Source organism: Pipistrellus kuhlii, unplaced genomic scaffold (genome assembly GCF_014108245.1).
Source record: "Pipistrellus kuhlii isolate mPipKuh1 unplaced genomic scaffold, mPipKuh1.p scaffold_m20_p_5, whole genome shotgun sequence".
NCBI lineage: Eukaryota > Metazoa > Chordata > Mammalia > Chiroptera > Vespertilionidae > Pipistrellus > Pipistrellus kuhlii.
In genome coordinates, this window is record NW_023425551.1 from 50,367,787 (window position 1) to 50,439,875 (window position 72,089).

Sequence of the window (72,089 nt, forward strand, 5' to 3'; positions counted from 1 at the left end):
CTCATACTTGTGGTGCTTATATTCTAGAAGGCAGGGGTATGTTGTGTCCTGTAGGACTACAGCTATCAGCAGCACACATCTGGCAAACACAAGAAGGATAAAACGAGCAATGCTGCTGGCTTAGCAAGCAGATCATTAAAACTCCTGACTGGCTTATCAACACCCCAAACTGTCTCGTAATGCATCACTGGGAAGTCAGAATCTCTTGGTCTATAGAGCAGTGGCTATTTACCAATACGAATCATCACATGAAAGGAACAAATGAACATTATGATACAATTTTTTAAATTTGAGAACAACACCAGTGTCCTACAATAAAGTAATGGTTAAATAAATTAGGACATATCTGTAAAATGGAAACATGAGACTATTATAAAGGGTATTTATGAAGATTTTTTTTTAAGAAGAGAAAATTGTTAAGTGAAAAATCACGGTATCAAATCATGTACATAGTTTGGCTTTGTGTAATAATTGAGCTGTTTCAGTTCAGTGGAGCATTAATAAAAATAGTAATTTTTTTTTCTTCCAATTGTTATTTTCAACTCTGCTCTGTTAAATTCCAGATTAACATCTTGGACAGATGCCATAACTTTCTGGTTACTTTCAGGTTTTGAAGCACAGCCTAGTTTTAAAACTTTAGTCTCATTTCTGATCCCATTGCCTTTCCTTCCCCCATGAGGCAGAAGTAGGGACGGCAGTGCAGCTGGCCATGGTGAAGGGGTCAGCGGTGGGGAGGCCTCATTGGCCTTCCTCTGGTTTAACAGGTTCATGTCTGATGCCGGTGTCCTAGAGGAGGAGAAGGTCTCCAAGCAAGGAAGAGTGTCGTTCCCTTGGATTAATGCTCAGATTTGCCGGGCCCCTCTGTTGCCGTGAGGGAGGGAGCAGACTTCCCCCAGGTCGACCAGCAGTTCACCCTCCCAGTGCCTTCTTCAGATTGTGCATCTACCACCCAGCAGCCTCCTGGGCAGCCCCATGCTCTTCTGCTTCTCCTCTACCTCCCCACTTCTTCACGTGGAATCACAAAACATCAGATGTCCTTGCCATAGTTTTTAAGGTCATGGTGAACCAGATTGGGGGCAGGAGCCGGCATCTTCTTGTAGGTGTATTACTTCTTTAAGCCTTATCGGCAGTGGTTTTTCTACTCCCACCTTCAGAAGTTCTTAAGAGTAGGCGTGCACATTGATTGGTCTGGATGGATGTCCCATGAACAACGAAAAACTCTCCCAAGAATTGCTTTAAACGCTTTATTCCAGTGGCAGCACAAAGTTACAAAAGGGCTGCAACTCAGCAGGCATGAGTCAGGGCATGAGATGCCAGTCCCCTGTACTTCAAGGCATTTTATGAATCTCTGTGAATTATTCTCCTGGATTTCCGCCCCTTACTCCCACACACCTAGTCTTTCCTTTGCTAAGGTGAGGGCAAAGAGAGGAGTTTTCTAGGGTGTGGTTGATAGTGGGAAGGTTGGTTGTACACTTTTTAATAAGCCCTGGTAGGAGGTTTTGAGTACTGATTATTTATGACTGCTTAGAGAATGCTCTCAACTTTGGGCAGTGGCCACAATTCTGGGGCATCAGGAACAATCCCACATCACATTCCACTTAGCAAAGATGGAAAGAGAAAGGCTAGAGGCATTTTAAGTTTAATAATTTTTACCCCACTCTTTGTATTGTTTAATTTATATTATCTTGGGGGGAAATCTTCTTAAGTCACCCAACTATTATGGTTTTTCTAAATGTCTTGCAGTCTATCCAGCTTTGTTCCCAGTTATAATTTTGCTATTATAGACTGGATCAAGGCACATGAAATGACCACCCTGTTCTCCTTACCCTGCGACCTGGCAGATGCCGTGACATCAGGCTCACTCTTGTGCTGTTGCTAAGAGCAGGCAACTGGCCACTATGCCCTTGATAAGAAGAAAGAGAGTTCAGTGGGGCCAAGCAAGACAAGAGGCTCTTGCTTCCTGCTGTTGGATTTATTACCTAAGCCTACACAGCCAGATGCCTCCTTGTTGTCTTTGGATCCAACAGTGAATATCCATGGTTCCTGGTACTCAGCAATAGCCCAGACTTGCCACAGGTCCTGCTTTGCCTCCCAATTTTTAGAAAAGACATTCCTGTGCATGTCAGCTTCACTAAACTCTAATGCCAGGATCTGACCCATCAGTAGCTTCTGTCTCTGTCAGTTCACTAAAACTTCTTTCACCAAGTCTAACAACAGCCATAAATAGCAATATTTTAAAAATCATGGTAAAAATATACGTAAGTATACATACCATTTTAACCATTTTTAAGTGTAAAGTTCAGTGGCATTAAATCTACACAAATAAAAGAATAAGATGCAAATTTACCATACCTTTGTGACACCCACCAGCCAATCAGGAGTGAGTATGCAAATTAACACAACATAGATGACAGGTTAATTTGCATACACAGGCACCAAGAAGCCAGAGGTGGGGTGTTCTGCACTGTCCCAGCCTCTCTGGGCCTCTGGGCAGCATTGGAAGGCGGAAAGGCAGCTCTAGGCCAGAGCAAACAGACAGCTCTGGCCAGAGGGAAGGTGGTGCTGGATGCCAGGGGAAGGAAGGCCCATTCTTGCACAAATCTTCATGCACCAGGCCTCTAGTTGTTCTATAACCATCACCAGTGTCCATTTCTGGAAAATTTTATCATCCCAAGCAAATATTCTGCAGGCGTCTTCAAACTACGGCCCGCGGGCCACATGTGGCCCGCAGAGGAGTCTGATCCGGCCCGCCAGGTTTTTTGGGCAGTGAGCGCAGCCGAGGTGTTACAGTAGGAATTAGTAGTTCATATAGTCCGGCCCTCCAGCTCTCTGAGGGACCGTGATCTGGCCCCCACTTTAAAAAGTTTGAGGACCCCTGTTAGACGATGACATCCCATTCCCCCCTCTTCAGTCACTAGTTACCTTTATTCTCAATTTTATCTTTATGAGTTTGCCTTTTCTGGATCTTTCATATAATATTATTTTCCCCCAAGGTTTACTAATCAGTAATTATTGAGTGCCCACACTTTTGAAGCAGGAAAACAGAGATAATAGTTAAGGAAAGTATCTAAATGTATGTCCCTCATAACCCCTGACCCTAGAAAGAAATGTTGACTGCAGCACACTGTAGAGTACTGGGTTTCCCATGACTCCCATCTTCATTATCTTTGTTATTTGTTTGTATCGTTGATAGTATTAATTATGTCACTATTAATTAAGGAAACTTTGTATCACTGGAAAGTCAGTGTTGCTTATAAATGAAAAGAAACTGAAAGTTGATGGAATTTAAACATAATTATTACATTTTTAGCTAGATACTATTGCATGCAAAGTTTTTTATACAAAAGTCTGCTCTTTAAAAAAAAAAAAAATAGCCCAGCCAGTGTGGTTCAGTGGTTAAGTGTCAACTCAGGAACCAAGATGTTGCCGGTTCGATTCCTAGTCAGGGCACATGTCTGGGTTGTGGACTCAATCTCCAGAGGGGAACATGCAGGCGGCAGCTGATCAATGATGTTCCTCTCTCCTTTATGTTTCTATCTCTATCCCTCTCCCCCCTCTCTAAAACTCAATAAAAATATTAATAAAAAAAGTCAATGAAAACATTAAGAAAAGATTTTAAAAATTAGCAAGCATTAGCAATGTGCTAAAGACTGCTACCAGGCTGAGATTTTCTCTTTCCTGAATTTAGAAAGATCGGGATCCAGTTATTTACTACTATGTCTATAGACCACTAAAATCATTTCAGGTACCACGAGTGTTAAGTTGGTGACACTACTTTCATAATTTTTGTCATGTTTTCCCTTGTGTTATCTGGTTCCTGCATGCTTTACTAAGCCTAATGCAAGTTACTTAGATAGCTGTAGTGAGAAGGAAATTTAAATATTTAAATTTTATAATTTCTTTTTCTTTGGAATCATATTTCTGAAATTAGTATCCTATTGATTTAGCTATCAAGAAAAAAATTTAGATGCTGAAATCGGAGATTATTTTAATGTACCAAGGCATTAAAGGTTTAAAAAAAAAAAGGAAAGAAAGGAAAAGCATTTTAGTTCCTTTTTAATAATTCAAGATTTCACTGAACTGAAAGTATTAGGGGGGAAAAAAATCACCTGAGTAATAAAGCATGCATCATTTGAATGGATTAAAGTTCAAATCACTGCAAAGCAGCTTATTTTTTATCCATCACCATGGATACAAAAGGACAGCTGAAGTGCAAGCATCTGACATCACAAGCATGCCCAAGCAGGCCTGGGAGGAGAGCGTGCAGCCCCACAAAGGACAAGAAGAAAAGCAGTGAAGGGAGGTGGGGAGAGGCGGAGGGAACCGTCATTGTTAAGAGGATGAATCAGAAGTTCAGTTGGGAGGATTAAATAGGAGGAGGCACGGAGCCAACCGAGAAGCTTGGAGACCAGCAGTTGTTTACATCGACCTTTTAAAGCTCCTTAGACTGAAATAGAACCAGAGGGAGACCGAGAGAGAAGGTACATCATCAGGTCACTCGCTACTCAAATGGCATTTACGATGGTTCCTTTTTATGTTCTCCTTATTTTTATGTTTAGGTTTTGGTTTTAACGAATGCCCTATAAAGTGTAGGCCTGCTTGGCTCACCTAATTTTAAAAATCAATCCTCACAGTAGCTAAAGCCTCCAAATAACAGCTTGAAAAATTCAAAGGAGCCAGTACCTACTGGACAGTAGAAAGTGGTAAAAATTGAGAGAAATTGCTATTTTAGGTAGTATGTTCTTCTTCATGAACAATTTTTACTTCAGTGTATTTTAAATTGTGTGTTAATTTAAAATTCTGTTTCCTATCAGAGGCAGTGCATTTATTCCCAGGCTGCTGCGGGTGTATAAATACCCAGACTCTGCCGGGTTTGGAGGCAGCCTGGAAAAGGATTAACAGCCAGCTCTCTAGGGAGAGCCCTGATTTGTAGCATTTGCTGATTTCTGTGGCATAAACATTCTCACCATACCTGTTTTCCAGCTGCAAGCCTGATGTCAACTGCCTTGTAGGGGTTTTGAAGGTGTAACGAATGGTACCAGAGAGCTCTTAGGCAGTGACTGGGTTCTATGCCAGCTTTGACACCGACTAGTGTTCCACACTTGGATTAAAGGGTCTGATCTCGGCTTGAACTGTGGTTGTTAAAATTGCACGTTGGTTTGTCTTGATGGTTTAAGAGTGGATTCTTGGGAGGCTTCTCAGGAAGGGGGTATTTGGGAGATTCTCAGCTCTTATGGTTCTACCATTTCACATCCACTTCAATTTTGCAGGGCCACCCTAACTCTTTCAAGGGTTATTTTAGATTTCTGTGTAAGGCACTGTTTGGAGAGAAGCTTCTGATGAAGGGGAGGAAATCAGAAAACCACTTGAATTATTGATCTGAAAGACCCCCTTTAATTGATGAAAATTCATGATCTATGAAACTAAAAAGCAAAGGAACCAGTACACACCAGACAATAGAAAGTGGTAAACATTGAGAAAAATTAGTGAGTCAAACACCGATATACTGATGTCTGTGGACAGTAGCGGACTAACAATGGTACTTTCTCTTTCTTGGTTAAAGCTAAAATTAAACACTGGTTGAGAAAGTCAACTAGGCCTGGATAGAATTGTATCCACAGAATTGAAGGCATGGTTTTCAGATGAGAAAGGTCTTAGAGACAGTTTCCTTCAAGTGTTTTCAAATATACCCAAAGGGTTCATCAGAGCCCCTTCGGAATATGCATCGTATGTGTGTGTGTGTGTGTGTGTGTGTGTGTGTGTGTGTGTGTGTGTACACACATAAACACCTGTGTACACTAAACAGGTTGTAATCCTCTTTTCAACCTTTTTTAATGTGACTATTAGACAATTTAAGATCAAATTTGTGGTGAATATTATACTAGGCAATTCCTATTAGGCCAGTGGTGGAAAAACTCATTAATCAACAGAGCCAAATATCAACAGTACAACAATTGAAATTTCTTTTGAGAGCCGAAACCGACTTCTGCACATGGGCCACGAAGTTTCAATCGCACTGTACGTGCGCGCCCTCACGGGGTATTTTGTAGAAGAGTCACACTCAAGGGGCCAAAGAGCCACAGTTTGCTGATCACTGCATTAGGCAAATCTGATTTAACCTCAGGGTCCATCTCTTCTCCTATTAAAAGTGGAAAATATATGCTTTTCTGTTTCTCAGGGTTGTTTTAAAATCAGATGAGGTAATCTTGTGAAAATACTCTGGCAAGTGCTACACAAATATATGGTCATACTTCGAAGCATTTTAATCCTTGTTTGGTCACCTACTATGTTACTTGCTACCTGGCAGGTGCCATCACTGTTATAGAGTTTTTCTTTTGCTGTTGTTTTATATGATGTGTGTGGGGGGCTGGGGGAGGGGAGTGTAAAATAATAATGTAGGCTGCAAACCTAATAATGAGCCCATTTATTCAGTCCTCTCATGTCTATTCCATGTGTGTGCTGAGTCCATCAACTCATTAGCCTCAGTACTGAGCCCTACATATTGTAAATGCTGCTTACCTTCAGTGAGGATCTCAACCTGAGTCGTAGACCTCAGAATCCTCCTGGGAAAGAACTCAAGCACAGCTATCGTGGAGAGCTCTCAGAGAGGACAGTGTCTGACTATAGTGCGGTGACCACTGTTCAAATCCATTCAAATCAGTTCCAGACAGGTGCTAGCTAGAAGGGGTCAGTGGGGAAAAGGGGGATAACTGTGATACTTTCAAAAATAAATATAACTTCTAAAGATGCTATAGACTGGATGGCTTAACCCACAGAAATTTATTTCTCACAGTTCTGGAGGCTGGCAAGTCCAAGATCAAGATGCTGGCAGATGGGGTTAGAAGACCCACCTCAGGTTTGCAAACAGCTTTTGTCTTACTGCACCTTCACATAGCAGAGAGCAAGAGGTAGCTCTCTGGCCTTTTATAAGGACACTAACCCCATTCCTGAGGGCTTTACCCTCATGACCTACTTACCCTCCAAAGGCCCCATCTCCTAATACCATCATCACACTAAGGATTGGATTTCAGCATATGAATTTGGGGGGGACACAACATTCAGTCCATAACAGCAAGTGTCAATTCCCTGGGACCCATCTAATAGTAATATACAAGGGTGGGACAAAAGTAGGTTTACACATGGATGGGAAACACAGTTTATTCTTGTACTGTTATTTACTAATCATTGCTTGTTACTGGTCCCTTTCCTGAAAAGGTATTAGCTGGCCTTTCTGCTTCTAGTCTCACCCTGCATGATGCCACTGGGATAAGCTTTCTGAAATGCAGGTCAAATCATATCAGTCCTCTGGGTCAATTTATCAATCACTACTTATGGTTTTGGGGATTAAATGTAAATTTCTTAAAAAGGTATTTAAACATCTAGCCTTTGCCCCCTCTCTGGCCACTCCCTCTCCTAGAGCACCCCCATCTTTCCCCGTTATGTCTTCCCTAAACCTCACTAATGCCTGCATATATACAGATTTGTTTCTATCTTATATATCTTGCTGTTGTTTATATAGTTTTTGTGTGTACGTGTGTTGGGGGAGAGGAGTATCTTTCATGTAACATGAACTCTAATTCAAGAGTTATTTCGACCAGGCTGGCATGGCTCAGTGGCTCAGTGTCCACCAATGAACCAGACAGTCACCATTTGATTCCTAGTCGGGGCACATGCCTGGGTTGCAGGCTCGATCCCCAGTAGGGAGCATTCTGAAGGCAGTCAATCAATGATTCTCATCATTGATGTTTCTCTCTCTCCCTTTCATTTGAACTTTGGACATAGTTTTATAATCACCCTTTTTACAAAGTATCTACAATCAGATAAACTCATCTTTCTTATTCATTGGACAATAAGCAACTGGAAGACAAGAACTTAATTTTTTATCTCTGTATTCCCTGAGGGCACCTAATAAGTACTCAATATGTATTTAATGAATGAACAAAGGTTTCCAACTTATAAATTTTCCTTTGCAATTCTGCTATACCATTGTCTTCTTTTCACTGGAGAAATAGATGGCTATTTTATTATGTTAGAACTTCAAAGTAGTAAAAACATTTTTTTTCTTTACCTCACATATTTATTGTCAATTAACAATATAGTCACTAATCTTGCCGAAACCGGTTTGGCTCAGGGGTAGAGCGTCAGTCTGCGGACTGAAAGGTCCTGGGTTCAATTCCAGTCAAGGGTATGTACCTTGGTTGTGGGCACATATCCCAGTGGGGGATATGCAAGAGGCAGCTGATGGATGATTCTCTCTCATTGATGTTTCTAACACTCTATCCCTCTCTCTTCCTCTCTGTAAAAAATCAATAAAATATATTTTAAAAAAATTAACTTGTAAATTTCATCAAATGACCAAAAAAGTCTTGTCCTTTAAACAAAATGATAAAAGTATTAGCTTTCTGTACTGCAAAGGCAAATAATAACAGTTGGACTAAATTTGTTTTTTATAAGAGCAGACCAACTTTCTGTGTCTCCAATTTTATTGTTCTTTAAACCCAACTCAAGTTTTCCAGCCATTCAGTTTAACACCTCACATATTGGATACTGTTTAAAAGTTATTATGCCAGGGCTAGCCAGCAGATCCTGAGCGACAAATGAACAGATTACTCCAACACAACGTTTGCTGTGAAAGAGAGGCTAAGGCTGGGCTGTAGCAACCAGGCAGCCCCGATTGCCTGTCTTGTTAGCCTTTTATTGTAACAGCAGTATGAGATAAAGTTTATCTTTAAGATATAATCAGTAGGAGAAGTAATCTAGGGAGAAGACCTGTGTTGGTAGTGTCCTTTATGCAAGGGCAACCAAAGATTAAGATTAAGGATTTCAGTAAACAGCCGATGATGTGCATATGCATAGACTTGTTTGGAAAGGTCAAGGAATAATTAGGGGTGCCACCTTCAGCACTTCCCTAAGTCTCCCCTAAATCGGAATTCTGATAAACAGGGAAGGCAGCCTTCCACACACTTACCTTTTCTCAGAATGTCCTCCTTACAACTTTCCAATCAAGTCTCTTGTGCTTCCCAACATTATTATATGCTAACAATCTACTATTTACCTAGAACTTTTATTGTTAAATTTAAAAATTTCTAACAATATGGACACCAAGTTAGATTTAAAATTTCTGAACTTTGTAATACTTATCACGTATCTAGGTAGAATATATAAAATTGTGACAGTACTGTTCTTTTTGTTTGATTTTTAAGAATGGTATTAAATGAACAAATGAACATTAGCTAAGGATATGGTTATTTATAGTATGTTCCTTTTAAATTATAATAATTGTAATTTCTGGATTGTCTACAGTTGAAAAGTCTACTTATTAACTTTATGAAACTTCTAACAAATTATTCAAACTCTTTAATTTTCCCATGTGGAAAATAGGAATAATTCTATTGGTAAGCATTTCTAGGAAAATTTTAATATTATTGTATCATTGCCAAATAGTATAAAACAAAGCAACCAAAGTTCTGTAGAAAATAATTAGTTAGTAAATAACAAATCTGGCTATATTACAATATTAATGTAAGCCCAGGAATATTAAAAATATAGCTCCAAAATGTTTGATGGTTAGTATAATTTCTGTCATAAATATCTTTAAAAACAATTTAAACAACCTGATTCCTGTTTAATATAATTTCAAGTGATAGGAATATAAAAATGTGGTTTTAGTGTCTTCCTTTTTTACCGAAAAAGCTGAATCCTATGTAGTATGTAGTGAAATGAAATGGCAAATGCTACAGTTTTATAAAATTCTAATTCTATGAAAATCTTTATATTTCAGTTATGTAAAAATCATATGAAAACTTGAAACTGTTATCTCATATTTTGCATAAACTTTTAAAAATAGTTCAATAAGCTAGTTTTTAATTCTGTGGGTTTATAATCCTTTTGGTCTTGTTTCATAATATATATGTATATATATATATATATATATATATATGTATATATATATATTTTTTTTTTAATTTTTTCTTTATTGATTTCAGAGAGGAAGAATGAAGGAGAGAGAGAGAGAAACATCAATGAAGAGAGAGAATCGCTGATGCCTCCAGCGCTCCACACTGGGGATTGAGAGCCTGGGACCCTTCAGTCTGCAGGCTGACGTTCTATCCACTGAGCAAACTGGCAAAGGCTTTTTTTTTTAAGGTCAAATAAATTGGTAGTCACTGTTATTCCAAATATGATATGATAAAATGAAAAGACATTGAAAATGTGTTACATACAATTAGATACTGTTTTAGAGACTACAGACCTTTTAAATACTTTCTTGCTTTCCAACAACTCTATTAACCTGTAGGTAAGACACATTAAAGGTATTAAATTTGAAACCAGGAATTGAGTGGAGGCAGGTTTGAATCTTGGCTCTACCACTTACTACTTTGGTATCTTGTGGTAGATTCTTAAACCTCCCTGAATGTTTTCTCAGGTATAATGATAAGTAACTATCCGCCATAAGTGATGATGGGATGAGATTATACTGCCTAACATCTGTGAGTGAATAAATTAGTTTCATTCTCAACTGTTCTTGAGTGTTAACAACCCCCATTTGACTTTGAAGAGATATGTTTTTCACCTAAATGCAACATATTTCTTGGCTGTTTATAGCAAGTTCTTTTAAAGTAACCCACTGAGGCATTTATTAAACTATTTCAAACGGAATCAATAACCAGTGAGCTATTTTTAGAAGAGCATTAGCAGATTTAAACAAACTGTGAAGAAAGGTACTTCAGTGAAGAAAAGTACTTCAGTGTCGTTTTAGGGACGACTCATTTATTTTTCACTAGCAGATGGTTGCTACCTTCTACCGAAAATTACATTTAATTGTGGTATTGTTTAGGTGGGTTAGTCTGAAAATCGAAGTAAAATATTTCGACAGGATAAAAATAAAAGCTCTGAAATTGTGCAAAGTTGACAAAACGAGGTCAAGCAAGAGACGGGATGACCATATTCAAGGTCAGAAGACTGATTAGAACAGATTCATTTGCCTTAATAAATTAGATTCTCTGCAGATGGAGGCAAAACCAAATTCTGGGGAAATTAACAATGGCAAGAAAGGGGAATTCCGTGCTAAACCATCTTGACAATCAGAAGGTTCAGAAAGGCTTAATGCCCATGGTCGGCAAACTGCGGCTCGAGAGCCACATGTGGCTCTTTGGCCCCTTGAGTGTGGCTCTTCCACAAAATACCACGGCCTTGGGTGAGTCTATTTTGAAGACGTGGCATTAGAAGTTGTTTAGGTTTAAAAAAATTTGGCTCTCAAAGAAATTTCAATCGTTGTACTGTTGCTATTTGTCTCTGTTGACTGAGTTTGCCTAACCTTCGCCCTGCCATCAATTGATGCAGTTTAAAGGCACTGTCGTTTTTTTTAAAGGGAAAATACGTCATGCAACAGCTCCGACCAGGTTACTGGCATGTACCCCAGATATTTCCTTTTACAAATGTGTGTGCAAATGTTTCCTAATGTCTTTCCACCTCCAACCTGTTCCAAAACCTAAAAACCACGTTCAAGCCAAATCCCCACGATCTGGAGGCAAGAGTGTATTATTAATGCACACACTCCGCATTCTCCTGAAAATCAGCAATTTCAGGGCTCAGGCCAAGAAGTCACTAGCTAACTACGTGTTTGTTTCTAATGTCTCCCCAATGTAAAGCCAGTCGGTTTCCCGAAGGGACCCGAGACTCTGGTTCGTGTGTTCAGTTGCGCAGGCTCCAGTGTCCACAATTCACGAGGCCGGGGATCACGAACCCCTGTCCCCTCCGCGCGCGTCCGCGCGCGTCCACCCGCCGAGGCGCGGGACCCCGCTCGGCCTCGGGAGCCTCGCTCCCTCCGTTTAAAGGGCCGCCGGCTCCTCTTCCTGGAGCCTCGGCGCCAAGTGCCTCCCAGCTGCGGGTCGCCGCTAAAGCTGGAGCGGTTTAACCAATGGCCGCCCTCTCCTGGCCTCATCGCCCCGCCTTCCCGTTCCACAGGAGCCAATAGCATGGGCCACCTGGCCGCAGAGACCAATGGGGAATCTGGGCGAGCATCATTGGCTGCGGCCCCCGCGGCGGCGTCTGGGCCCCGCCCCCGTTGCCCTGGAGCCGGAGTCGCCGCGCTCCGCCGCCCGCCGCTGTCGCCCCCGCCCCTCCTCCGGTGCCCAAACCTCCCGCACCCGCCGACCCCGAGCCCGCCCCGCAGCTGCCGCCGGGCCCGCAGCCCGCTCTCCGGCGGCCAGACGCCGAGGTCCCGGCGGGGAGTGGGTCCCCAGAGAGAAGGCGAGGAGGTGGGACGCCGCGTCGGCCCGTGGGGCTGGGGGTGCAGGGCGCGTTGACGGTGGGCTTTGGGGTGGGCGCGGAGGCCGGCAGGAGTTGCGGGGGGCCGGGTGGGATGGAGTGTGGGGGGGAGCGAGCGACTCGGCGTTCGTGAGTGGGAGCGTGCTGGCCGCGCTGGGGCGGCGGAGGGATGAAAGGATTAGGGTGCGGGAGGACGGGGCGCACCGGGAGCAGAGAGTCCCGGGGAAGTGAGTGAAGTGCCTGCAGCTGGGCGGGGGAGCGGGTAGGCTCACCCACGGGTGCGGGCTGGGGAAAGGGGCGGAGGAGCGGAGGAGGTGTTTGGTGTGTTGGGTTCTAGAAGAGAAGGGAGGAATTGTAGAAAACGCAGAGAAGGGGCTGGGCGTTGTTTTTTTTTTAAAACCCCAGAGGCCTGTGCAGATGGAAGATGGGAAAGGAGGCTGTGAGTGAGGCTTTTGTAACTTTGAGTTCCCATAAATAAGAGGTGAAGACTATGGTTAGAGTGGAAAGGTTCTTAAAGGATGTGTGTGTGTGTGTGTGTGTGTGTGTGTGTGTGTGTGTAATTTACACTTCTTTTAGGGATGGAATGAGAGGAGGAAAGAGGGTTGGAAAAAAAAAAAAAAAAGTGGGCCTTCTTGGCATAGACGAGTTGGCGTGGGCGCTTAAATAGCTGGTGTTTTACAGTTGGCAGGACCAAGGAGTGAGATATGCTGTAAGTGTAAAATGCACAGGGGATTTTGAAAAACTCAGTATATAAAGAAGAACATAAAAATATCTCTTTAATGGTCTCTTTTATATTTGTTATATGTTTTTGGGTTAGATACATAACATTAAAACATGAAATAATTTAGCATTTTTTTTTTCAGTTGCCACTCAAGAAAATACAAACAGGTGAAATTAATGTATTTTATCTAATTCAAAGCATATAACAGATATAAAAGGTTATTAAAGAGATGTTTTATGTACTGAGTTTTCAAAGTTTCATGTGTATTTTACACTTAACAGCGTATCTCAGCTCTACTAGTTACATTTCAAGTGTTCAGTAGCCACTGTATTAACACGGCTGTAAAACTATCTGCAGTTTAGTTGCATGCCATGGTGAGTGTCAGGAAGGAAACCAGTGCCTAGTTTCACATGAGCTGGCGGACAGCAAGCCATCCACCATCTGCAAGTGCTCTCAGAAGGGCCCTGGCCTGTGGAACTCCTTGCAGATACAGGAGGCTCTGTGCTGGAGCTGGTGGTGTGGTGGCCTCCATCCGGGCCCCGCAGTGCTCCCTCCCGGAGTTTCCACGATCCTCACCCTCTGAGCTCACTATTGTGCAAAGTAACATGGGCCTGGGGAACGTGGGGAGAGAACCTTGGTAGAGACTGAAATCCCTCTGGCATGGCTGAAGAAGAGGCTTGCCCAGGTGTGGTGAGTAATCCTGGAGACAACCTGGAGTGTGGCCGCATTTCTACCTAAGTGTAATCGGGAGTGGCCTGATGACTTGAAGCCAGCAGCTTTATGCCTTTTACTTTGCACATGCTGCTTCCTCTTACTTGCAATATGGTCTCGCTCACCAACTGCCTTTTTTTTTTTACTAACCTTGTCTACCATCCCACCTCCCTAAAACATAAACCTGCTACCCAACTCATACTTGTGCTTAATCTCTACTAGTCCCTAAAGACTCCATTTAGTCCCTGTTGCCTCTAGAAACCTTTCCAAACTCCCTTCTGCCCTCTAATCTTAGTTTTGAGTTTACTTGGTCTCCTTTACTTCCCTTTGTCATTAGTACTTACACTCTTAGGTTACTTTTCTCTTCTTGGCTGGGAGTTTATTAATGGTAGGGGATCCCTTGTGTCTTACTTTTGTATCCCCAGCTCCATCCTTCATTCAGTACCTGACACTTACTAGGTGTTCAGTAAATATTTCATGAATGAGCGAATATTCTGTAATGTTTTTATTTGATTGACTAAACTTTAGGAATATGTACTATAGTTGGGATGCTTTAATTTGACCCATTGTTTCAAAGAAGTTAAGATGCTTTAATTGGATTCATTGTTTAAGAGAGGCTAATTTATGCCTTAAATTTTAAATCTAGCATTTACTGTGATCTGGCCAAGAGTCTAGGAGACCATATTTAAAATCTAAGCACAGTTTGATTTTAAAGCAAGAGTAGTATCATGAAAATAAATGTAGAATAAGGAAAAGCTTTAAGAATATTCTGGAACATAGGTAGAGGAATGGAAAAATTTACTTGACTTTATTAATTTCTAATCATTTTTATCTTTTGTGGGAGAGAAGCAATTGCAATTTTAATGCAGCAATATTGTTTTTATTTTTATCTTTGGATGTTTTTCTTTTGGAGGAGAGCACTCTACTTATTTTTGTTTTTCACTCTTTTTTTATTTTACTCATCTCACCTGTTGTGTGAGCTCTTTTGCTGGCAGCAGAGGTAGCCAGGCAGCAGTGTTTTATACAAAGAAGCTGAACACAGAGAAATGATAGGAAGTTACTTGATATTATACAAGTTTTTTTTTTCCTCTCAAAACTAAACTTTTCGTTTTTTATTTTTTTATTTTTGACTCTATTACAGATGTCCTTCATCTCCCCCATCCCTGCTTTGCCTCCCTTCACCCTGCCCCCTCCTTCTAGGCCTTCACCATTTTATTGTCTGTGTCCATGAGTTATGCATATATGCATATACATTCTTTGGCTATTATAAATAACAGTACTGTGAACATTGGGGTGCATATATTCTTTCTGATTGGCGTTTTAGGATATATATACCCAGAAGTGGTATCGTTAGATCAAAAAGCAGTTCCATTTTTAATTTTTTGAGGAAACTCCATAATAGTTTTTCACGGTGGCTGTACCAGTCTGCATTCCCACCAAATAAATCAACAAACAACAAGTGCTGGAGAGGATGTGGAGAAAATGGGAATTTTGGACTCTATAGAGTTATATCCTGAGTCATTTGAAACTGTGTATAAAGGAGACATTCTGGTACTGAAGGAGCTTAATTTCTTATGACCTGTTTTGTATGACCTGTACTATTAGAGACATTCTTTAGGAAGAAAGTTTGTTTTTGGATGAAAAATGCCAACTGTTAGATTCAATGTTTTCTAGCATTATCATGATAGCACTCTTGGTCGTTTTAGAAAATAAACACATCTTAAGAATTTAAATTGGGTAAGACAGTTTTTTCAGAGTTTTTTCTCTTTTCTTTTATCTAGTTACCGCAGTACAGATAGGGAAAACAGATGAACAACTGTTAACCAATTCATTCTTGGTCACAAAGAATTAATTTAAATTAGTTGGAGAACTATACATGGAATATAAATATTCAATGTTTCATTAATCTACCTAACTTTACTCGTAAGAAAAAATAATTTTATTTAGTTAACATATTGTGACTAATTTATATTAATTAAATAAAAATTATTTTTTTAACTATAAATAAAATTTATTTTGTCTGAAGCCCTATTAGGTCATCTTAGTTATTTAAAATTAACCCAATAATAATATTCCAACTTTACTATGAATTAATGGTTCTGAGCAAAACTCTTTGATTTGCTAACTTTTCTCTTGGGAATTTTAGAGATTTAATGAAGCTTCGTGGCAATTATTTGAAAGAGGGAAGATGTAACATTTCCTTTAAAACAGAAAGGCAAATTTTACACAATGAAACTAGTCATATTCTATTTGGAATAGCACTACAAAATAACTTTTTATTCCTGAAAAAATTAGTAAATGGTGTTGTAGTTACCACGGTGAACTACACAGAAAAGATTTCTGTTCTCATGAGTCTTATATTTAGTGGGAGAGACAATAAATGTAAAGTTATTTCCAACAGTAACAGGGTCTATGAAGAAAAATAGTAATAAGATAGTGACTGGACTCACTCTAACAGAACTGTCATGGGGGCCATCGTTGAGAAGGTGGCATTTGTGCAGTGAACAGGATACAGAGAAGGACCCATCTTTGTGAAGTTCTTCTAGGTAAGTAAAGGGTGCAGCAAGTACAGAGTCTGTGAGTTGGCAGTAAGCTTGGCATCTTTGAGTCACAAATGGAGGCCACTTGGCTGAAAAGCAGATGAGGGGAAGAGTTGCATGAGGTAACGATGAAGTAGGCAACAAGGGCTAGACCTTATAGGAATTTGCAGGTTTGATTAAGGAATATGATGGCTGTAGGAAGCCTTTAAAGGGTATTAAACAGGAGAGCAAGGCCAATTGATCATTGTATCAAATAGTATTTTGTAACCAGGGAAGCAGGGATAAAAGCAGACTATCAATTAGGAGACTATTGCTGAAGTTCAAGTGAGAAAAAGATGGTGGCTTGGACTAAGTTAGTAGCAGTGGAAATGGTAAGAAACAATCAAAATCGGAATATATTTAGAGATAAAAACCACCTGATTTTACAAATGGCTTGGGTGTGGGATATGAGCTTAAGAAGGAATCCGGGATGGACATTAAATTTGCAATATAAGTAATTTAGTAAATGAGGGTGCCATTTAATGAGATCAGAAAAGCAGGAAAGAGTGGTGGATCATAATTTTGGTTTTGGGCATGTACTTGTGAAGTGACTTAGATGGAGTTGTCAGATAGGAAGGTAGATATGTGAATCTGAAAGTCAAGGTAAAAGAAGTCTAGATGACATTACCTAAGGAGAGAGTATAGATAAAAAGTACAAATATGTCAGGCCTTGTGCATTTCAACATTTAGAGATCAGGAATAGGAGACGGATTTAACAAAGGGGGTTGAGAGGAGACAGCCAGTTACATAGTAAGAAAACCAGGGAAGCAGATGGCTGTGGAAGCTAAGCAAGAAAAGGGAGGAGTGATTAGTTGTGTCAAATGCTATGAGGTCAGGGTCGAATAGGACAGAAAATTGGCTATTGGATTTAGCCAAGATAAAAGTTGTGGTCTATTTTAACAAAAGGTATTTCAGTGGGGATGAAAACCTGACAAGTAGAGATTCAGAATAAAATAATTGGAAAAGAAGTAGAAATATTCTAGATTATAGATTATGCTTAAAAATTTAATTGGAAATTGGAGTTGAGAAATCGGGTTGTAAATGCAATAGGACATGGAGTCAAGTGACAGCTTTATTAGAGCCTCTTTGTTGACAGAAAGGATCCTGTAGAGAGAACACAATTGCAGGAGCACAGTTTTTGAGATGGTGAGGTGGTGTGGGGAAGGAGACTCGTGAGAGGTTTAGCTCTTCAGTTTTAGCAGGGAGAGGACTACAGCACATGTGTCAAACACAAGGCCCGCGGGCCAAATCTGTCCCGCCAGGCCTTGCAATGTGGCCCGCACCGCGCTGTCATCACTGCACTCCGCTGCGTTTCCATCACAATGACAGTTTATGACTGTTCAGTAAACCATTCGGCCCGCGATTTAGGCTGGATTTTAGATTTTGGCCCCTTCTCTGATTGAGTTCGACACCCCTAGACTACAGTATGGGATGGTTGCAGATGGAAGGTGGCTTCACAGATGAGGTAGTTCTCATATGATTGTTGATAGTGAAATATTGAATAGGTCACCCAATTAAGATTCAGAAAGCTTGTAGTCCATTTCAAGTTTTACTTAGTTCTGAGATCTTAAGATAAACTGTGATTTTGGGTAAGTCACTTTGTCTTGTGGGCCTTAATTTCCTTAATTTATGTAAAGAAAGGGATGATTCCCAAGGGTTCACCTGTGATAAATTGTTATGTAATCTTATTAAGCTATTGTACTTTGTGTTTATAAATTTATAAGAAACAGTAGTTATTCTAATAATTGTATTATCTCATCTTTGTCTATTTCTTTTGGTCTAATATTTCATGTCTTTTTTTTTTAACTTGTTAACTTTTTTCTGCCTATTTGCTTGTTTAAAATGTTTTTTGACAGCTCTGTCAGCCATACAATGATGTTTTTTATAAGGACTAAGGACCACATTTTTAAAAGTGTCTTTTCACAGGTGCCAAAGTTTCTATTCTCTAGGAAGGCTTTGATTTTTGGGTTGCTATCTTTTCTAAGGAATACTACTTGTTTGTTGTCATAAAGAATTTAACAGAGTACAGGATAATACAAGTATGGTATACGATTGGCTGTCTTCTGCACGCCTCCTACTGGGGATCGAGCCCACAACCCAGGCAGGTGCCCTTGGCCGGAAATGAACCTGGGACCCTTCAGTCTGCAGGCCAATGCGCTATCCATTGAGCCAAACCAGCTAGGGCCATACATAATTTATTGTGACTGTTTTCTTCATGGCTTCTCTTTGATAAAAGAGCCAGACCCTGCCCTAGAGTCGTGGTCGGCAAACTATGGCTCGAGAGTCACATGCGACTCTTTGGCCCCTTGAGTGTGGCTCTTCCACAAAATACCACGGCCTGGGTGAGTCTCTTTTGAAGAAGTGGCATTAGAAGAAATTTAAGGTTAAAAAATTTGACTCTCAAAAGAAATTTCAATCGTTGTACTGTTGATATTTGGCTCTGTTGACTAATGAGTTTGCCAACCACTGCCCTAGAGAAATAGTATATTTTTGCTTATCTTGATTTTCTTATTGTCTAAAATGGCATTTGTAATTTTTTCTTGAATTAATGGGTACATGAATAGAATAGCAGTTTCATGGACTTTGGAAAAGTGATTGCTTTATCAAGTTGTAAAAGGGGGAGAATAATTGTTAGAAATAATTGGCTTAAAAATGACATGTTTGCTATGAGTGATGTAGATCTGACCATAGGCATTTGTTTTCTCTGTCTTTGGAGACAATGTTAAAATAATATTAAGGGGAGGGGGGGAGAACAAACTTATAGCATTGAAGGAATGATAGTGTACTCTCAGATTAGCAATTACAACACATTCCTAAAAGAGGCAAAGAGTAATGATAGATGAAACAGATAAGAGCAGAGGAAACTATGTCCTAAAATATTCAAGAAGAAACTACAGCAAACAGATTTAATGTATCCAACAGAATATCAAACAGATTTTCAGATATCTTTGGATTTGAAGTCAGAAGAAAAGGATGATTGAAAATGGGAAGGAAGCCGAAACCGGTTTGGCTCAGTGGTAGAGCATCGGTCTGTGGACTGAAAGGTCCCAGGTTCGATTCCGGTCAAGGGCATGTACCTTGGTTGCGGGCACATCCCCAGTAGGAGGTGTGCAGGAGGCAGCTGGCCGATGTTTCTCTCTCATCAAAGTTTCTATCTCTCTATCTCTCTCCCTTCCTCTCTGTAAAATATCAATAAAATATATTTTAAAAAAAAAAGAAAGAAAATGGGAAGGAAGAATAATTGAAAACTATATATGAGGTAGTTTTGCTTTCTTTCCTACCCAATACCAATGTACAGTGACAGTCAGTGTAATTATTCCCTGTCCTACACCTTTCCCTCCCTTTCCCATCATAATGTAGAGTTAATTTCTTCTGGAAATAAAAAACAAGCAACACACACACACACACACACACACGCACGCACACGGAAAAGAGTTGCCCAGGTGGACATTTGTGTCTGGAGATAATCCCTCTTCATTCTAGCTGAAAGGGAGTCCCCAACTCACATGTACATGGTTTCCATTCATTCTTCCTTTTTCTTCTTTCTTAAATATCAATGGACAACCAAAAGTTGCCTCCAAAGGAAAAAAACAAAAAACAGAATAGCAGTATAAAGCAGTGATTGGCAAACTCATTAGTCAACAGAGCCAAATATCAACAGTACAAGGATTGAAATTTCTTTTGAGAGCCGAAAACTGACTTCTGCGCATGGGCCATGAAGTGCGCACGCCCTCACTTGGTATTTTGTGGAAGAACCACACTCAAGGGACCAAAGAGCCACATGTGGCTCGTGAGCCGCAGTTTGCCCACCACTAGTATAAAGTAAACCTGAGACAAACAGAAAAACTGTCACCAGATGAAACAATTCCTGGATCAGAAGAAACCTTAAAACAAAAGGTCTATTTAGTTTTTTCAGAGAAATGAAAATACATTGCCTCTGGAAAGTAAAAACAGAATAATTATTTTTAAAAACCAGAACAAGAAAGAGTTCTTAGAAATTGAGATGTTTGCATAAATTAAAAAACAACAATTGGGTGGTTTAGAAGATAAATTGAATAAATCTCTTTGAGAATAGTACAAAAAAGGAAAAGAGAACATATCTTAATTTAACCAGTATGTTTCAAAAAGAGTAAAGAGAGTCACTTATCAAAAAGGTTATATAACATTTCTGCTACCTAAAAATACAAGTTTCCATATCAAAAGGAAGAGGGAGAACATGGGTCAACACAATCAGTGAAAAAGACCCACATCTAGGCACATCATTATGAAATTCTATATAATAAAAGTCTAATATGCAAATAGAATAGACCAAATGGCAGAACAACCAGTGCTGTGATGCACATTGACCACCAGGGAGCAGACTCCCAACACAGGAACTACCCCTAGTGGTCAGTGCGCCAGAAGCCAGGGCCATGACTGGTGAGCTCAACAGAAGTGGCAGGAGTGTCTCCCGCCTCCACACCAGTGCTAAGGATGTCTGACTGACAGCTTAGGCCTGCTCCCCACAGGCCTGTCATCAGTCGGACATCCCCTAAGGTAGGGGTGTCGAACTCAATCAGAGAAGGGGCCAAAATCTAAAATCCAGCCTAAATCGCGGGCCGAATGGTTTACTGAACAGTCATAAACTGTCATTGTGATGGAAACGCAGCGGAGTGCAGTGATGACAGCGCGGTGCGGGCCACATTGCAAGGCCTGGCGGGACGGATTTGGCCCGCGGGCCTTGTGTTTGACACATGTGCCCTAAGGGCTTCCAGACTGCAAGAGGGTACAGGCCAGGCTGAGGGACCCCCCCTCACTGAGTACACAAATTTATTCACCAGGTCCCTAGTTTCAGTATAAAAAAAAGGAAAATCTTAAAAGCTCCTGGGGGGGGGGGGGTAAAGGGGGGAGATAACCTGTAAAGGAATGAGAAACAGATGAGCATAACTACAGTGTAAACACCCTTAGGGAAGGCATTTTTTGTTGTCATTGCTCTTACATAGAGCTAAGTAGGGCTAAAAAAAAATGTTGATTAAAAGAATGACTCACATCTCATAAGCATATTTGAAGGTTTAGAAGAGTGGAACAGAGTCTCTAAAGTTCTGAGAGGAAATGACTTAGAATTCAGAACCTCTGAAAACTATCAAATATGAGGACAAAATAAAAACATTCTCAGGTATGCGAGGACTTAGAACACTTACCTCTCCTAACTCATACACCCTTTCTGAAGAGGGTATTTGAGGATTTGGACTGGTAAAATTATATGAAAACTTATAAAGTTATGGCATAGGCCAGTGGTTGGCAAACTGAGACTCGTGAGCCACATGCAGCTCACGTTGACTAATGAGTTTGCCAACCACTGGCATAGGCTATTAGAAATGATGGATTAATTTATGAGCACAATAAAAGTAGTTCCAGAAGACAGCAGTCCAACAAATCTAGAAAGTAATTGGTTTAAGTTCGAATAGAAAATCACAGGTCTCCACAAAAAATATCTATAAGGGGAAGAATGGAGTGGAATTTAGGTTGTATATAGAATGACAAACTGGTAGATGTCCATGGTGATAGAACGATGCCTTTTCCTTTCAATTGGGGAGGGATGGGGGAGGACAATTAGGAATTCTAAGGAGAAAATCCTGCATAACCAACATGTAATTGCATATTGTAACCCTTTACACTGAGGTTTAATTAAATCCTCATCTTCCATAGTGTAAACATGCTAATTCAAGACATATGTAAGCATAAAAGTAGAAGCCATAAAAATAGTTGCCCCAGGAATCAAGACTCTTGGATATTGGTGCAATGGATATCTCCTTAAAAAAAAAAATGGTTTTGATATTTTTTTTTTTAGAGACGGAGGAAGGGAGAGGGAGAAACTGAAACATCCATTCTCTGCCTCCTGCACACCCCCTATCTGGGATCAAGCCCACAACCTGAGCATGTGCCCTGACCAGAGACCTCTTGGTGCATAGGATGATGCTCAACCAAGTGAGCCACACTGGCTAGGCAATTTTTTTTTAAACTATATGCATATATTTGGGATGGAAAATGGGCTTATGCATAAGATGAGTGGCAGGTAATGTTTTGTGGATTCTTTGCAATGAAAAGTTAGGTGGCACCTCTAACTAGATGATTGAGCTACTTCTGCTATGTGAATATAAATCAAATCATCCTCATCTATTCCATATAATCAACTTTTAATTATATTGGAATTAAAATGGAAAGACTTTTACAAGGAACATGAATCAGAATTAACTGAGCATCTTCTATGTTTGAATTGTAAATAAAATTGTTGGTATTTCCTGAGTGCTTATTGTATGATAGTGATTGAATTATCCCATTGAATCATTACAATAATTCTCTTAAGAAGTTACTATTAGAAAACTGAGGTTCAAATTTAGATTGAGAAGTGGGTGACTTCTCCAGCTTTATACGGATAAGTGGTGAATTCATTTAATTGCTCTAGTCCATCGTCCTTTTTTTCTGTACAATTTTAATTTTAATTAAATTTTTATTGTTGAAAGTATTACATATATCCAATTTTTTCTCTTCTTGACCCCTTCTAGCTCACCCTTTCTCCCCAACCCCAGGCCTAGACAATTTTTAAATGTGTAAATATTTCCTTGAAGGGAAGCAGATTACTTCAGAGGTCTCCTTATGTCCTACCAGGTGGCACACAGTATCTGCTTATTTTTATTCTGTGGCGTTAGCAGACATTAGTGATCGTTATTTCATTATTGGTACAAAATGACAATATTTTAATTTTGCCATTCTAATATTTTCTTTTTCATTTGTTAGAATGATTCTGTAAAGAAATACTTCCAATTAAAGCTATTACTATTTTTGAAATACAGCTTGTAACAAAATAGGCAAGATATGTGTTTGATTTTTTTTCTCTTTATTACATCAATTGTCAGGTGTAAATTGGTTCCCTAACATCTTCCAGGGCTAATTAGTGTTGTTGTTGTTTTTTTAGTAGTATATGACCCCATGTATTTAAACATTTCTGATATATTTTAATCCTTTGCTGATGAAATTCTTAATGATGCTGAAATTGTTCCATCTTTTGCTATCATGAGCTTCTTCATTGGCTCTTAAGCCCTTTTGACACTCCATCTGGTGTCTGATAATTTCCTTGCTTTCTGGTGTAACCACATTTTTAGATTTGTAGATTCATCTTATATGTTTCCTCCCTCAAATGTGGAATGATATATTTTAGTAGGAGCATTTGTTTCTTTTAAAGGGAAATAGTATTTAGACACTACATCTGGGTGCTAGGAATGTTCTTTGCAATTCGTTTGTTCCTTATTTTAGGATTTTGTCAATGGACAGAACTAGGAGATAGTTCTTAATATAAAATCCATCATAATCCATACTTACACTTCTAATTCAAGTATGGACTACAGAGTTTTTAAAATCCCTTATCATTTTTAACACTAATTTTTTCTCAGTGGGATTTTTTGTTTCTTCTAATTATTAAAAAGAATATAGTAATTATAAAAATAATTAATTTCATTTTATTAAAAAATAAGAACATATTAAGAGAGAGATAAAATCTTCTAAAATTCATGTTGCCCAGAAAGGCAATATTTTGGGGGAGATATATATATATATATATATATATATATATATATATATATATACCCTTTGTTTTGAAAATATTTTTTCAGTTTCTGAGTTCTGATTGAATACTATTTATTCAATGACTATGCTGAGATTCTATTGTATATACCTGTTTAAATTTTTCTTTGCTATAATAGTATAAACATTTTGCTTATTAACACAAACTTTTTATAAACATTTCTAACAACTGCATGATGATATGCTGTATTGATTTTTACAATATTGTTCTTTTTAAAATTTAGCCACTCTCTGCACTCTTCCACTTCTACCCACCCCTCTCCCTCTACCCTGCACCATCACTGCACTGTTTTCCACATGCATGAGTTCTTATTTTTTTGTTCTTTTTTGCTCAATCTCATTACTCCCTTCCACCCCACTCAGAGCTGTCTGCCTGGTCTCTATATAAGTCTGTCTGTTTTCCTTGGTAGTTAAGTTTGTTCATTAAATTCCACAATGAGTGAAATCATATGATACTTGTCTTTCTCTGACTAGCTTACTTCACTTAGCATAATATTCTCTAGGTCCATCCATGCTGTCAATCAAGGATAAAATGATCTTCCTTTTTATGGCAGAGTAATATTCCATTGTGTAAATGTACCACAGTATTTTTATCCACTCATCCACTGATGGATCTATAGGGTTGCTTCCAGATCTTAGCTATTATATTATATTTTAAATACACTGCAGTGAACATATGGGTACATATGTTCTTTGGAATTAGTGTTTCGGGTTTCTTTGGCTTAATTCCCAAAAGTGGAATTGCTGGGTCATAAGGCAGTTCCATTTTAAATTTTTTGAGTTAACTCCATACTGCTCTCCATAGTGGCTACACCAATCTGCATTCCCACCAACAGTGCACAAGAGTCCTTACCTCCACATCCTCACCAGTACTTGTTGTTTGTTGATTCACTGATTATATCCATTCTGACATGTGTGTACAATATTGTTCTTAATTATAGCACAGTGGTTAGACATTTAAATTGCTTTTTTAAAAAAATTTTTAATTTTTTTTTATCCTGACCCAAATATATGTTTTTATTGATTTGAAAGAAGGATGGGGAGAGAGAGAAACATCAATGTGAGCGAAAAATATCAAACCTCCAACCTTTTGGTGCACACAGGAAATGCTCCAACCAACTAAAGAACCCTGCCATGGGCGCCCCACCCTTTTTTAAATGTACTTCATTAAACATTTCACATAACTTTCCCCCTATTTTTAGGGTTATTGGTATCTGGGATTAGAATTATTGGATCTAAGGTTAGAAGCATAATTAAATTTTTAATTTATCTGGCCAACATTTTCCCAAGAATTCTATGGATTTTGATAGCAGCATGAAGTGTTGTTTTGAAAAATCTTTGATAATTTGATAGGTTTAAAAAGGTATCTGAGGTGGAATATTTTTATGTGCCTATCATTTGTATTGCCTGCTATGGGTCTTAACATGTTTTTGCCCATTTAACTTTTGGGCTCCTGTTTTTCCAATGAGGTGGTACGAGTATTTTCTTATGTGTTAATAATGGTAACCATTTTTCTGTCATGTTGCAAATGTTTTTCAAATGTTTTAATTTGATTAACATTTAATGCTACAGTTTTACATTTTTATGTAGTCAATCTTAGATATTTTTCCTGGTTCCTATTAGCAGGCTTGTTCTTTACCATCCCCTCCCCCCAAAGAAAACAACTGGTTGTTATTCAACTCTTAAAAATCAGCATTTGCATATTTATATTCATATCTTAGTATTTATGGGGGTCAAATACAATTAATATTTATCCAGAAGCAATTATATGTCAGGCATTTTACATGTTCTCTATCATGACTATGACAGTTTGTCTTTTCTTCAAATACTATAAATATGATTGTGTGAAAACATAGATGATTATATTATCACCTCTTTTGAAAAATGTAAGTAGTATATTGTTTTGCTTTTAGTCTTTCAGGGTAATTACCTATAAAAATGGATTTCACAAAATATAATGAGTTTTCTTCCCCCTTTGTTAATTGTAGGGGAGAAAAAGTGTTTTTTCTGGTTGCTAATGTGAATTGTGGACTACAGATACATAGAGAAAACAGATGTGAATATTTTCACCAGGATCTAAAGACTAAAAAGTTCTAAGTTCTCTTCAGGCGTGTCATGGATTTTTCTGGACCAAGGAATCTGTGAAGTTATGTGAATAGAGACTTTTTTCAAAATCATGGGGGAAAAAGAAAGAAGTCCAGACACTGACCAAGAAAATAAGGCAGACAAACAACATTATTACTATTATTGTTCATCTGATTTTGAAACTACACCACAGTCTTCTGGCCGGTCATCGCTGGCCAATCCCTCCTCACATAGGAGTAATAAGAAAAAAAATTCTAAAAGACAAATTTCAGATAGCGAAGTGCATCACCAAGGTAAGCATTTTGTAAGAGAGTCCAGTAGACCTAGAAGACTCATTTTAAGGACTTAAGGAAACCTTGCATGAATGAAACTCTTCTATTAATATGTTTATTGATATATGCATGGGCTGATTTACAGTTTGAATAGACTATATTTTTGTAAATTTATATAAATGTTGCTTATGGCACTGTATTAGCCTTTGTTATATTCAAAGCCATAATATATACAAAAGAAAGAACCATAATTAGGGCTCTTCATTTTGTTTTCTTCCTAACATTGGACCCATGCACCAAATGGTCAAAGGTCTGATTCCCAGTCAAGGGCATGTATCTAAATTAAAGGTTTGATTGCTGGTCAGATTAACAACAATAAAAAAAAAACAAAAACAAAAACAAAAAACTACAGGGTTTTGAACACTTGAATTTGTGGGTTTGCATTTTTTTAAATTTACTTTTATTGACTTCAGAGAAGAGGGAGATAGAAACATCAATGATGAGCAAGAATCCTTGATTGGCTGCCTCCTGCATGGTCCCTACTGAGGATCAAGCCCACAACCTGGGCATGTGCCCTTTACGGGAATAGAACCCAGGACCCTTTAGTCCGCAGGCCAACTCTATCCACTGAGCCAAACCAGGGTGAGCTGGGTTTGCATGTTTGATAGCAATTCTTTCCTTTATCCCTTTCTAGCATATTCTATTATTTTAAAAAATAAAACTGTGCTCTATTAGAAGTTGGATGTATAATGATAAAATCCTTTATAATAAAAGGCTAATATACAAATCAACCTAACAGTGGACCGACTGGTTGCTATCATGCCCACTGTCCACCAGGGGGCAGATGCTCAATGCAGAAGCTGCCCCCTGGTGGTCATTGTGCTCCTACAGGAGGAACAACAGGCTCATGGCTAGCAAGCACAGCAGCTATGGTTGGAGCCTCTCCCACCTCCGCAGCAGCACTGAGGATGTCCCACTGCCAGCTTAGGCCTGGTCCCCATGGACATCCCCTGAGGGCTCCTGGACTGCAAGAGGGCACAGGCTGGGCTAAGGGACAACCCCCTCCCCCCCCCCCAGCGCACAAATTTCATGCACCGGGTCTCTAGTGTAATAATAGTTTAGGACATGCATATTTGTGTATTACACATTTATTCTACTTATTCCTTTTATCAGTAAAATATATTGGGGTTTTGGTAGATACATAGTTTACCTTTACTACATGTTTTTTCAATGTCATACTTTTATTTTTAACTCCTAGAGGAAGAAGAAAAGCATTATTTTCTCACCCTCTTTTTGGTAGTGACTTATGGCCACATGAAGAATGATATGGGAATCAGCCATATTCTCAGTCCTGTTAACACTACATTTGATCTTGGTAGTTTTAAAAATGAAAATAAAAATGGTAGATGAAAACTGGTATTTTTTACTTCAGGTTAAGTATACTTCTGTTAATCAGTTTGTAGTCATACAAACGGAATATGCTAAAAGTAAATGGTCACATTTTTAGTATGTCAAAAGTTGTTGTGGAGTCCCTTTCTGAATACTTGGAGTAAAATGTTAGTACAAAGTTTTTATCCTGATTTTTACATAGGCTTCAAGTTTGAAATAAAACAAGTTTCTATTTATAGGAAATCTTATTTGCTGAGCAATATAACTTTATACATAAAAACCAGAGATTTGGAATTATTAAAGTTCATCTTTATGCATAATCATTTTTATATATAAAGTTTCTGTCCTTCCAAGAGCTGAGTACATATTCCATAATAGCATATAGATACCAACACTCTATTATTCCATAATAGCATATACAATAGATACTAACACTCGGTTTGGCTCAGTGGATAGAGTGTCGGACTGCAGACTGAAAGGTTCCAGGTTCAGTTCCGGTCAAGGGCATGTACGGTGGTTGCAGGCACATCTCCAGTAGGGGATGTGCAAGAGGCAGCTAACCAGTGTTTCTAACTCTCTATCCCTCTCTCTTCCTCTCTGTAAAAATATCAATAAAATATATTTAAAAAGAAAAGAAAAGAAAGAAAAGAACCTTGAAATGATGGACTCTCCAATTTAAAATTGGAGCATTGCTGTCCAATGGAAATATAACGCAAGTCACAAATGCAAGCCACACATATAATTATATATTGTCTAAAAACCCACATTTTAAAAAAGGTGAACTTAATTTTAATATATTTTATTTAACCCAGCATATCCAAAGTATTTTAAAATACAATTAATATAAAACATTGTGTGTGAAATATTCTACCTTCATTTTGAAGGCAAATGTGGTTTAATTCCAGGCTACATTTCACAGCTATGGCATATTTCAGTTTGTACCACCCATACTTCACATTTCTCAGTAGCCGCATGTAGCTAGTGACTATATTATTGTATAGTTTTGAAATTGCAAGTAGCTTTTCCTTTATTTTTATTACCATTTCCTTGATGTATTTAAGCATTATTAGAGCTGGAATCCCAAATTAGTATGTATGCAAACACCTTCTTTATAATCTATCTTTTTAATGAAATTTATAATGTTAAATTGTAAATGCTATTTGTTAATTTTTGCTTATTTATATATAATGGGATTAGGGTATTCCTGGCTGGTGAGATGGGTAGGGAAAGGTTGGGTTTTCTAGGGGGATTTTGTTGTTTTTTACTCTGGAATGCATTTCCTTCTTGAAAAAATGCAGTCACCTTGGAGATTAAAGTTCATTATTCTTAACTATGACAAATATCCAGAAGCCTCTTTAAAAGGGAAAGTGTTCTGTATAAGGAGGCCTAAGTTTAATGAACTTTTATTAAAAACAATAACATTCCAGATTTCTGTGAAATGTTGGGATCTAACTCAGGGATTTCACATGCTTATATTTTTAGGATGTAGTATTTAGTTTTTATCTTGTTCTCACATTATGTCAGATGTTTTTTTTATATGAGCATCACACACACACACACACACACACACACACACACAGCCCCTGAGAAAGCATTTAGAATCACATCAGTACTGCTGGAGTATTTTTCATCTTTAATTACTAATAAATAGGATTAAGTTCTTATTACTGGCAGAGAATATTTGTGAAGAACTTTATTTAATCTTCAAAACAGCATAATTATGCAAGGTGGTATTATCTTCATTCTGTGGGTGGGGAAAATAGACCTGGGAAGGTTTATTGAACTGACTGGCCAAGGAGTTATTAGGTGGTAAATCTTAGTTACAAACCCAGATCTTCTCACTGTTCAATATGTTGCCATCCTTTTCACCAAATAGAAAAGAAAAGAGTTCTAATTAATTTAGAGAAAACTTACATTTTCCTATTTCGAATACCTTGGCACAAGTGACTTGAATATCACAGTTTTGTCCAGAGTTTATTAGGCACCATCTAATGCTCGTGAAGCCCATGTTCGAATTTCTGACCTGTCATCTTATAAAGTTAAAAATGGTAAATCCTGATACAACCATCCTTTAAATTAATGTCAAACAATTCCTTACAAGCTATTATGTCATTTTGATGAATCAGAATATTCTTTACCTTTCTTTGAAAGATCCCAAACCTTTCTTAATAAAAACATTATATTAAGAGCTCTAAATAAAATCTGATATTTAACTAAATATTGTAAAATCAGATTTTAAGGAATAAAATAATATTATGGATCCACTTGTTAGAATGAAACATAATACATTTGGTACAGCTTTTTCATTTTACAATATTACTGTTTCTTTTTTAGCCCCTAAGAAAGCAAGTCCTAAGTGTCCGTCAAACAGAAAGGAAGGCCGAGTAGGATTTCGCTCCCAGAGCCTCAATAGGGAGCCACTTCGGAAAGAAGTTGATCTTGTTACAAAACGGGTACTTTCTGCAAGACTGCTAAAAATCAGTGAGCTGCAGAATGAAGTGACTGAACTCCAGGTCAAGTTAGCTGAGCAGCTAAAAGAAAATAAAGCTTTGAAAAGGCTTCAATACAAACAGGAGAAAGCCCTGAATAAGTTTGAAGATACAGAAAATGAAATATCACAACTTATTACTCGTCATAACAATGAGATTACAGCACTCAAAGAACGCTTACGAAAATCTCAGGACAAAGAACGGGCAACTGAGAAAAAGGTGAAAGATGCAGAAGGTGAACTACTTAAGACAAAATTTTCCTTAAAGAAACTGAAAATGATCTCTGAAGCTAGACACCTGCCTGAGCGAGATGACTTGGCAAAGAAGCTAGTTGCAGCAGAGTTAAAACTAGATGACACTGAGAGAAAAATTAAGGTAAAATTTCTACAGCTTCTAATTATGTTTTTTTTTATAGTATTTTTCATTAGGTATTTAATGTGTTCTATTAAGATTGCTTATTGCAGTTCATCACTTAAAGACTTTTTTAGTATTTCTCAGAAATTAGGAAAAATTGAGCATATATTTAAGAGAAAAATGCAAAAGATTAAGGGCCACATGATAATAGATGAATGTTTAATTCTGTGGGTCATAGTTATTTGGGGGAAATACACCATTTGATTATCTGATTGTTTCTCTAAATTGAAAGTACTATATAATAGGTGTAGTGTATGAAACCGACATTTTGGAGCCATTGTATAAGGAATGCCACATGAGCAATACTTTGTTTTAACTCCTTTCAACATTTCTGAAAGACATCTTTTGGGCAGGTGTGCTCCTGCTCCCCAAAATGAAAACTAACATGAGAGGTAGTGGAAGAATGTTGACTTACTAGTCTAAGAATATGGCAGATCTTTATAAGTATTTTTTTTTCTAGAAATGAGAGAGGAAAATGGTACTATCCCATCACTGTTCAAAGGGAACTTATATTAGACTAGAGGCCCGATGCACAAAATTCATGCAAGGATAGCCCTTCCTCCTCCCCACCCCCACCCCACCCTCAGCTGCTGGCACCAGCTTCCCTGTCCGCTGGCAGGCACCCAGTATCTGGGCATCCCTCGCAGCCCTGGCTTTGTCCAGAAGGACGTCTGGACTAATTAGTATATTACTTTTTATTATAATAGATACTACCTGCTAGAAATACATAATAAACAGAAGCCCTGAGTTAGGACTTAGAATTGCTCAGAATTAACACACAGTTTGGAAAACAAAGGTAAGGGAAAAGTATAGGAATAATGCCTGCTGAGAGAGCTGTCTGAGGAAGGGAAAGTCAGAACTGTAAATAAATTAACTGTTTGCAATGTATTTAATACATGACTGAGGGTATTTTTAAAAATCATAAATGGTATTAGATTTTGTCAATTGCCTTTTCTACATCTATTAATATCATATAATTTTTAGGCTTCAGTTTGTTTATGTAGTGCAATACATTAATTGATTTGAAGATAGTGAATCAGTCTTGCATCCTGGGAATAAATCTCACGTCATCTAGGTGTATGATTTTTTTTTAATGTAATGCTGAATTTGGGTTGCTAATATTTTGTTGAGGATATTTGCATCCATGTTCATCAGTAATATTGACCTATAATTTTCTTTTTTTGTGGTTTTGGTATAAGGTTAATGCTGGCCTCATAAAATGAGTTTGGAAGCCTTCCCTCATCTTCCGTTTTTTAGAATAATTTGAGAAGGATAGGTATTCATTTCCCTTAGAACCGTTGGAAAAATTCTCCTGTAAAGCCATCTGGTCCAGGGCTTTCTTTGTTGGGATTTCTTTATTACGGATTTGATTTTGATAGTAGTTATTAGTCTATTTAGATTACCTGATTCAGCCTTGGATCATTGTATGTTTTGAGAAATTTGTTCATTTCCTCTATGTCAAGCAGTTTGACATACTTGATCTAAGTTGTAAAATTTGTTGGCAGATAATTGTTTCTTATCTCCTTGTAGTCTTTTGTATTTCTGTGATATTAGTTGTCCCTTCTCCTATTTTATTATTTTTTTATTTGGCCCTTCACTTTTTCTTGATTAATCTGGGTAAAGTTTGTGAAATTTGTGTTTTGGAAGACTCAATACTAGGTTTTCTTGATTTTTTTTTACTCTATTTTGATATTTCCATTCTGATTTTTATTATTTCCTTCTCATTTTGGGCAAAGTTTGTTCTTTTTCTAATTCGTTTAGGTGTAGGGTTAGATTGTTTGAGATTTTTGTTTCTTGAGGTAGATGTGTATTGCTGTATATTTCCTTCTTAGAACTATTTTAGCTATGTCCTTTACATATTGGGTCAATTGTTTTCATTTTCATTTGTCTCAAGATACTTTTAGTTCTTCCTTGATCTCATTACTAAACCATTCATTGTTTAGTATCATGTTATTCAGTCCCATATGTTTTGTGTGTTTTTCAGTTTTCTCCTTATACTTGATTTTTAGTTTAATACAATTATGATTAGAGAAGATGTTTAATATGATTTAAATCTTCTTAAATAATGACACTTGTTTTGTAGCCCAACTTGTGTTCTATTCTTGAAAATGCACCTGAAAAGAATGAATATTCTGCTACTTTGGGGTGAAATGTTTAAAAGTATCAATTAAGTCCATATGGCCAAATGTGTCATTTAAGATGACTTTTTGTTGTTGATTTTCTGTCTAGATAATCTACCCATTGAAATCAGTGGAGTGTTCAAGTCCCCTACTGTGACTATTAATGTTGATCTCTCCCTTATGTCCTTCAATATTTGCTTTATATACAGGGTGTCCCCCCAAATTGTGTAGACATTTAACAGTTGATAGCGAAATTGGATTTAACCCATTAAAATAATAATTATTCTAAGTATGTATACATATTTTGGAACACCCTGTATTTAGGTGCACCTACGTTGGGTGTGTAGATGTTTACAAGAGTTATATCCTCTTGTTGAAATGGTCCCTTTATCATTATGAGATGCCCCTCTTTATCTGTTTGAACAGTCCTTGTTTTAAAGTCTATTTTGTCTAATACAAGTATTGCTACCCCAGCTTTTTTTCACTTTCATTTGCATGAACTATTTCAATCCCTTTATTTTCAGTCTTGGTGTGTCTTGCAATCTGAAGTAGGTCTCTACCAGATAATATAAATATGGGTCTTGTTTTTTGACCCATTTAACCACCCTTTTGGTTGGAACATTTAGATTTAAAGTAATTTGTGATAGGTATGTACTTTTGCCATTTTGTTCATTGTTTTCTGATTGTTTTTGTAGTTCTTCCTCTCTTATTCTCTTGTATGTTGATAACTTTCTGTACTGTTGTGCTTGGATTCCTTCTCTTTATTTCTTATAGATTTTGGTTTGCGGTTATCATGTGCTTCATATTTACCAAGCTATGTTTATTTCAGTATATTATTAGTTGAAATCACTACATGTTTTACTCAACTCCTCTACATTTATATCTTTATTATTTTTTAATTTCTTTTGTGTGTGTCCTTTAATTTGTTGTTCTCATTACACATGATCTTCCCACTTTGCCTCTTAACCTTTGTATTAGCTTTGTAGTTGATTATTCTACTAGTTACTAAGTGTCCTTTTCACAGTGAGAATTGTTTTCTTTCCTATATTATCTTTCGTAAGTACTTAAAGAAATTCCTTTAACATTTCTCTTAATACTGGTTTAGTAGTAATGAACTGCGTTATCCTTTTGTCTGGAAAACTTTTCATCTCCCTTTCTGTTCTAAGTCATAGCCTTGCTAGTACAGTAATCTTAGTTATGCCAGTACCTTCTGATATGCAGTTTGTGTTGAAAAATCTGCTGATAGTCTTATGGGAAGTTCCTTATATGTAAATAATAGTTTTTCTCTTGCTACTTTTAATATTTTTGCTTTGGCATTTTACTTATGTTTCATGTGGGCCTCTTTGAACTTATTGGACTTATATGTCTATTTTCTTAGCCAGGTTAGGGAAATTTTGGTTATTATTTCTTCAAATAAGTTTTCAATCCCTTGCTCTCTCTTCTCTTTTTGGTACCCCTGTAATACAAATGTTGATATACTTTATGTCCCAGAGTTTCCTTAAACTATTCTCATCCCCGCACCCCATTATTATTTATTTTTGCTATTCTGATTGGGTGCTTTCTGCTACCTTTGTTACAGATAGCTGATTCAGTCCTCTGCTTCATCTAATCTGCTGTTGTTCTCCTTCTCCAATATATTCTCATTTCTGTTATTGTATTATTCATTTTGTGGTTTTTATCTCTTCTAACTTCATCTGTTCTTTTCCTAAGTTATTTGAGCATCCTTGTCACCAGTGTTTTAAAACTCTATTGCTTTTCTCCTTTTTTGTTTAGTTCTTTTTGTGGAGTTGTGTCCTATTCTTTCATTTGAGACATGTTTGTCTTCTCGTTTTGGCTTCCTCCCTTTATTTCTGCTACATTTCCCAGATCTTTATTTTTTCCTTCTTTGTGCTACTTTGGGATTAATTTTTTTTTTTTTTTTTTTTTTTTTTTTTGTCCAGTCCATTAAGGAATAAAATTAGATTATTTAAGTTTTTCTAAATTCTTAAGTATGAATTTATTGCTATAAAGTCTCCTTTTAGAATTGCTTTTATTGCATGCCATTAGATTTGGCTTGTATTTCCATTTGTATTTGTTGAAAGATTATTTTTTTGGAGAAAATTTTTACTTCCCTTTTTTTCTTGACTCAATGGTTGTCTAAAGTGTATTGTTAAGTTTTCATTTATTTGTAGATCCTCTCATTTTTCTCTTATTTTCTTGCCATTTCAGTCAGAAAAGATAGTTGGTATGATTTCAATCTTAAATATGCTTGGATTTGTTTTGTCTAATTATATGATCTTTCCTGGAGGATGTTTTATGTGCACTTGAGAATGTATATTCTGTTGCTGTTGAATGGCATGTTCAGTTATATCTCTTAAGTCCAGTTGTTTCTGAAGTGTGGTTCAATGCCAACATTTACTTATTGATTTTCTGCCTGGCCAATCTATTCATTGCTGACAGTAGGGTATTAAAGTCCCCTAGTATTACTATATTGTCTTTTTCTCTGTTAAAATTTATTATTATTTGCTTAATATATGTCAGTGCTTAGGCATTTGGAACATACAATATTTATGATTGATTGATACATCTTCTTGATGTAATGACCCCTTTGTCGTTATATAATGATCTTCTTTACCTCATGTTACCCTTTTGGCTTGGCATCTGCTTTGTCTGATATAAGGATGGCTGCCATCTTTTGATTTCCATTTGCTTGGAACATCATATACCATCCTTTCACTTGAGTCTGTGTTTTTAGAGTTAAAATAAGACTCCTGTTGGCAGCATGTAGTAGGGTCTTGTTTTTTAGTTATCCATCCACTCTGTACTTTTTGATTGATAAATTCAATACGTTTATATTTAAGTTGATAATTGATATGTAAAGATTTACTATCACCATTTTACCTTTGCTTTGTGGTTATTTTGTCTTTTTATTTCTTTTTCCCCATCTGATTCTGTCTACCTTTGTAAGTTTGGTGATTTTCCAAGATCATTTGCTCAGTCTCCCCCCCTTTTTTATGTTTCATATTTCTGGTTTCGGAATTTGCTTTGTGGTTACAATGAGGTTTACACAAAACATCCCAAAGGTAAAATAGTCCTTTTTCTGCTGATAGCAACTTGTTTTTATTCACTTATAAATGTTTCATCTTTTTATCCTACCCTCTTGTATTTTTATGTTACAAATTATCTTTTTTATTTTTATTTTATTTTATTGATTTTTTTACAGAGAGGAAGGGAGAGAGAGAGAGAGAGAGAGCCAGAAACCTCGATGGGCAAGAAACATCGACCAGCTGCCTCTTGCACACCCCCTACCGGGGATGTGCCCACAACCAACGTACATGCTCCTGACCGGAATCGAACCTGGGACCTTTCAGTCCGCAGACCGACGCTCTACCACTGAGCCAAACCTGTTTCGGCACAAATTATCTTTTTATGCTGTGATTTTGTTACCAAGTTGTAATAGTTAGGTTAAACTTTATGCTATAATTGTTTAGTATACTATTCTTAAAAAGTTATAGTCTTCTAATTCTGTCACCTTAAAGTTTTGTGTACTTTTGTTTTTTGTGTTTTTGGGTGGTTTTTTTTGTTTTTGTTTTTCTCATTTCAACTCGAAGAGCTCCTTTGTTTGCCAAAGCCTTATTTCTCCTTCATATCCAAGAGGTAACTTTGCTAGATGGAGTATCTTGGCTGGCAATTTTAGTCTTTGAATCTTTTGAATAAGTCTTTTCATTCTCTTGGCCTATAGCATTTCTGCTAGCAATTGACTGATATGCTTTCTCGTAGGTTATTGGGTCTCCCCTAACCATCCCCACTTGGTTGCCTTTAAAATACTTTGTCATTAACTTTTGACAGTTTTAATATAATGTGACTTAGAGAAGGTCTTTTCGTGATGAGATAATATGGTGTCATATTAGCTTCATGGACACGAATGTGCAGTTTCTTTCTCAGGTTTGAGAATTTCTCAGCTTTTATGTCTTTAAATAAGTCTCTGCTCCATTTTTCCTCTCTTTTGGTTTACCCATTAATTTTGTGGTGGCTCTTTTAATGCAGTCTAACAGTTCTTATAGGGTTTAATCATTTTAGTTTGCTCTACCATCTGATTTGCTTTATTTCTAGTGCTTTGTAATGCATTCTTCATAACTGTTATTGCATTCTTTAGCTCCAGAATTTATTTGGTTCTTTTAGAATTTCAGTATCTTTGGTAAAGTATTTCTTCTATCAGTTTTATCCCAAAGTCATTGTATTGCCTTCCTGAGTTTTCTTGTAGCTTGTTGGATTTCTTCAATCATTTTGAATTCTTTATCAGTGATATCACAGTTCTAATTTTGATTCTGTCTACTTTTGTAAGTTTGGTGGTTTTCCATGATGATTTGCTCAGACTCCTCCCCACCCCCCTTTTATGTTTCATATCTCTGGTTTAGGTATTTGCTTTGTGGTTACAATGAGGTTTACATAAAACATCCCAAAGACAAAATAGTTGGGAATATTGTCATTTTCTTTTTGTGATATTGTTACCATAATTTTTCATTCTGTCTGATGAAGAGTCCCTCTGCTGCTGCATTTGACATAGTGAACACCTTTGTTTACTTTGATTCTAACAGTTCATAATTAGGAACCTTTTATTAAAAATTTTTTAAAAGCTATTGGGGAGGTGTGTGTGGCTTTAGGTGTGCCCATATAGAGGGATCCTCAGAGGTCTGTGTGTGGATCTTTTGCCAGTATCCTGGGGCCTTCAGAAGGAAACATATTCCTTCAACTCTGTCTGCCTTCTCCCTTTCCTTTTTAATCTTCAACCAAGGATATTTCCTCCCCATTGAATCTTTAAAGAGTGGAAGGGGACGGGGAGTGGGGAGAGAGAGAAAGAGAGGGCAAGAAAGAGAGAAAAAGAAACATCTATTAGAGAGAGATACATCGATTACTTGTCTCCCTCAAGCTGGTCAGGGCCAGTTTTCAAGTTTGATGAGTTTGTCTTACTCATATCTCCATCTGGGCATTGTCATTATATGCCCAGACTCTGGTCTCTTCTGAGAGAGAGCAATGGGCTCCTCCAGCTGCAGCATGCACAGCAGGGCAGACCTTTCTATTCACTACCTTCACCCCCTCTGCCAGCAAGGTTACGCTGGCCTACCTCTGCTGCCCCTCTCCGGGCTCTGCAGCCTTTTGAGACACAATCCACCCTCTTTTGGGTGTACATGTGGGATCTCTTGAGTTTCCTGGTGTGCTCGGCAGAAGGCATTTTTGTTCCATTATGGATTTCTGATTAGTTGTAAGTCAAAGGGGAGAGAAAAAAGGAATGACTCAAGCCACCATCGATGCTGACATTACCTAAAAGAAAATATTTAACCTAAATTCTTTCACAAACTTCATGAAACATGTTGGAGACTATGGAACTGCCCATTGTTTTTACATAAAAATATTTTACAAGGTAATCTCTGCACCTTGAATAATGCTGTGTAATTAGTGTCTTTGTATCCATTTGCCCAATGATTCTCAAAAGCCTGGGTTTCTTATCACATCCTTTAACTTTCTTTTGGTCCCAACTTAAATCACTCTTCATGTATGCTTCAGACAAATAAGAAATTACTTATAAATCATTGTAAAAAACAAAGAAAGGAACAATAGCTAAGTATTAGACTGTTGGTTAGTCTATTTTATAGCTTATTTTGTTTATGAACACTAATCTCAAATTCGTTTCCATGTCATGTACAGTACTGCTAAAAAAAATAATCACTTTGATGCTAAGTGCATTGTTTTATTGCTGAATTATTTTTAAACACTTTTTTATGTGTACGCATATCATAGGAACTATCAAAAAACCTTGAACTGAGTAGTAACAGTTTCCAACGACAGTTGCTTGCTGAAAAGAAAAGGGCATTTGATGCTCATGATGAAAATAAAGTTCTTCAAAAGGAGCTACAACAACTGCATCATAAGTTAAAAGTAAGCATTTTATTTTAAATCATTATATTTATTAGATGAAAACTTAATATTTTATACAGTGGTACAGTATAACTTACAAAATTCCAATATCATCTTTATTTATAAAGAAAAGGTTTGTTGCCCAACTAGCGTGGCTCAGTGGTTGAGTATTGACCCATGAACAAGGAAGTTTTGGTTCGATCCCTGGTTGGGACACATGCCCCAGATGCAGGAGGCAGCCAGTCCTCATCATTGATGTTTCTGTCTCTGAAATCAATAAAAATATATGTCAAAAATGAAACATTGAATACAGTAATGATATAATGTATTTAAGTTATAAAATCCTGGAAGAAAATTATGGAAACTAGAGTTTTTCTGTCACATGTTTGAATAATTCAGTGTTCTCCCTCAGATAACACTATGCTTAATTCTTTTTAAAGTTATTTTAAATAATGCCTTAATTTTCATAGTTTTTAGAAGAAATATTCAAATTACTTTGTTAAAACAGGTATTCTTTTCATTCTCTCCTGAGTTCATTGATGGGTTGAAATGTTGTGCAAAATGTAGTGTTTAGACATTACCTTGCATAGAATTTTTACTCTTTTAATCAAATTACCAGAGAAAGCTATAGTCCCCAAATTAACAAGAATACTTTTTTTTTTTTACACAAAGAACTAATTTTTAACTTAATAATTTATGACTCACATTTGAGAAACGCTATAACTAAATTCTTTGTCTCTATTGCTGAACCTGGAAGACAGTTTAGGTAGGACAGTACTAGCTCTATCAGGTAGGATTGGATAGAAAATTAATTTTGCCTTATTTTCTCTCATTTTTTTAACTGTTATACAGATTGGATTTTGTAGGGAGTATCATTGGTCTTCCCTAACCTGAAGGTCCTAGAGACATTCCTTCCTATAGTTAGGTAGTTCTAAAGGGAAGCTGAACTAGATATTCCAATTGGTAAGTGAAGTACCAATTGACAACTTCAGGATTTTTATTTTAAACTGAGACTCTGTGTCCTTAATCGTATTGGATTTGTTTTCAGGAAAAGGAGAGAGAACTGGATATAAAAAACATATATTCTAATCGTCTACCAAAGTCTACTCTAAAGAAAGAAAAAGAACATATATCAAGAAAAAATGGTATAGTAGCTATTATTGTTGAAAAACATGTGGTAGCTATTTCTAATAACAATAAATTATGAAATAGAAGGAAGGCAAAGGGGAAAGAACTTCATTGAAATAAAATTTAATAAGTTTCCTTTAAACTACTGACTAGTTTAATATTAAATAGTTTTCAGAAATTCAACTTTCTCAAGTTTTTTGAGTTCACAAGTTATGTTTACGTACTTGTAAAAATTTTCTTTATAAGCATACCCCAAACTAAATATTATAGTGTAATGAACCTTTATGTATCACTTAATTTTAACAGCTGTATGTTTTACTAATTCGATATTATAATGAACCTTTATATCACCTAACTTTAATAATTATACATTTTACTAATTGTAATACTTTTCCCTCAGACTATTTTAAAGCAGTCATCTCATTCCTAAATATTTTGTTATTGTTATGCAAATATATTTATATCTTTTTTTAAATAAAGGTATTATTTCCCTCTTCTGTAAATTACATTAAGTTAAAATGTAAATTTGTAAATGCTTAATAGGATTTACCTGTCAGATTTACCTGTTTTCAAATTATGTAGTTGCCAGTAAGTCCTAGAAACAAAAATATTAACGTGAGTAGTCTTGGAGCTAAGCAAAGCAAAATATGTATTATCTCATTTAGATGGTAAATATACATACAAGCTGAATTCCATATATCTTAGCACTATTTAATACAATTAGAAATTTTTTAAAAATAATTTTCCTGGTATTTCAAGCTGCATGCCAGAGTGATTTTACATACCAGTGTACAAAAGAAGTGCAAACCAGTGAAGACTTCACGCTGGACGAATTTTCTAATATAACACCGAGAGTTATGTGTTATGAAAACAAATGGGAACCCGAACTTCTTACTTTGGTGAGTTCAGCAGGATGATTGGGTACCCAATACAGGGTTTGAAGTTATTCCTACAACACAAAACCAAACATTTTAAAATTTCAGCAGTGACACTAATGCTACATCTGTAAATATGCAACTAGCTTTTCAAAAAGACAGATAACATCTGTATATTTTATTAAATTGTTGTGGACTGACTCTTCAGATGCTTCAGAAAGGTTGATTCTATCATGTGGGTTGGAAGTAGAAGGGAAGAGAAATTTACAAGTGTCTTACTTTGTGTGTGCCGAAGTAGTCCCTCAAAATCCTTGTTTTTTATGTTTAAAAGCAAATTATAGTAGCTTTAAAATGATTTGTTAGAATTTGACTTCTATGTAATAGAATTTGCAAGTTAGATGAAAGCTGAGCAAAGTAATTGCCATCAATCTGACTTTTTACCATTCAAATTAGAGTGACATTCTGGTGGGTCTGTGTCAGACCTTCATTTCACAGGACTTTCGTTCTGAATACCAGAAGGTACTTTGCTCTAGAGGTTTTTCTCTTTCGTGTTTAGTTTGAAATCCAAAGGAAACGTGGAGCAGAGAGCCATCATATTCTACAGAATCCTATATTTTGGGGCTTTTTGTAAGTTTTTCCGTGTGACCCTGAGATCTCTTCTTGAAAGGATGGACTTTGTTCCTATGTATACTCTAGTTTTTTATTTTGTTTTACAATTTAAACAAGTTAGCTCTATCTGCTCTATCATTGAGACTAGAGATCATGTTATTTTTTTCTTTTCAAAAGTATAAAATATGGAATAACAAAGTAATTCTTTTTAAATATTTTTTATTTCAGAGAGGGAAGGAAAGAGATGATGAGAATCATTGATTGGCTGCCTCCTGCATGCCCCCTACTGGGGAGTGAGCCTGCAACCTGGGCAGGTGCTCTTGACTGGAATCGAACTTGGGACCTTTTTGTCCACAGGCCAGCACTCTATCTGCTGAGCCAAATCAGGGCATAATTCTTAACTTCAGGAGAATAAAAATATTTGGTGGTTAGAAGATTTCGTTGCAGGAACAGCAACTTGATATAGTGAAAAGGGAGATAGCTTTGGAATTAACACTGCGTTTTTAGTTAAATTCTGGTTCTGACATTTGCATTGACATGGCTTCTTGGAATTGCAATTTCCTAATTTATACAGTAGGTGTGTTACCTTTTAGGGTTGTGGTAATAAGTTTATGAAGCTCTTAAGACTGATCCTTCCACTTTTAAAGGACCTCAGCAAATGGAAGTTAAAATACGGGCCAAGTTGCTTTTAGAAAGAGACCCAGAATACAATGGCTCAGACAAAATTATACATTTCTTTTTCTTGTAATAGACGGAAGGTCAATGGGTGGTCCAGAATAGGTAGACAGCTTTATTCCATCCTCTGTCTTAGTGCTCTGCCATCTTAAAGAGTGTAGTCCTCTTCATAGTGAGCAATTGAAGTCCCGGTCAGTCAAACTTTCGAAGGGACAATTTGCATATTAGCCTTTTATTATATATTATATAGGATTGGTTTTGATATAGGATTGGTTTTGATATAACTTAAAAAATGTTTCTTAAAGAAATAAACCTGTGAGCTTTTAAAGCATCTTTCAAAAGATGTTACTTCTGACTTACTGAAAAACTTGCTTTAATTTCTCAGTTGGTATCACGCTTAATGGAAGATAAATCTACAATATTTAAGTAACTTTTTTTCCCCCCCAAACAATGTATAATAGGACCTGAAATCTCAAGAGAGAGATGAGCATGAAGAAGCAGGGATTCTAAACCCAGTTGAGGAAAGAGAAGAAATTTTTGTTAAAGATCAAAGAAGCCATGTTGTAGAACAAGAGGTTGAGAAGCTGGAGGATGGTGAGTTTGTTTAAGCAAGTGATGAGTCAGCATCCCTTGGGAAAGGGTTAACATCCCCTAATGTCTTCCAGCTGAAGAGTGAATTGGACATACAAACCAAGAAAAGATAACAGTGGTAGGGAATAATGACAAAGTTACCTTCAAATATTCAGGTGAAGGGAAAAATTTATTTGTATATTAATTAAAGTTTGATTAAGATATGACTGAAGTACAACTCACTTTATTGTCTTGACCTTGAAACTCTTTAGTGTGTGTAGATTAGCCTAAGCATTAAAATTGATAAATTGTGAGGTCATGAATATATTACTATATTATTTCTCATTGATTTTAATAAGTTAATGTTCTACCAGTAGTGTGGCACTTTAGTGAACCAAATTGCATGGTTTCAGATACTATAAATGAAGTTCAGGAATAAAATTTATTTCTGTCTGGATAAAAAGGGCTTAAAGGTATAGAGGAGGCTAATCCTTTGATTGTATTTTATTATATAGTAGCTGCTTTCAGAGAAATCCTTTTTTCCCCTCTCAAAGTTAATGGAACTTAAAATTGTGACTACTGGTAATTGTTACTTAATTGTTTTAAATCCATATACTAATTTAACAGTTGAATAGAAGCTATATTTACATTACTATTGGCTAATCCAGAAAGGAAGATGCTTTCATAAGTTAAACTGTAAAATAGACAATTAGGTGTTCTGTTCAATGCTTTCTAGGTACCAGGAAAAGGAATAAAGTAACAGACTGTCACTTTTCTTGACCTTTTTTACTTACATTTTTCCCATTCACTAAAATTACCAAATGCATAGTGTTCTTACATATGTTAATATTTTTTATTTCTTTACCTGGAAGTCATTTCAAAATTATAGCAAAGTAGCAATAGCTGAAGAACTGTTTTAAGTTGTAGACCTAACATACAAGTATATTTTCTCCAAAATAAGGACATTCTCTTAGTATCATTTAATTCCAGTATAGTTTTCAACCTCAGTAAATTTTACTTTGATACAACCCATTTCTCTAATCTGCTGTCTACATTAGTTTTATCAGCTGACACAGTATTGTCCTTCATAGCATTTTAAAAAATATTTTGTGAGATTAATATTACTGATGAATACAGACCCATTTGTTTAAAAATAGAAGTTGAAGTTTTATGTTTAAAAATATTGTTATAAATATCAGTTTTAAAATTTTATTTCATACAGAATGGGGAAAAGAAGAACTTGCTAAAAAGGAAAAGGCATCTATGCTGGAGAGAGAAGAAAAACCAGCATTTGAAACTGGAACATACCAAGTGGAAATATACCAAATTCAAAATATTGAAGAGGAAGAAGACAGACTGAAGAGAGAACTGCTACTTGCTAAACTGAAGGAAATCAGCAGAGAACAAGAGTCTCTGAATCTAAAATATCCTGCTCTGCCGTTGCTACCTGATTTAGAATCTAAATTACACTCCCCAAAGAGAAGCCCCAAACCATACATGTTCTCTGACTCCTCAGAGAGATTATTTAATGGGCATCACTTACAAGATACCAGTGTTTTAACTTCAAAAGAAGATGGCCAGACTCCAAGAAGTATCAGAAGCCCACTCTCTCCAAATGAACTTGCATTTGGCAGCTACGTGCCTTCATTTGCAAACACAAGGAAGTCCAGCCCACTTAACCAAAAAAGTAGCCTTTTGGATTTCCAAAGAAACTATATAGAGAAACTTAGTATTAAAGACCATGCAGGTTTAACCACAAGAAAAGAGAAAAAAGCCAATCTGATGGAACAGCTATTTGGTACCAGTGCCAGCAGCGCAGAGTCCTCTAAAAGCAATGACTGGAATTCCCTGGCTGCCAAGGGAGACTCTGACCCTTTAAATACTCTCCCTGGGGACAAAAGCAGCAGGGGTAGAGGACATGATGAAGACGACTTTTTCCTCCGCGAACGAAGAGGTTTTAATCCAAACAGGCACAGATTAAAAAAGGCAAACCATAAGCCAGTTGATTCTATAGAAGATGAAATTGAAGAAGTAGCACTGAGATGAGTGACTATGGTATACATTCCCCCCCCCCAATTTTAAATACAATATTTTGATAGTATATGTTATAAACATTTAGACTTTTTAATTTGAAAAGTCCTTATTAAGGAGTGATTTTAATAAATACAGTGCAAATCAAAATAAGTAGAGTATATCACACCACTTAGCTAGTTTGCCAAGTATGAAGGAGGCTCTTTTAATGAAACAAAAAAGAAAAATAGAGATATATATCTTTGTTTTTACTTTATTTACATATAGCTTCTACCTCTTAAATCAGCTCTTTGGGAAGTTTAACTCCATTGGAGTTTATTTTCTATTTTTAATCCCTATTTATTTATTTGTACTTAGCTCAGTGAGGATAGAACCAAGAAAGCCTCCCTGCTGATTGTTGGATGTCAATGAAGGATGAGAGACTCTGTTGGGAAGTGCTAACTCCCAGGTGGTAAAGAACAGATGCTACTTGGGAGCCTTGTCTTTACTGGATAGGGTGCAGGTCCCTTTCTTGCATGGCAAGTCTGAGCTACTTTTAAGAGGAAGCTGTCACAACATTGGGATTTCCCATTCCTTTGGAAGGAAACAGAGTTAAGCACTATTCATTTCCCAATTATAAGTCCCATAAATCACTTACCTATAACTGTGCTAACATTAGGTTCAATTCAGACGAAGTTTGTTTGCATGGACAATTAATTCTCCTCCCAGTGTAAACAGTAATTCCTCTTCTTGTTCTCCTACATTATTTGAATCTGAGATTTCATTTCAATATAGAAAGATTTTCAACTCAATTATGTTTCCAAAGTAACGTAACTTGGAAATTTTAAAATATATATTATTAAGATTTGAACTTACGGTCAAATCAAATAGACAATGGTAGTGTAACACTATTGCAGTTAAAGTGTTTTAGAAATGGGATTTCTGACTTGCAGTGTAGGGTGGATGTTTTACTCTTGAAATGCATTTGCATTAATTAGTCTTTTGCTCTTTATAGCTCACTTTATCTACAAAGGATTTTATGACCTTGGATTATAATGGGTATGGTTGGTCTTTAAGAAGTAATACATACATTACCAACCAAGGAGAGTTTTCTGTTAACACTTAAAATGGAAAGTGATAGAAATAGTGTGTTGAAGGAAGAGTAAAAAAATATATAGATTTGGCACTTTAATTCTAAAGTGAGGTTTTGTAGGTTTTTTTGTGTGTTTTTTTCATCCAGTATGATTTCTAATGCCAAGCATACATACTGATGAGAGTGCAAGTGTTACTGTTTTATAAATGCTTATTATTGAATATACTTTCATAACTATTTGACACAACTTACCTGGTTAAATCTCTAATTAAAAGATATACCAGCTGTCTTTTAAATTGTATTCCTGTCTTTTAGTGGGAATTGAATCTCCCAAAAGTGCTAAACTGTATTTTTAAAATGTTTTAATAAATACATTGTTATATCTGATATACACATTTAGTGTAGTCTAATATATGTGAACCACACTACTATAATGCAGTTCTTGATAAAATATTGTAATATTAATTTTGTTCATAACTGCTTTTTTTTCTGCCAAAAGTATTCTAATATTTAGGTTACTTTTTGTCTTACAAGCTTTTTGAAAAGCATTTTGGTAAAGTTTTATATTCAGGTCATTTTAATTACTCTCTTACTTTTCTCTACCTGGTGTTTTCAAGGCTCTTTAACCAGATGCAACAAGACAATTATTAAATTTAAACCTAAAGTTAAGTCATAGACTTAGAAGCACTATGGTCTGAAGCAATAAAATTGGAGATTAAAATGTACAGGTTTTTCTTTATGAACAAACCATAGAGAGTAAATAATTTCTAAATGTCAAGTGAAATTTGTTATTTGTACTCAGAACCTTTACTAATAAAAGTTAAAAACTGTGACTCGTTGTTTGTGTGATACTTTAGGTCCCCTAGGAAATATATAATGGAAACAGGGTTAATTTTTATTTCATTATTCACCTTTCTTTTTAGCTGAATTTACCCTAAATTAGATTAGTATGCTAGTCTTATCAGGTTATAGTTTTAATTAGCCTTTTTTACCCTTAATAGCTATCATAATGTCATACATTGCTCATAATATAAAAAGGTGGGGATAAAGAATGAAATTGAATCAAACTTATATGGCTGACTTGCTGTTATTTTTATTCTCCTCTCCATCTGATATTCAGACATACTAAAACCTTATCCCTTGTTGGTTATTAGTTGTGTATCTGCCTGATGAAAAGGGGATGGGAAATTTGTATTACAGGAACAAAATGGACTTCTTAGGATTAAAGAAGGTACCATAAATTGTCAAGGAAGAATCTGCCTTTAAAGCTTTTTCCTTTCTACGCAATAAATGCTCTGTTCACCAGAAAGTCCCCTACTATATCATTTGAAAGTGCTCTTTTGATGAAAAGCATGCATTCATTCATTATGAGTGCTTCCTGGGTGTGATGCACTGTATTAGATGCCAGGAGAGTAAGACAGACCTGTCCACTGCCCTCACAGAGTGGATGCAGAACATACTGAGCCATCCCTGCCCACCCCATCCTCCCTGAGTGTCAGCTGTTCAAGATTTCTCAAAAACACTTCTTAAGGTGGTGTTGAGGAATAAATGAAAAACAGACCAGACACCCAGCCAAACATTAACCTATCATAAGCATTCAGTAAATATCAGTTATTACAGCTAATTACTAGTTTCTTTCAGGACATAATTTTAAAAATAAAGCATAGACTGACCTCTGGACAAAGTAATGAAGTAGGTAAGTGCTGTCCTGCTTCCTCCCATAACACATACAACCAGCAGGTGCAGGTGGGTGCAAAATCTGAGCCTGCCATTAACCTGGCTAATACCACCCCACCTGCCTCATGTTCCCTGACCTCTTCCAGCAGCTTTTCACACACACACACACACACACACACACACACACACACACACACACACACGTTACCTGCCCTGGCTCCCACGGTAGACTTCCCTAAAACCAAAGGTTCATAAACCCTAAACAAGCAGCAGCTGACTATGGCGTGCTCTGTACCTCTTGCTAAACACCCCCAAGACTGGCACAAAGGGGAAACAAGCCTTAACTGGCACTATAACTCCCATTAGGTGGCCCCAAGCCTGGCATTATCTGCAGTTAGTGTTGCCCAGGTATATAGCTTCAACTAAGTAGCCACCAACCCAGTACAAGAGGCAGCTGGCCTTACCTCACATTATGGTGCCTACCAAAGGTCCAACACATGGCACCGGTGGCAGCTGGCTTCACTTTCCAACATAGCCTCTCCCAAGCGCCTCCAAACCCAGCCCAAGAGGCAACCAACCACAGATAACTGTAGCTCCTTCTAGTCTCAAGCCAGGAATAGGCAGCTGACCTTGGCCTGCACAGAGCCCCTCTCAGGAACTTCCAGAACCAACACATCCAGTGGATGGCTTTAGATCACAGCAGAGCATTACCTACCTCCACAAAGGATGTGTTTGAAGGGCAGACTCCACTGGCACCATAGCCCCACTAAACTGAGTCCTGCCTGTTCTGTGGAGTAAGCCTACACACAACAGCTTGTCTGCTGTAGTCACATCCAGTCAGCCTGAGGGGCCAATGATGTGCCAATAACAGACAAGCTCAACTAGAGCATGAGACATAACCCACCTGAGAGAGACTGGAGCACCTGGTTAAGTAACAAGGAGACTATCACTGAGCTCACGGGATACCTACTACTTAGCACATTGTGGACGGATCATGAGAATTCTCGCTTCATAGTATAGTGTTTTACAAAGTATCATACTTTAAAAAAGATACTAGCTTGTAAGAACATGTAATTAACTTCATAATGCAATGGGTATTTAATTTTAAAGCTCCCAAGTGCATTTCATAAGGCCAGTATAACCCTGATGCCAAAACAGAGTTACAGGAAAAAAAAAATTATATATCAATATTCCTGATGAACATATATGCAAATATTCTCAACAAAATATTAGCAAACCAAGTTTACCAATACATTTAAAGGATCAGACACTGATCAAGTGGGACTTATTCCAAGGATTTCAGGTTGGTTCAATATCTGCAAATCAATTAACATGATATTCCACATAAAGAAAATGAAGGTTTAAAAATCATATCATATCAATAGATGCAGAAAAAATTTTTGACAAAATATTTTTTAAAAAACACCTCTCAGCAAAGTGGAATAGAGGGAACATATATCAAAATAATGAAGGCCATGTATGACAAACCCCATTTTAAGATCATATTTAGTGAAAAGCTGAAGGCTCTTTAAGAATAGGAATAAGACATAGATGTCCAATTTTATAACTTTTATTCAATGTAGGTTTGGAAGTCTTAGCCACAGCAATCCAAAAAAGAGGAGAAATGCAAGGCATCCAAATTGAAAAGAAAAAAGTGTCATTATTTGCAGATGACATGATACTCTATGTAGAGAACCCTAAAGATTCCACCAAATAATTACTAGAACTGATAAATTCATTCAGTAAAATGAATAGCCAGAAAACAAAGTAAATAGCCAGAAAACAGTTGCATTTTTACACACCAATAATGTATTATCAGAAAGGGAAACTAAGAAAATGATCCAATTTACAATTTCATCAAAAAGAATACAATACCTAGGAATAAATTTAACCAAGGAATTAAAAGACCTAAACTGGGGAAAGTATAAGATATTGAAGAAACTGAAGAAGGTACAAAGAGATAGAAGGCTCATGGATAGGAAAAATTCACATCATTAAGATATTATTATTGCCCAAAGTAATCTACAGATTCAAACAATCCCTATCTAAAATATCTGCTATTTTTCACAAAACTAGAACAAATAATCCTAAAGTTTATATGCGACTACAGAAGACCCTAAAGATCCAAAGGAATCCTGAAACAGAACACAGTGGAGGTGTCTTGCTACTGTATATAAAACTATACTACAGAACTATAGTAATCAAATAGCATGATACTGGCATTAAAACAGACCTAGATCAATGGAGTGGAATAGTGTGTCCAGAAATAAAATCAGGCCTATATGGTCAATTAATCTATGGCAAAGAATATACAATGGGGCAAAGATAGTCTCTTCAATAAATGGTGTTGGGAAAAGTGAACAGATACATACAAAAAAATGAAACCAGGTTACTTATATCATATACAAAAATAAATTTAAAATTGATTAAAGACAAATCTAATACCCCAAACCATATAATCCTAGAAGAAAACATAAGTAGTAAACTCTTTGACATTGTTTTTATCACTTTTTTGGGGTGGGGGGTGGGGAGGAGGGATTAGACATGGAGGGGATCAAAAATAAATGAGACAACATCAAATTAAAAAGTTTTTGTACAAGAAAGGAAATACTCAACAAAATGAAAAGACAACCTATAAAATGGAAGAAGATATTCACCAATGATACATCCGATAAGTGGTTAATATCCAAAATAGATAAGGAACTCATACAACTTAACAACAATCCCATTAAAAAAGTGGGCAGAGGACCTGGAGATATTTCCTCAAATGAGACATACGAATGACCAAAAGACATGAAAACACCCCTCAATATCACTAATCAGGGGAATACAAATTAAAACCATAATGAGATATTCCTCACATCTGTCAGAATAGCTATCATCAATGAATCAACAAACAAGTTCTGTCAATGAAGTGGCAAAAGGGAATACTTGTACACTGTTGGTGGGATTGTAAATTAGTACAGCCACTATAGAAAACAGTATGGAGGTTCCTACAAAATTTAAAAATAGAACTATCAAATGACCCAGCATTTCTTTGGGTATTTACCCAAAGACATCCAAAACACTAATTTGAAAAGATATATGCACCCCTAAGTTCATCACAGTATTATTTATAATAGTCAAGATTTGGACACAACTTAAGTGTCCATTGAAAAATGAATGGATAAAGAAGATGTGGTGCATATATACAATGGGATACTACCCAGTCATAGTAAAGAATGAAATTTTGCTATTTGCAACAACATGCATAAATTTAGAGGGTATTATGATAAGTGAATTAAATCAGACAGAGAAAGACAAATATATTATTTCACTTTTATGTATGATCTAAAACAAGAAAACAAAATAAAATAAATGAACAAACAAAACAGAAACACACTCATAGATACAGACAACAAACTGATGGGAGGCGTTGGGTGGCTGAGTGAAAAAGGTGAAGGGATTAAGATATACAAATTGCAGGTTATAAAAAGTTGTGAAAGTGTAAAGTATAGCATGGGAATATAGTCAATGATTTATATGTATATATAAAACCCTAATATGCAAATAGACTGAATGGCAGAACAACTGAACAACCAGCTGCTATGACATGTGCTGACCAACAGGGGATGCATGTAGAACATGACGGGTGTTGACCATGGCAGGTGGTAGAGCAGTGAGCAGGGGCACAAGACCAAGGTGGAGTGCTGGTTGTTATCTTTGGGATGAGCCTCTGATGGTTACTAAAAATTCTTTGGTCCCACATGCTGCAGTCCTGCCCCGCGCTCACATCTGCTGCTGGCGCCGGCCCCACTCACACCCGCTTGCATCGGCACCAGCCCAATAGCTTGGGAGGGGCTGGGCAGGGGCACGGAGGATGGGCCGAAACTCACCCCTATGCCCACCGCAGCTCACAGTTCCTCTCAAGGTGCACAAATTTGTGAACTGGGCTCCTAGTCCTATATAATAAAAGCCTAGGTGGCATCATCACAAGATGGCCACTGTGACATCACCACAAGATGGCTGGCAGGGGAGAGCAATTGTGGGCAACCAGGCCTTCAGGGAATGGGAGTTGGAGGCAACTGGGCCAGCAGGGGAGGGCAGTTAGGGACAATCAGGCAGGCAGCGGAGGGCAATTGGGGGTGATCAGGCCAGCAAGGGAAGGCAGTTGGGGGCAATCAGGCCAACAGAGGAGCAGTTAGGCATTCATCAGGCTGGCAGGCAGAAGTAGTTAGGGACAATCAGGCAGGCTAGTGGTTAGGAGCCAGCAGTCCCGGATTGTGAGAAGGATGTCCGACTGCTGGTTTAGACCTGATCCTGTATTGGACATCTCCCAAGGGGTCCTGATTGAAGAGGGTGCAGGCCAGGCTGAGGGATACCCCCCTCACATGCACAAATTTTGTGCACTGGGCCTCTACCATTGTAATAATTATGTATGGTATCAGAAGGTACTAGACTTATTGGGATAATCACTTTGTAAGTTATATAAAGTCTAACCACTAACGTATATCTGAAACTAATATGATATTTAATGGCAACTGTAATTTTAAAAAATAAACAAAATAAAAAAATGAATAATTTAAAAATAAGGAAATAGATAATAGGTGTGCATATATAACCCACTATACTTTGCACAAGATACAAGCAAAAAACTCTTATATATCTCCAAGTTAACTATCCTAAAACATCTGTACTATATTGTGCCTCTCAGGTCTGCACTTAAAACTTCCCTTACTTTATTCAGCATTAACTGTGCAGTCAAATTAACTTGTTTCCTGATCTACTGAAGAGTAGAAAACCTAAACTTTGAAAAGATTTTCTGAAGACTCGTTCAGTGATATAAGGAGGGGTGAGAGTTAACAGCCTCCCAGCAAAAAGTGATGAAATCCAGAAAACACAAGATTACATAATGGAACAGTCTGTATCCCAACTCTCCCACAATTTGGATAAGTCACAAAACCTCTCTACTCCCTTCCCCATCTGTATGATGGAGCTAATGACAGTACCTACCTCATGGTGGTTGTATACATTAAATGAGTTGATACATGAAAAACACTTAGAACCATAAGGGCTCAAATTATCATTTTTTATCTTTTGGAAAGGTAATCAAGAAAAGGTGGAGAGAAGTGATACTTGCTGCATGCCAGGAATGGCAGTTGGTGTTTTTATATACGTACTTTAGCTCATTTAATTCTCATATTTTTTCTAAAATAGCTATTACTCTCATTTTACAGTTGAGGGTAATAGATTGTAATATATAAGTGGTAGGTTACACATTCAGTAGTCTCAATTTAAGAAGTCCAAAGAAATAAAATATTTTAGGAAAAGTTTTGCATGGCTACTCATTAAACGGTAAGTGACAGAAACCCAAATAAAACTAGCTTAAGCAAAATAAGAAAATTATTTTTGACTTGAATGTGGAAAACTCAAGAACTGTGATTTGATCTGGAGGTTCAAATATTAATACTTATGCTGTCCTTCTTTTAGCCTTGCTGGGTTTCACTTCCAGATAAATTTTACATTTGGTAAAAATATTGTAATTGACAGCCTCAAACCCACTTCATCCCTTTAGCTGGCACCTGCCTCAAAAGAGAAAGTCTTTCCAATATCTCTGGCAAAAGTCTGGTTGGCTAATTTATGTTCTGTGCTCACCTATAGGGCTGGTGGCATTGTGTAGGGCAAGGGTGGACTCCCTACTCCTACCCCCTTTGTGGAATTATCAGATGATCTGTGCCATTTTCCCCTAACGAAGAAATGTTGGACTTACAAAACAATATATTTACCGTATTTTTCCAATTAACATATTCTAAATTTTAATGGCTTTGTGGAAAACAATTTGGAAGGCTCTTAACGGAATAAGCATTTGTTACTTACTCAACATACCTTATTCCAAAAGCAAGTCACTTCCGCAATAAGACATAATTGTACTATGGGGTTGCAGTAGGCGGTTCATTTTGTGACTGAAGGGTGAGATGCATGTAGAAGACCTTTAAACTGAGCTTTAGAGTTCATAGAAAAGGCTTAGAAATCCAGATACACATTTCCCCATACTAAATGCTACTGCTGTGAAATATATGTCCAAATAAATGTACATAGCCTATTTCAATCCAGAACAAAACAAAAAATAGAAACGGGGAGCCAGGTTAGGGTAGAAAGAACATTGCTTTGGGGTTGGGAGTTGTGTTGGAGTTTGCCATTTACTAATTACAACTTTGGTCAAATAATTTAACTTTTCTTAAGTTTCCTTAAGTGTGAAATGAGACCAATCATATTTTACAAGGTCATCATATGGATGAAATGAGTTGATTTTTGATAGAAGAGAGGCAAAAGAATGAGGCATGTAAGCAGAGAGAGCATTCCTATTAAACATTTTCTTTCATTTCTGTATTGATACCCCAGACTTTTTTAAACAACAGAAGCATGTCAGTATGGGAGTTTTAAGAACTGGACATGTTATTTCACCCTACAAGCTGCCATCTTTGAAATGGCTTCTGTCTTTGCAGGCCATTTCTGCAGAGGTTACAGTTTTCCATAGAAGGCTTCTGTGGACACACAGCCTGAGGGAGAAGCAGTTTGCACACATAGTTTTGCTTCTGTGGACACACAGCCTGTAGGAGAAGCAGTTTGCACACATAGTTTTGCTTCTGTGGACACGCAGCCTGTAGGAGAAGCAGTTTGCACACATAGTTTTGCTTCTGTGGACACGCAGCCTGTAGGAGAAGCAGTTTGAACACATAGTTTTGCTTCTGTGGATACGCAGCCTGTAGGAGAAGCAGTTTGCACACATAGTTTTGCTTCTGTGGACACACAGCCTGTGGGAGAAGCAGTTTGCACACATAGTTTTGCTTCTGTGGACACGCAGCCTGTAGGAGAAGCAGTTTGCACACATAGTTTTGCTTCTGTGGACACGCAGCCTGTGGGAGAAGCAGTTTGCACACATAGTTTTGCTTCACAGGCCGTTTCCATGGAGGAAAAATAGCTAGAAGCTGGGAGCTCATACTGTGGTCTGAAGGCAGGCCATTAGAATTCAGGGAGAAGCCTCTGCCAGTGGAGCCGGCCAGAGCCCTGAGCAGCAGGGCCAGAGGCGGCTGTCTTTCTTCTCTCGCTAACTGACCCGAATATCCAATTTCCAGATTCCTGAACCGGCTGATGTGGATCCTGGTCAGGTACACGTTTAACACAATCTGAACAGGGCATCACAGACTCCAGGTCTTTTACCTCCGATAAAGACATCTGACTCAGCCTACACAGACCATCATGGAGACTGAAAAAAATTGGGGTACATGTAGAAACAAAGGTTTATTAAAGTCCCTTTTCTTCCATAAGAACTTCCCCCAATTTCACACTTGGCTTCCTTATTTGCTTCTGGTATCAATGATATCTGTATTATTTACGCTCCTAAAAGCACTCACAGAGGCGCTCCTTCCAACGATCAGCACAGATCTGTAAGCTCACACACTCCCCCAATCACCTAACATACTCCTCAGGAGAGACATAGAATCAATAGAGCCAAAGAACACTGGCAGGAAAACCTGGTAACGCCATGCTCAGCCATCCTCACCGGGGCCAGATCCATGAAGCCCGTAACGCTGACATCTAGTTTTAGAAGAACTACACGCTCCTCGGTCCTGGGCAGAAAATAATCTCCCTGGACAGTACCCGCAGTTTTCCTCTTGAGGACTAGATACAGCCTCAGTGAAGCAGACCGACGTGCTTGTCATTTTACTAGGTAGCAGTTCCCAAAGTGCCCCCCGCCAAGGTCTCAGCAGCGTCCCCGGAGAACTTGTTACAAAGACCAGTTCCCAGGCTCCACTCCAGACCTCCCCAATCTGAACTGCCCGGTGGGGGCTATTTGGCCAAGCCCTCCAGATTGGGACACAGCTCAGGTTTGAGAGGAGCATTCTGTTCTAGACAGAAGTGGGGATCTGTAAAGTTCTGCAGGTTCACATCGAGCCCCCAGGAGCCTGTGCTCACAGTGTGCGGGGGTCATGCATGGACTCCCTCACACTGCACACCGCCCGGGCTAGGAAAACACTCACACCGTCTTTTCTCACGGCCACACCAGTGATAGTCGGTAACCGCCTGTTTCCTGTTAATATGTCAGGAGATTTGAACTTGCCCGGAACAACCAGCACCAAGAGAATTGGATAGATCATATGGCATTCCTCCATCATAGCCTGTAATCCCCAACCTTTAAAACCCTGCCCTGCAACATTTCTTAGAGAAAAACTAATCAATGCCGTTTAATTTTTTTAAAAAAAATTTTGTGAGCATGCATTTTCTTATAGCAGTAAGCTTCTTAAATTGAAAAGTTAGGTTTTCCCTTTGCAAATTCAGACTTTCCGACTTTTATCCTTCCCTTTCTGTTTTTGTTTTCACGAATTACATCTATTTTTGTTGTGAGTTCATTTTTAAATTGCAGTTGCTATTGTCTTCTTCTCCCTCTTTTTAAATTATTTTATTTTAATGTTATTTTTTTTCCATCACCACCTCTATGCCTTCTATGCCCTCTTTCACCTCTTCTTTCTGCTTCACTCCCTCCTTCCCCCAATCACCAATGATTTTACATTATGTACATGGCCAACACATGGAAACAACCAAAGTGTCCTTCGATGGATGGTTGGATAAAGAAGATGTGATATATATATGAATATTAGTCATAAGAAAAAAATGAAATACTGCCATTTGCAACAACATGGGTGGATCATGCTAAGCAAAATAAATTAGATGGGAAGAACCATAAGATTTCATTCATATGTAGTACATAAAACTGAAAGTAACAACTGAACAACTAAGGCAAACAAAAAACAAAAACTCAGACACAAACAACAGTATAGTGGTTACCAGAGGGGAAGGGGAAGGTAGTAAAGAGTAAAGGGGTCAAATGTATGGTGAGGGAAGGAGATTTGACTTCAGGTGGTAAACACACAATGCAATATACAGACGATGTATTACAGAGTTGTACAATAGAAACCTATAATTTGGTTAACCAGTGTTAGCCCAATAAATTTAATATAAGTATTTTTAAAAAGTTAAGCTTTTCCGAAGTTTGAGATAATGTGTCAGTGTGTGTGTGTGTCTTTGTCTGTGTCCTAAATGGTCCAGGCAAATAGTTTCTGTGCTTGAGGTTTAAGAAATATTAAAAATTATCTAAAAGAAATTAGCCTATATGTAGGAATATGTTAGATAAAAGAAAAATTAAAACTAAGTATTCAGATTTCTTATGTGTCAATTCCTTAGTGTCTGTGAAGACAAAACAAGAATTCCTATATATATCCAGAAAAAGTGTTTATCAACAGAGTGGGTCACATTTTAAAGAGGCTGGATGTTGTTTGCTATACAAAGTCTCCATCTGTCTGGCTTTCTTGATTTATGAGTACATTATCCAAAGAACTCCACCTCATCTAGACCTATTCTGTGTAATCTGTTAAATATAAACAGATAAAGATGGTGCCAAGAGTTGAGCTGTGTCCGAGAGATGCAAATCAAAACAACAATGCGGTACCATCTCACACCTGTCAGAATGGCCAACATCAACAAATCAACAAACGACAAGTGTTGGCGAGGTTGCGGAGAGAAAGGAACCCTCTTGCACTGCTGGTGGGAATGCAGACTGTGGAGAACAGTGTGGAGTTTCCTCAAAAAACTGAAAATGGAACTCCCATTTGACCCAGTAATGCCACTTCTAGGAATATATCCCAAGAAACTAGAAACACCAATCAGAAAGGATATATGCACCCCTATGTTCATAGCAGCACAATCTACAATAGCCAGAATTTGGAAACAGCCTAAGTGTCCGTCAGCAGATGATTGGATCCAAAAACTATGGTACATCTACACAATGGAATACTATGCTGCCATAAAAAAGAAGGAATTCTCATCATTTGCAGCAACCTGGATAGAATTGGAGAACATCATGCTGAGTGAAATAAGCCAATCAATGAAAGAGAAACACCACATGACCTCACTCATTTGTGGATAATAAAGAGCATTATAAACTGATGAACCAAAAGATAGATATAGAGACAGTATATCAACAAGTAGACTGTCAAATTACAGCGGGGAGGGGAGGAAGATCTGGGGGAGATAATAGATCAACCGAAGGACTTTTATACATGCATATAAGTACAACCAATGGACACAAAACTCTGGGGAGGGAGGGGATGTGTGGGAGGGAGGGAGGGGGGCAAAAAAAAAATCAATAAAATATATTAAAAAAAAAAAAGAGTTGAGCTGTGTACAAGAGTGGTGGTGATGTGGGTAGAAGTGGTGGCTGGAGATGGTGGTGGTGATGTAATTAGCCATATTTCCAAATGTGTACTCAAGAAAATCATATTTCTCCTGGACTTAAATCCTGCACAATACATTGCCACTGGAAAAAGGACACTTGGATAGGCCATTAAAAGTGTAGTGGGGTTGCAAGTTTTGAATTTATCTATAAAGTTGTGATTATCCCAGTGTAATTTTGGCCCTGATAAAAAAGTAACATTAAAATAAAATACAATCTCTTAGAGTAATTAACATATTGGTTCTGACACCCCCACAGCAATCATAACTACCAATTTCACTGTTGTTCTGCTTGTTGCTAAATATGTTCCAGAGTAAAAGTTCTCATTTGGTTATGAAAGTCTTTCCTTAAACCCTTCACCAGCAGGGGTTCTCATGTTCAGCTGTGGCTTAATTTCTGTCTCTGTTTTTAAGTATCTTTCTGATTAAATGCAAAGTTTGATGGAGACCAGCAGCATAATTAAATTGGTGTATATTGTCATTTGGTGTTTCCTTAGCAGCTGAAAGGTTGCTAGGATACTCTCTTAAAGATACAATTCTCTTGATTAACTGCAAAACTCAGATTGCTTTACTAATTCATAAAAATACAGGTCAGGATTGCATTCAAATTTGTAGTACAATGAGTGCTATATATCTCTGGATGCTTTTAGCTTTACAGAAATGTGTTTAGATATACTTATGAAGGATGTGTTCTGAATAGCAATTGAATGGATGGGAATTAGTAGCTTTTCTTTTAGGGAGAGTATTCCTTTGTGTTGTACAATGCATACAGATTTGGAGCTGAAATAATTCTTAATTTTAAATTACCACTATGAAACACCTCTTCCATTGTATTTGCAGCACTGGAGAAAGCCTATTACTGTTTTTATGATGATTATTTATTGGTGCACATATATATAATTTCAAATCCTATCTAATAAAAGAGTAATATGCAAATTAACCATCACTCTGCTACACTCACAAGCCATGCCCACCAGCCACACCCACCAGTCAATCAGAGCAAGTATGCAAATAAACCCAACCAAGATGGCTACAGCCACAGGAAGGAGGATTGGGTTTCCCAGGCAATGGAGGAAGCCAAGCTTTCCGCCTGCCCTTGCCGGCCTAGGCCTCCACTCAAAGCTACAAAGTTTCTATCAATCATAGAAGGTGAACAGATTCAAACAGAAATGGCCACCATCACAGAGCAAGCAGGAGGCTTGGCTCTGCTCCAGGCTACAAAGTTTCAATTGTAGAAGGTAAATAAATTCCAGATACCAGGGCCTCTGGTCACCAGGGGGCGTGGCTGGCCTGCAAACCACCACAGGCCCCTTGCTCAGGCTGCCCCACCCCCCAAGGGAACCCCCACCCTGATCTGGGACACCCTTCAGGGCAAACCAGTCGGCCCCCACCCATGCAGCAGGCCTCTATCCTGCCTAGTAAAAGAGTAATATGCAGATTGACCATCACTCCAACACACAATAGCTGTCCCCATGTGGTCAAAGATGGCTGCCCCAATGTGGACACAAGATGGCCACCACAAGATGGCCAGCAGGGGAGGGCAGTTGGGAGTCACCAGGCCTGCAAGGGAAGGCAGTTGAGAGGGACCAGGCCTGCAAGGAAGTGCAGTTGGAGGCAATCAACCCTGTAGGGGAAGGCAGTTAGGGGTGACCAGGCTGACAGAGGAGGGAAGTTGAGGGCAAACAGGCTGGCAGGGGAGCAGTTAGACATCAATCAGGCTGGCATGGGAGTGGTTAGGAGGTAATCAGGCTGGCAGGCAGAAGCAGTTAGGGGCAACCAGGATGGAAGGCAGGCAGGTGAGCAGTTGGGAGCCAGCAGTCCTGGATTGTGAGAGAGATGTCCGACTGCTGGTTCAGGGGTCCCAGATTGGAAAGGGTGCAGGTTGGGCTGCAGGACACCTCCCCACCCTCCACCCTGGCCCCATGCATGAATTTCGTGCACCGGACCTCAAGTTTTTATATAAAGTATGATCATTGTTTCAGGTTGATTTAATAAAATAAAATCAAGAAACAGAGAAAAACTTTATAATAGTTTGATGTGATGTGGACAGTTCTTTCAGAGGTTAAGGATTATAAAATGGCTTTAACTGATTAGCATTTCTTCTAACAATTGTTTTATGGCTAACAAGTCTAAAAATAGCTGCCTGAATCTACTCACTACCCATCAGGCAATTGTCCATTTACTTACTCATTTAACAATGTTTATGGAGTTTTTATTATATATAATGCAATTTAGAAGTCAAAAGAGGATTTTTAGATGACATAACATTTTCATTTGAAACAGTCATTTTTATATTAATGTGGAAGATGGATTTAACTGTTCAGGAATTAGGCCCTGGTTGGGTAATTCAATTGGTTTGTGTCATCCTGATATGCCAAGGTTGTGGTTTCAATCCCTGGTCAGGGCACATATAAGAAGCAACCAATGAATGCATCAGACATATGTCATAGAAATATCTTTACCAATAAAGCTCCCAGAACAATGGAAACTAAGGAGAAAATAAACAAATGGCACAATACTTAAAAAATAAAAAAAAATAAAAAAGGCTTCTGCACAGCAAAACAAACCATCAACAAAACAACAAGAAAACCCACTGCATGGAAGAATATATTTGCTAATGTTATCTCCGATAAGGGTTTACTCTCCAACAGTTACAGGGAACTCAAATAACTTAACAAAAGGAAGGTAAAATCCAATCAAAAAATAGTCAAAGGACCTAAATAGACACTTTTCAAAAGAGGACATAAAGAAGGCCAAGAGATATATAAAAACATGCTCAAAGTCACTAATCATCCAAGAGATACAAATCAAAACAACAAGATACCATCTCACACCTGTCAGAATGGCTATCATCAACAAATCAACAAACAACAAGTGCTGGTGAGGATGTGGAGAAAAAGGAACCCTGGTGCACTGCTGGTGGGAATGCAGACTGGTGCAACCACTATGGAGAACAGTATGGAGTTTCCTCAAAAAACTAAAAATGGCACTCCCATTTGACCCAGTGGTCCCACTTCTAGGAATATATCCCAGGAAACACAAATCAGAAAGGATGTATGCACCCATGTTCATAACAGCACAATTCACAATAGCTAAGATTTGGAAACAGCCTAAGTGCCTATCAGCAGATGAGTGGATTTAAAAACTGTGGTGCATCTACATAATGAAATACTACCCTATTGTAAAAAAAAGAAGGAACTCTTACCATTTGCAACAGCATGGATGGAACTGGAGAGCATTATGCTAAGCAAAATTAGCCAGTCAGAGAGAGAAAGATAAATATCACATGATCTCACTCATTTGTGGAATATAATGAACAACATAAACTGATGAACAAAAAATAGATCCAGAGACTTAGAAGAAACCAACAGACTGTCCAACCTCAGATGGAAGGCAGGGGAGGTGGAGGGTAAGAGAGCAACCAAAGGAGTTGTATGCATGCATATGAGCATAATCCATGGACACAGAGAGTAGGTGGGTGAGGGCATGTGCTGGGGGGGTGGGTGGGAACAGCATGGGAAAGGTGAATGTGGGAAAAAGACACATGTAATACTTTAAATAATAAAGAATTAAGAAACAAAAACAAAACAAACAAACAATAACAACAACAACAAACCACCAAGATCTGACAAGAAAAAGAAAAAGGAATAGTTACTGTTTTCCTCAAATTGAAGTCGACTAGCATTTCCCATATAATGAGAATGAATCTGGAAAATACAAGCTAAGCCCCATAAAGCACCCTTCCCTACTGTAAGCTTCTCAGAGTTTGCCCTGCACAGTTACAGATTATGAATCTCTGAGAGGAACATGTACCATTTTCTAAATTTGATACTAACACCATCCTCTTGATATTTAATTAACACTAACTAGAGAAGAACCATTATCCTTACTCAGATTTCCTCCCATTAGTAACTTCTGTGTTTGCCTAGATTTTATGTCTTTATTATTGAAATGAAAATATCAGTGGGACATGTTTATTGTAGGTAGTCTGTGTATCAGAGTTCAGTGCACAGTGTGCAAATCACTCTAGATATTTGTCACAGAAAGGATTTAACACCGGGAACAATGTGCTAAGTAGAAGAACCGGAGGACTGGGCTCTGCGTCTGACTCCCAGAACACTGCCTGCCGGGTCCCCTGGCGCTACACTTCCTCTGCCACAACCAGGAGGCCTCTGACCTCGAGCACATGTTAGCACAGCTGCAATTCAGAGGATTAAAAGTCAGAAGCAGAAGGCACTGTTATCACAATAGCTGGACACGGAGCCCAGGGTCTGGGTCCTGCTGCCTTTGTAGCAGCTGAGACGATACTTGAAGGTCTTCATGGTCTTGGTGAACATGCAGAACAGCAGAACACATCCCCCAAACTGAAGGAATATAGCGCCCCCCCCCCCTTCCATCCAGAACCCTAGGTGTGAGCAAATCTGGGGAATGTCATTTTCAGCTTCCCAGTCTTCAGAGCTCAAGAAAACTATGGCTCCCCGACTAGTAGAACCTTAGGTGACTGGGATGAGCTAGTCTAATGGAAGGCAGATGCTCCAGCGATGGACTGTGTGATGGGTAGGGCTGAGAATAATCCCCAGGATTTATTTTCTTTCTCTCACTAAGCAATTCTGTGTACCATGAATATTCTGGACCAAGGCTATAGAGGTCAACAATCTCATGGATCTCTGTCCACTCTTCTTCCCCTTGTCCTTTCTCACAGAGCTTCAAAGCTGTTCCCAAAACAGTTCCCACTGTTCTGGTCATCAAAAACAGTGCTCAGATCCAGTAAGTATAATAGAAATAAAATTTGCGAGAGTAATTGCCTGATTGTTCATAAGAAACATGCTGAAGGACTCTGTTATTGAACAGTTACAATGTTCTGGCAGACGGTTTCATATACAGTTTATGGGTCAAGTTCCTTTCTGTGACTGATGCAGTACCCAGGCTCTGTCTCTCAGTACTCAGACCTGACAGCAGAATCCTGCGATCTCAGCCAGTGTTCCTGAACAGCCAACGCTCTGCGGGGGGTCCCTGAACACCCTATCTGAGACACATTAAAGATGCACATTTACTCACTGTTTCTCATCATCCCTAAAAGTCATAAGAAATTTTGGTTTTCCTTTCAGCCTAAAATACTTACCAAGAACTGAACATTTCAAGATATTGACTCCAGAGAGCTCTTAGAAGAGACTACAGGGAAGTGCTTCTGGTCTCCCTTCATTGCTGTTAGTTATTTTATCAGATTGTCCCATTGACACATGGCACAGGACCGAAAGGAGAGTGGATAAATAATATGAGCAAGGAGCGTTGGCTTGCTGGGTAGGAGCCAAGGGTGCCCTCAGGCCCAATCATTCAATTTCTCCCTGAGTTTCTCCAGCAGCAAAGTAGGGATAAGAGCCCTTGCCCTGCCTGCCTTATAGAGTTATGTGCCTGCCAAATGGTATGTGTCCAAGTACTGACAGCCATGTAGAGCAATACAGTAATTAACAGGACAAGGGGGGTTGGGTTGTGACAGTGATAAGACTCAGTGATGCTGGGGACAATAGGAACTCAATAGCCCCCCACCCCCACCAGGGATACAGGCCCCAAAGTTCAGTGCCTAAAACGGAAATCACTGTTTCTGCTTAGCGGCCAAGCACTCAGGGCAGACGTCTTCTGACCCTCTCTTGTACTGAGGCCATTTCAGTGTTGCCCGAGCTAGAAACATCCTTGCTCATTCACCCACAAACGCCCATGAGCAGCCATCTCTATCAAGAGCCAGTTTTCCGGAAGCGGGACCTTGGTTCCAGAAGAGAATTCTGAACACGCTGGGAGAAGACTGTGCATTGAAACAGGGCAGTCAGACCCAAGGAGTCTAGGATTCCTGCCAGCCAGCCACTGTGCTACGCTGAGCTGGTGGTAAGCTCTTCAGAAGTATGCCTTTGGCACCCACTTTCAAATAACCTCTTAGCTAAAAGGAATAAATCATACGAGGAAGGATTTTGTTACCTCCTGCCCTGGAGATTTAAAGAAATCTATACTTTCCGGGATCTGTCTTTTCCAAGAGCCATTTGGAAGGGAAACCTAAACGAACGTTTAAAACCCCTTTTAACTCGAGCCCGTGAAGTTCAAAATGCATCGGAGGAGGCCTGTGAGTCCATATAGCGATACAACTGAATCGACTGCTTCCAGCAGCTCCCTCATGCCCGCTGCTCTGACAGAGCATCTTTAGTTTTGGTTGCAGTTTGAAGAACCTGCTAAGAATGACTCCATTTGCCATAATCCTCAGATTTCTTCAGGCGCATGTGTCACATCTAATTGCTCTGATGGTGCAGTACTCTCGCTGTGCTCTGCTAACCACAGCTGTCTCTGCTGAAATGTGCCATGGAACCTGGGCTGTCCCAAAAGCTGGGGAATAGCTTTGCTGACTGTGGCTGATGAATCACTTACTACTTCTTCAAGTGTTTTGACATTGCAATCAATAAGTTGGGAAAAGTATATTGGAAAAGTCATTTTCCTACATAATACTTCTCACACTTCATGAGGATTTTTTCTTCTTCTTTTCTTGCTCTGCTACTATAATAGCTGCCTTGCCGACCTCACAAGGTTATTGTGAGGCTCAGGTGAAGTATAATATTTTAATGTGCAGAGTAAGTTATTACACATACTACAGGCATGTATACTAAGTAACAACATAACCTGCGATCTTTATTGTTTGATAAAGCTGGCCTGAACTCTGAAGGAAAAGTCTTAACCTGTTAACCGAACGGGACCTATAAATACGTCAAACATAAACACTATTGGGAACGGGTAGGATGTATGAATATGTCCTTGAAATATATGTTGTGCCTTGAGAGGGATGGTATATATTTTTTGTAATCTTTTTTTTTTAATATATATTTTATTGATTTTCCTTCAGAGAGGAAGGGAAAGAGATAGAGAGATAGAAACGTCGATGAGAGAGAAACATCGACCAGCTGCCTCTTGCACACCCCCTATGGGAAATGTGCCCGCAACCAATGTACATGCCCTTGGCCAGAATCGAACCTGGGACCTTTCAGTCTGCAGACCAACGCTCTACCGCTGAGCCAAACCGGCTTCGGCTGTAATCTTTATAATAGTTTGTAAAATTTATAATTTTTTAATTCGATGTTTCCATTTTTTTTGTTGGTATTCTTTTGTAATTTTGTATTTTCCTTTGTGCTTTATATATAAATAAGCGAAAAAAAATATATTTCATTTATTTTAATTAAGTGTAAATAAAAAAAATAATAATATAAAATTACGTCCGCTGGGTGTGACAAACTGACACGTCCTAGTGAAAGAGTATGCGCCTGTTGTACGTTGCGTAATTAAAAAGGAAACTCCCCGGTTAATAGGTTAAAAATGTACACAATGCCCTCTATTTGTAGTTTTGGTAACAGAAGAAACGATATATTTATTTTTATTTAAAATATATATTTTTTAATTAATTTCAGAGAGGAAGAGAGAGGGAGAGAGAGATACAAATATCAGTGATGAGAGAGTCATTATCGGCTGCCTCCTGCAAGCCCCTCATTGGGGATTGAGCACCCAACTCGGATGTATGCCTCAACCAGGAATTGAACTGTGACCTCCTGGTTCATAGGTCAATGCTCAACCACTGAGCCATGACAGCTGGGCAGAAATGATATATTTTAAACTCCATTCTCAACTATATTTTTACAATAATAATTCTGTGGTATTATATCTGGGATTAATAGTCAGCTGTGCTTACTGACTTTTTATGTCTCTAAGATATTAGTCTTCGAGATTTATTCCACCTCTAATCAATAACAACAACATCAAGTTCTGCCCAATATTCATTTTAATAGTGTCAAGCGATTTGTGAATAATTCTCCCTTCCTTTCTGAAATTAGCAAACATATATTTTTAAAAATGGATAAAGGAAAAACGCGTAAGATAAACCACAAAATTAGATGGACAAATAAAAAACCATGAATGCTTCACATCACTGTTTTCTTTTCAGTTTCAGCCAGACTGCACTGCCTGTCCTCTTCTAACTCAGCTGACTTGGCAGGCTTCCCAATATGCAGCACGCCAGCGTTGGTCCTGAGCAAAAAGCTGACGAGGCCTTCTCAGCCTCAATGCAACACATTTCCCCTGCAGGGTAGCACCCTTTCCCAAGACAGCTACCTGGATCCCTTTCTGAATTGTTTCATCTCTCAGAGTTCAGGGCATCCAGCTCAGAAATCATCACCCTTCCCGTTTCCAGGAACTTTCCACAAAGTTGGTGACAGTTCACGGTGAGCAGAGGCAACTGGTGTGAAAGAATGGTTGTTTTGCTCTCCCAGTCCAGAACTGATGTGGGCAGCTGCCTGTGATATTTTGGCTAGAGCTGGTCTCCTTGTTTTTCTAATTTTAAATTCATTTTGTGAGTTACAATTAAGTAACATTTTTGTCAGAATAAATGCTGCATTAAACTTGGATATTGGATGTACCTCACATGGATTTCCTTTAGAGGGCACTATTGATTCTCTGAAACCATGGAGACCTTTCTTTATGTTTCTCTGGGAGGGTTGGCCAATGTTGAAAGCATATTGGGCTTCAGATCTATTCAGATAGAATATTAGTACTGTACTCATGATCAAATCTATATTTTCAAGAGACTGTCCGTGGTATATTGTAGAACAATGTGGAAGCTGAACCAGAATGCTGACTGTTGTGACAAGTCATCATTGCAGCACATAGTTCTAGATTGGAAACTTCAACTGGTTTATTTACTTTTACAAATTCCCTAAGTGAGAATTTCCTCTTGTAAGATGATGCAAAATTTAAACTAAACAATTCAGTTGCTTGTTTAGAAAGACAAATCAGAACCTCTTTGAAAACTAATGTCTCATGTTAAAAATAATTATTAACATACCTTTGGAAGAAACCATATTCATGGTTTTTTCATCCAGGTCTGGAGATACTCTACTAAAAATTCTTTAAAAAATTTCTTTTGTTTCATAGACTCTGCCAATTCACAGAATTTTTTTTATATAGGCCACAAGGAGCACTTGCTTTTTCATTCTCTAAGTTAAGAGAAATAGAAACCTATAAGCTGGCTCAGTGCAGTCTTATCTAATTTCAAAATAATGGGAAACCTAAAATATTCTGAACCTCAGAAACATAATTTTTCAGAAATAAATGTGTTCATGTCACCATTTACCAAGGTTTGCTTAGCTTTCATAAGACACCATTCCAATGCACATAACTTCTTACTAAAATACCAATCTTCTAGCACAGTTGTAGGTAATGGTCTCACAAGTTTTCTATAAATTGATAATTAACAATTTAAAAGTTCATGTATATACCAAAATAAGAGGAAAAAAAATGATTTTCATTGTTTAATGAATTATGTATAAATTCACCAGACCAGCCTTTAAGACTCTTCACAGAACAGTCCCAGTCTATCTTCCTAGCCTCAACTTTCTCTACCAGCAACCTACGCTCCCACAAATGGCACTGCCCACCATCACCTGGACATCCGTGCTTCCCCATATTCCTCCCTTTCTCATCCAGTGTCTCCATTTGAAATGTGTTTTTCCCCCCAGCTGCCTCCTCAAACCCAGTGAGAGTCCAACCTGCCCTTCAAGTGGTATTTTGATACCACCAACTCCACTGAGTCTCCTTCAGATATGCCTTACCCATTCTGTGAATTTCCATGCTTAGTTATCACTTTCATGTGGAATTTACTAATTTTATTTTATATTTGAGTGGTTTGGATGTTTATTTCATAACTCTAAATTGCAGAATTTTTAGAGTTTGTTTCAGAATCTGTATCAAGTCTAATGTGTGTGGTAATGATTCATTACAATTTGCTTTTTTCTTTTTCTTTTTTCCAAATGAATTTTGTTAAACTGGAACACTGTTGCCATTTGTCTAATGAGGGGCACTGGAGGCAGAACTTGGACCGTGTGGGAGTAGAGGGGTGAGGATAAATGCCAGAGACATTTAAAGGGAAGGGGAAGGCCTTCCCAGCTGATTGAATGTGGGATGCAAGCACTCTGTCAATCTTATGCTCTCTATCCTATTTTAATTTAAATCATTGCACTTTTCTGATTTCATACAACATGTATTCCCTCACTAGAAGCTCTCTATGGGTAAGAACTCAGTTTAGGTCATTCCTATAGCACAGCACACAGAAGAATTTAAGAGAGATTTTAGGTGCTCAATATTATTTGAGGGGTGAATGAACTAATTAAGATACAAAGCTGACAGAAAAGGATGGTAGTCTCATCAATAGATTAGGGACAGGGGAGAAGAAATAAATTTGAAGAGAGGATGATGATTTCAGTTTAGTTAGAGATGCATACATGGACATCTAAGATGAACACTGAGAAAGCAACTGAAAATTGGCATTGAAATTTGAGGGGGGAAAAGGGCAGCCTCAGATATGTAGGTTTGGGCCTGACGACAAAGGTGTAACTGGAGAAGCCATGAGATTAGATGGCGTTGTGAAGAGGGGAATGTAGAGATAGATGTCTGCTTTGGCTCCATCACTGATAAGCACCTCTGCTGAGGGGCAGGGCTAAGAGCCCAATTATGAGTGCGAACTGGTCACATACATAAGGAGAAGCTAGGGATAGTCAATGCCCTTTCCTTGACTAACCTCTCTGCACTATTTGACATTATTGCATTTCTTTTCCCATATGATTTCATCATTTTTTACTGGTCCTTCCTTCCTATCCTATACTCCATGCTGTAGATTTTTATTTTTTAATATATTTTAATTTATTCTACTTTTTTACACCTACCACCATAGGTGTAGTTCAGAAGCATCATCATCTGTATGTGAATTCTTTAGCACCCTTAATCCTTCAGCTTTTGGGCACCTGCCTGCCTCCCTATTCCATCTGGCAGCATTCCACCAAAATGATCTTCCTAAACTATAAACTTGATCATGCTATTGCATGACTCAGCATTATTCAATGGTTACCTGTGATCCATGTCACACCACCCAAACCCTCTCCTGCCTTTCCCCACATCCTCTACCACCCTCCGCCCACGCCAAGCCACCTGATCACCCCATGCTGTTCTCTGTGACTTTGACATTTCTCCTTACTTTTTCTTAAAAACAGCCCAAGAATTGCCTCTTTTTGAAGTTTCTCTGACTCCCAATAGATTTAGATGCTTCCCCCTCTCACAGTTCTCCACTATGTTCCTTGCCTGTTGTCTCCCTGGCTGTCTTCTCACTGTCTTTATATCCTCCTGGGGCAAGAGCTCAATTCCCAGTGTTTGCATTCTCAGCATCCATCCCAGTGTGTAGCACATGGCAGGTGGGTGATAAGTATTGATCAAACAAGTGTAAAAAAGGAGGAGAGAGTTTCAAGGAGAGTGGTGACTAAAGAAGCTGGAACTGACCAATGGCATTTGAATTGGTTTACGGAGTGGCTGGGGCAGAAACAAGATGACCACATCTAGGCAATGAAGATACATGGGCTTTCACTCACTGTGGTGGAAAGCTCAGGCCCCTTGATGGAGTAGCAGGTTAGGGGAAGCTTTGATTTGACAAATTTTAACTTGATTTGATTTTTATTTTTGGTTTTGGTTTTGGTTTTGGGTGAAAAAGAATGATCATAAACAAGTGACCTGATAAACAGTGACCTGTTGGTAATTTAAGAAAAAGTATAAGTTAATGGGAAGAGTTTCTAGGAAGGAGAAAAAGATGGACTCAAAGACGTGTGGTAGAGTGGACTCAGTGATGACCTTACTAATATCTGATACCCCTTCTTGAGGTAACTACTGTATATTTCAAGTACCATGTCCCAAGTCCAACGCCTCCAGCAGAATAACTCCACAGAGAACTAGTTCCGCTGTATGGTATGTGGATGGCCTCCAACACAGTTCCAGAACAGAAAGCCACATGAATTAGGCCTCCTGAGAATGTGCCATAGGACAATGCTGCCTGGATCCCCCAACCCTATATGCATTGGGCAAATTCAACTCCCCCGTTTCTAGAAAGAGAGTATGGAGTTCAAGCCTAAAATAGCATGAATTTATCACCTAACCATGGTCACTGATTTAGGGAAGGCATTTTCCCTCATTTAGACCAGGGAGACATGAGAGACATTTTCTTTGGGTTTTGAAAAAGACGTTTCTTTAAGTTCTGGAAGCAGGGGGTCCTGGACCATTAGAGCCGGCTTGTGATCCTGAGGGACTCTAACCTGAACCTGGAGCTGCTGGCAGCAAGGGCAGAGGAGAGAGGCAGAACGTGGCCCTGCTGGGCTGCTGAAGTCGGCCCTCCACCCCACAACCCTCTAGGCTTCCAGTTAAGGAACCTGAAATTCTTCTCTATTGTTTTAACCAGTAACAGATAGAAATGGAGCTGTGATAGCCTCCGAAAAAGAAGAGTCCCTTCGTTCTCTGAGAACAGAGGGTGAAGACCAGGAATCTGTGAAGATTTTTCTGCTAACATTTATTTGTGTGTTTTCTATGTGCCAGACGATATATTTAACACTTCACACTCTTTCCTTTACATATTCTCACAATAGTCCCATGAGAATCCTCTTCCTCACTATAGATATATGGGAAAAGAGAGAGAGAGAGAGAGAGAGAGAGAGAGAGAGAGAGAGAGAGAGAGAGAGAGAGAGAGAGAGAGAGAGAATATGAATGAGGTATAAAGAATTAAGGCTGGGTCACTCACAGTGAGCAGCAGAATTCACAGCTGAGTTGCATGGGATCCAGGCTGAGGCTCCCACATCTGCTTCTGCCTATCAGAGCAGATCACTGCAGTTTCCCCAGGAAAGCAGAAGGCATGCAGAGGCACAGAGCATGGAGTGGGGGAGAGCAGTGCCTGAAGAGTGTGGAAAACGTGGGGAGTCAGTATGAGATAAATGAAAGAATTGCTGAATAAGGGAGAGGCTTGAAATATCAAATCTGTGTTTCACAGATTACCTTGAATGGCATAACAAGAAAAAAAAAATCATAAACTGCTCCTTGATGCATCAACTTAATCTTTGTATCAAAAATACTGAATGGAGAAAGATGCGAATGTCAGCATGCCGAGTTGAACTCCTTCACCTTGTAAGGGTGATACCTGAGCTCCAGGGAAGACACTACATAACAACAACAACAACTAGGGTCTGTCCTCTGTGAAAGGCAGATTTGGGACATCAGAGACTTCTAGTCCTTTCCCTTAAAAATAGATTTCAGAGATGAGTAAAGGTAAAGAAGGCTTACTTGTCAACATGGGAAGGAAAAAAAAATTAAAAATCTGGACAGAATCAAGATTCAAAGTGCATTTGAAGGGGTTGGATATGTAGTAAAATGAGATATGGGTTAGCAAGGATTAATAGAAAGACTGTATGATCAATGATTCTCTCTCATCATGATGCTTCTCAGTATCCCTCTCTTTTTCTCTCTGAATTCAATAAAAACATATTTTAAAAAAGAAAGGAAAAGGAAAGGCTGTAAACAGAATCACAGATTGCTCTAGTTGTAGAGATCCTGTTTTGGATTCAAAGAACATGGTCAATTCAAGTTGGGGAAGCTGGCCTTTGTAATTACTCAGAAAAAGTTTTAGTTGACTTTGAGGTGATGTGAACCACGGCCTTTGCTGATTAGAGATCAAAGGAGCAGACCTGCCACTGGGTGCTGGCTGGCTAAGCACGCTAGGAACATGGAGTCTTCCTTGGAGGACCCATTTTAAAGGTAACTGCCAGCAACTCAAGGACCTCCAGGTAAATGTGGCAGGCCATGGGAGGACTCAGGAAACCACTGAGAAAGATACGCTGGAGATGTTACACAGAGGGAGAAAAGATTGAGGAAGAGGGAGTAGTCTTTAAATAGCTGATGAGCAGTTGGATTTATTCTAAACTTCTCCTAAGGACAGAGATAGCACCAGCTAGTGGACTGTACAGGGAGGCAGATTAGGAGTTCCATTTAAGAAAGAACTCCCAGCCCTAACTGGTTTGGCTCAGTGGATAGAGCATCAGCCCATGGACTGAAGGGAACAAGTTTGATTCTGGTCAAGGGTATGTACCTTGGTTGCAGGCACATCCCCAGTAGGGGGTATGCAGGAGGCAGCTGATCGATGTTTCTATCTCAGCAATGTTTCTGACTCTCTCTCTCCCTTCTTCTTCTTCTTCTTCTTCTTCTTCTTCTCTCTCTCTCTCTCTCTCTCTCTCTCTCTCTCTATATATATATATATATATATATATATACACACACACATATATATAAATCAATAAATCAAAAAGAAAAGAAAAGAAAGAACTCCCAAATATTGGATCCATCTATGAATGGAATGAGTTATCTGGTGAATTAATGAGTAACTGAATTAAATCCTCTCAAAGTCCTTTCAACTCTAAGATTTAATGATTTATGATCTTCCAAATCATGACTACTTCATGCAGAGAGAACCACTATTAACCTGGTGTAAATAGCCTTTTAGTGTTTTCTATGAATATTGACATAAATTATTTATTCATATTCTACATAACTTTTCTTCACAAAGGACTATTCTGTGTATACTACATTGTAACCTGATTCTATTCACTTAACATAGGCTAGATATTTTTCTGTCTTATTAAATAATGTTCTAAGACCTGAGTTTTATAGGTCACATGGTGCCAACGCCCCATAATTACACAATCAGGCCTCTATTTTGTACATTTACATTGTCTCCAATT

At 38.1% G+C, this 72,089-nt stretch overlaps 1 protein-coding gene across 3 annotated transcripts; it reads left to right on the top strand.

Annotated features, from left to right (window-relative positions):
• The first annotated feature begins 12,100 nt into the window (after positions 1-12,100).
• Positions 12,101-46,354, top strand: LCA5 (lebercilin LCA5). Of its 3 annotated transcripts, none has more exons than XM_036413217.2 (8): positions 12,101-12,260; positions 25,890-26,279; positions 29,982-30,511; positions 38,449-38,586; positions 39,614-39,710; positions 40,453-40,592; positions 42,314-42,446; positions 43,645-46,354. In XM_036413217.2, the coding sequence occupies exons 2-8, from the start codon at positions 26,078-26,080 to the stop codon at positions 44,466-44,468; spliced, it is 2,064 nt and encodes a 687-aa protein (XP_036269110.1). In that variant the 5' UTR covers positions 12,101-12,260; positions 25,890-26,077; the 3' UTR covers positions 44,469-46,354. The 3 variants fall into 3 exon arrangements, with proteins under 3 accessions (XP_036269110.1, XP_045428899.1, XP_045428898.1); XM_045572943.1 differs by lacking the exon at positions 12,101-12,260 and adding an exon at positions 13,141-13,158; XM_045572942.1 differs by lacking the exon at positions 12,101-12,260 and adding an exon at positions 18,557-18,623.
• Positions 46,355-72,089: the final 25,735 nt, after the last annotated feature.

Bases quoted from the DNA above. Each gene is read 5' to 3' on its own strand.
- LCA5 (XM_036413217.2), top strand. From the start codon at position 26,078: ATGGGGGAAAAAGAAAGAAGTCCAGACACTGACCAAGAAAATAAGGCA. The intron at 30,512-38,448 runs GTAAAATTTCTA...CGCATATCATAG, and splicing joins ACACTGAGAGAAAAATTAAG to GAACTATCAAAAAACCTTGA. The intron at 42,447-43,644 runs GTGAGTTTGTTT...TATTTCATACAG, and splicing joins GGTTGAGAAGCTGGAGGATG to AATGGGGAAAAGAAGAACTT.